The sequence below is a fragment of the Puma concolor genome, chromosome C1 (genome assembly GCF_028749965.1).
Source record: "Puma concolor isolate L17-30 chromosome C1, mPumCon1.1.hap2, whole genome shotgun sequence".
Taxonomy (NCBI): Eukaryota; Metazoa; Chordata; class Mammalia; order Carnivora; family Felidae; genus Puma; species Puma concolor.
Genome location: NC_141674.1, coordinates 70731609 through 70803697, shown reverse-complemented (window position 1 = coordinate 70803697; position 72089 = coordinate 70731609). Strand labels below are relative to the sequence as shown.

Here is a 72089-nt window from a genome sequence, read left to right as displayed (position 1 = left end):
TGTGGCATTTTTCCAGTAGTGCCTTCTAAATAGTAGGTTTGTTAATATATGCTTGCTGATTTGGAATTTAAAATTAAAAAAAAATTTTTTAATGTTTATTTATTTTTGAGACAGAGAGAGACAGAGCATGAACGGGGGAGGGTTAGAGAGAGAGGGAGACACAGAATCCGAAGCAGGCTCCAGGCTCTGAGCTATCAGCACAGAGCCTGACACGGGGCTTGAACCCACAGACCGTGAGATCATGACTTGAGCCGAAGTCGGACGCTTAAGCGACTGAGCCACCCAGGCGCCCTGGAATTTAAAATTTTTAATTGGCATATAATTAACATACAATGAAATGCACACATCTCAGTTGTTCATTTGATGAGCTCTGACAATTCTTTCCAACCCTGGAAGCACTGCTCCCACCAAACACAGAACATTTTCACCACCCTCAAAGTTTGCTCACGTCTCCTCATCAGGTCCCACCCTATGCTTGAATTCAACCACTTCCTACTTCCATCTCCATAGATTGGTTTTGCCCATTATTAGAATTCAGACAAATGAAAACAGGCAGGATATTTTTGCATCAGGATTCTTTTTCTCATCTTAATGTTTTTGAAATTCATTTGTGTTGTCACTTGAATTGGTACTTCACTGTTTTATTACTGAGTAGCATTCTGTTTTATGAATATAATACAATTTGTTTATCCATTGTTTTGGGTTGTTTTTAAAGTTTATTTGTTTATTTGGAGAGAGAGAGCCAGAGAACGCAAGTGGGGTAGGGCAGAGAGAGAGAGAGAGAGAGAGAAAGAGAATCTCAAGCAGGCTCCTCACTGTCAGTGCAGAGCCTGATGCAGGGTCCGAACTCATGAACTGAGAGATCATTACCTGAGCTGAAGCTGGATATCCAGTTCAAGCCACCCAGGTGCTCCCATTGTTTTGTTGATAGCCACTTCAGTTGTTTCCAAGTTTTGGCCTATTGACAGTCTGGTGTGGTTGTTTTTGTGGATAATTTTCTCTTGGTAAGTCTCTAGGATGGATTTCCAGGTTTATAGGATGGATGTGTATTTGACTTTACAGGAAACTGCCATGCAGTTCTCTAAAGGGGTCGCCCCATTGTACACGTCCACCACTATGAGAGTTCTAGCTGCTCCACATCCTTACTGATATTTGGTGAGGATATTTCAATATTTAAAAATGTCTTCACTATAATGGGTGTGAAGTGGTATCATATTGTGGATTTAATTTGCATTTTCCTGATATTGAGCACTGATGGGCGCTTATTGACCATTTGTTTGTATTCTTTTGTAAAGTGTCCCAGTCTTTTGCTCTTTTAAAGTTAGCTGTCCTTTTATTCTTGATTTGTAGGAGTTGTTTATGTATTCTTTATGTGTTTATATATTTACATGCCCTTTCAAATAGACATACAATATACATAGGTGTTTTAAATAGTTTTTCCCAATTTGTGGGAATTCATTTCCTCAATGGTGTCTTTTGATAAGCAGAAAAAAATCATTTTGATCAAGTCTAATCTATCAAATATTTCTTTGATGGGAATTGCTTTTCATGTCCTGTCCAAGATATCTTTGCTTAGCTCGGGTTTATAAAAACATTCTCTTGTGTCTGTGTTTTCTTTTAGAAGCTTTATGGTTCTGGGTTTGGTTTTTGTTTGTTTGTTTATGTCTGTGATCCATTTAGAATTAACTTTTGTGCATGGAGTGAAATAGGGACTCAGATTTGTTATAAGTTTTTCATATAGCTATCTGGTTGTTCCCAAACCATTTGTTAAAAAGATGTTCTTTCCCCATTAAATTGGTACTGTGGTCTAAAATCAATTAGCCTTATATATGAGGGTCTATTTCTTTCCTTTTCTTTTTTTCATATTTTACTTATTTATTTTTTAACTTATATCCAAGTTAGTTAGCATATAGTACGATAATGATTTCAGGAATAGATTCCAGTGATTCATCCCCTATGTACAACACACAGTGCTCATCCCAAGTGTCTTCCTCAATGCCCCTTACCCATTTAGCCCATCCCCCTACCCACTACCCCTCCAGCAACCCTCAGTTTATTCTCTGTATTTAAGAGTCTTTTATGTTTGGTCCCTCTGAGGGTCTATTTCTTGACTGACTTTTCCATTGATTTGATAGTCTGTATTAGTATCATGGTATCTTGATTTTTGTGGTTTATAGTAGTAAGTCTTAGAATCAGGTAATATAAGTCCTCTGGCTTATTCCTTTTTTAAAGATGTATTATACTATTCTGTATCTGTCATATTCCATTTGATGTTTAGAATTAACTTGTCAATTGCTTCAAAAAAGCCTGCTGGAATTTTGATAGAGATTGCACTGGGTAAAAGATATATATAAGTGTGGGAAGAATGGGCATAGAAACACTATAGTCTTCCAAACCATGGGTATGATATATCTCTCCACCTATTTATGTCTTTATTAACTTTACTGAGCTGTGTTTTATAGCATTCGGTATGGTGCTTTTGCATATTTTTATTAAATTTTTTCCTAGGTATTTGATTTTTTTGGTACTATTGTATATTGCGTTTTTTTTTAATTTCATGCTCCAATTGTTCATTGCTAATATATAGAAATGAAATTGATTTTTAATATTGACCTTGTGTTCTGTAACCTTACTTACTCAATTCACTTATCAGTTGTCATTTTTGTGGATTCGTGGGGCTTATATTGTCTATGTCTAATGCCAGTTTTATTATTTTTTCAATGGTTCTGTCTTTTGTGTATTTGTCTTCCTTTATTGCACTAGTTAGAGCTTCTCATACAATGGTAAAATGAAGTAATAAGAAGAGTCATATTTACCTTGTCTCCAATCTTAACCTTTGACAATTAAATATGACGTTAGCTATAGGTTTTTCTTAGATATCTTCATCAGAGTGAGGAAATTCCCTTTTATTCTTAGTTGGCTGAGAGTTTTTAATCATAGATTGGTGTTGCCAATTTTTTTTCCTGCTTCTTTTTTTTTTTTTTTTAATGTTTATTTACTTTGAGAGAGAGAGTGAGAGAGAGAATGAGCAGGGGAGGGGCAGAGAGAGAAGGGGACAGAGGATCTGAAGCAGCCACAATACTGGGCTTGAACTCACTGAGCTGAAGTTGGGCACTTAACTGATTGAGCCATCCAGGCACCCCTTTTCCGGCTTCTATTTAAATGATCCTCCCTGTCCCCCCCCCCCCCCCCCATCTTCTGCTAATGTGAATTACATTGATTGATTTTCAAATGCTGACCTGACCTTCCATTCCTGGAGCAAATCCATTTATTTGTTCATGGTATGTTTTGTCTTTTATATATTTCTGGATTTAATTTGCTAATATTTTGTGAAGGATTTTTATATCCATCTTCAGGAAACATATTCATCTGTAATTTTCTTCTCTTGTAAAAACCTTGTCAGATCTTGATTTCAAGGTTATGCTGGCCTCATAAAATCTGTTGGAAAGTATTTCTTCTTCTTCTGTATGCTTAAATAAGTTTTTGTGGGATTAGTATTATTTCTTCCTTAGTTGTTTGATAGTATTCACCATTGAAGTCTTCTGGCCCTGAAGTTTTGAAGTGAGAACATTATTGCACATTCAATAAAAAATGAGTTTTATTTATTTTTGCTGGGATGGCCTTCTGAGGGAGGGAACAGAACATCTTGGGTGTGCCTCTGCTTCCTCGGTCTTCTGCTGCCTCCAGAGAGAGCTTTAACACCCTTCACCACCACCCCCCCCCCCCAGGTATCCTGCCTCCAACTGACCCTCTGTCCCCCTCATGAATTGTGTTCATCGCCCTCCATATTGGAGAAGTCACCCTGTGGCCTGAGGAAGAAGACTGATCAGACTGAGAAAGGACAGTTTTCACTCTTAGAAGAAGGAAAGGTGGGAAAATGTGGCAGGTGTGAGGAAGCCTGGGGACAATGTCTCCTGTTCTGACCCAGGCCTGTCCTCCAGGTGTAAGTAATTACCACACACTTAGTAGCTTAAAACATCAGGTATTTATTACCTCACACTTTCTGTGAATGAGGAAGATAGGCATGGTTTAGTTGAGTTCTCTCCTTCAGCCTTTCTCACAAGGGTGCAGTTGAGGTGCTGGACAGGACTGAAGTCTCCATGGCTCAACTGAAGAAAGATCTGCTTCCAAGCTTATGCGGGTATTGGTGGGATTTAGTTCTTTCAGAAAATATGCGTCTCAATTCCTTGCTAGCTGTTGGTTGGAGGCTCCCTCAATTTCTTGTCATGTGAACCTCTGTACCTGGCAGTTTCACTAAGCTGACAAATGAGAGCATCTGTAGAGAGTCTGTTAGCATGACAGGAGTCACAATCTTATATAACACAATCAAAGAAGTGACATTCCCTCTGTTTTGCTGTATATATGATTAGAAGCAAGTCATAGAGGTCCCAGCCACTCTAAAGGGAAAGGAATTACATAAGGGCATGAATACTAGGAAGTATTGTTGGGTAATTATTAGATTCTGTCCACTACATATGGGGCTACTTCAGATTTTCCATTTATTCCTATGTCAGTTTTGTTAAGGTGTGTTTTTCAAGGAATTTTTCATTTCATCTAAGTTGTCAAATTTATTGGCATTTGGTTGTCCGTAGTATCCTCTTATCTTTTTAAATATTCATCAAGTCATATCCCAGTTTCCATTCTTGATATTAGTGATTTGCATCTTCTCTCCTTTCTTTGCTTTATCAGTCTTGCTAGGGGTTCATCAATTTTACAAGTATTTTCAAGGAACCAACTTTTGACTTTGTTGATTTTTCTGTTTTCTCTGTTTTCTAGTTTACTGATTTCCTAATTATTGTATTATTTTCTCTATTTACTTTCGGTTTAATATGCTCTTCTTTTTCTAGCTTCTTTAAGTCAAAGTTTAGATCGTTGATTTTTAATTATTTTTATTTTTTAAAATATAAGCAAAATTTTCAAAACACTGTGACTGTGTGAATAACATTCTTTGGGTTCTAGGCAGGACTTTGGGAAGCGCCTATGCAATTGAGAGGCTGAAGCTTCATTAGGCTCATAATAATCCACCTCTTCTATTACCGCCTTTCAGTTATTTTAAGGTGGACATTTCTGCCCCCTGACCCCACATTTTAACGTCTCTGAAAATGGAACATGGCTTAGAAGCTGTGGCATCTTGTAATTGCTGTCGGCCAGGCAGAAGTCACGGCACAGTCGTTGTTGCCTATCTGCACGACCTTCGTCATGGCTGGCTATCCACACTGTCACCACATCTGCTGAGTCAGACACAGTTTTGGTACCTATGTTGAGTTTCAGTGTGAAATATCGCAAAAATGATTACATTATGATTCAGCACAGAAATCAAAAGGTAGAGTCTGTCCAGAAAAGTTAAGAAAAGTCAGTAAAATGTAATGTTCGTGAAGCAAATGGTATAGGAGGACCGCTCATAATAAAGCAACAACCAATTTATTTCACTGTGTTTTCCTTTTTATGTATGTATAATAGTAATATTGGAGAGAAGCTATGTCTAAATCATAACGAAAATGAAAATTTTTAGTGATAAGAAGGCGGTGAGCCATAGTTTAATCGGTTGTATTTTCTTTTTTCTGATGTGACTTATACGTTGACTATGCCTTCGATGGATGAAATATTAGGTAGCTCATTTAATTCCCACATAAATGCCCATGAACTGACTTACTAGTATTATCCATTTTTAGAGATGAATAAATTGAAGTATTGGGGGTTGACTTGTCCAAGGTCACAGCTAGTCGGTGACAGATCTGGGATTAGAACATAGGAGTCTAAGGCTTAGGTCTGCACTCTTCAGAGCACACTATGTTGTCTTGGTACATAAGGGGAAGGGAGGAGCAGTTTCTCTTTTGAGATTCTCATCAATTAAACATATTAGATTTTCCATGGGGAGCCCGGATGACTCAGTCAGTTAAGCGTCCGACTTCGGCTCAGGTCATGATCTCATGGTTCATGGGTTCAAGCCCTGCATTGGGTTCTGTGCTGACAGCTCAGAGCCTGAAGCCTGCTTGGGATTCTGTGTCTCCCCCTCTCTCTGCTCCTCCCCCCTTCATGCTCTCTCTTGCTCTCAAAAATAAATAAACATAAAAAAATTTTTAAATATTAGATTTTCCAACTATTGGCTTTGTCCCTCTCCTACTGAGAATTCTTCATTAGCTCTGTTTTATTTTTAAGTTTATTTATTTATTTTGAGAGAGAGAGAGAGAGAGAGAGAGAGAGAGAGAGAGAATGTGGGCACACGAGTGGGGGAGGGGCAGAGAGAGACGGAGAGAGAGAGAATCCCAAGCAGGCTCCAAGCTGTGAGTATGGAGCCAGAAATCATGACCCATGAGATCAAGACATGAGCCAAAATCAAGAGTTGTACACTTAACTGAGTTACCTAGGCGCCCCTAATTGATCTTCCTTTCACTCTTAAAAACCTCTAGCTATTTTTTGCTTATCTGAAGTTGTTCATGTTAACCCCTTGTGCAAAAAAGAGTTGATATAGCAGTCCTAACAGCTATCATTTGTAAGGCCTAGTTACAAGGTTGTCCCTGGCTGGCATCTGGAAATGTGGATTTCAGGAGGGTTCCAACCATTCCTAGAGCTGATAATTATGCAAATAATATGGTTCATGCTGAACACTAATTTTCCTTCTGAGAGTCTGGAATGTTGGTGTGTTCTAGATAGAGGATGCCTGTGTGGCTATCCTCCAGTAAAACTCCTGGGCTCTGTGTCTCTAACAAGCTTCCCTGGTTGACAACATTTCACACATGTTGTCACAACTCTGCTGGGTGAATTAAGCAGACCCTGGGTGACCCAGTTGGGAGAAGACTCTTGGAAGCTTATTTGTGGTTTCTCCTGGAACCCCGCCCAGGGGGTTCTCTTTGTATCCTTTCACTGTAATACTTCACAGCTGTGAGTATATGCTGAGTCCATATGTCCTTCTAGAGAACCATAAAACCCGAGGAGGGTCTCGGGGACCCCAGTGCAACCCCTCCACTCGAAATCCCTATTTACCTGCATAACCTTTCCCGAGGAGCTGCCTCTAAATCTCTGCCACAGCATCCTGCTGTATTTGGTGTTTTTCCTTGGAACTATTGTAATATACTGTCGCTGTCTCTATTATTGTACTTACCACATCATTTTATAATTGTAGGGGCATCGTCTTTTAGTCCCTTGAGTTTCTTGAGAGCACAAACTGTGTTGTTCATCTTCGTATCCACACACCTGTCATGTGGTGGTGGTGGATTAATATTTGTTGAATAAATGAACACTGGACAATCTGGGATGCCTTCTGATTGTTAGTAGCATCCATAATAAAAATAATTGAGATAGAAGTTAGGAATGTGCTTTGAGAACACTTATTTTTCTTTTTGCATATCCTTGCCTACATAGTTAGTTATTAAATTGTTTCTTCATTCAGTAGATGCTTACAAAACACTTATGTGTCTTTTATGTTAGACGGGGGCTTGGGGTATTTAAAAAGAAAGGAAACCGATAAGAGGTCTGAGTTGATGTTAAGAAAATTAGGAGAATTAAATGTAGGCCTCAGCTTTGTGATTCTGCAAAATGGTGCTAAGGATACCTGCTTTGATTTAAACCCACAGTCACGACGAGAAATAAAGTAGCCTAGGGTGATGCTTTGAGAGGAGGTACAAGGCAATTCCAAGTATTTATTAGTAACTCGTGCTTCATTAGTTCCAAAGAAAATACATCTATCTTCTTTCATAGACTGCTCATTGGCTGGAAACGTATACTCTTACTCTGGGGCACTTCATTTCTTGATACCTTCATAAAGATGGTATTTAGATTTATTTTTTTCCTTCCTTCATTGTTTGCTAATGCCTTACTTTTCCCTCCCACGGTTATATAATCAGCTTGCTATTTTTAATACTGCTTTTCTGACAAAACCAAGTCTAAGCTTTAAGAGATACATTTTCATATCTTGGAAGTTGCCTCAATGATTCACTCTGCTATGAACTGAATACATTATACATTTTTTGATTGTTCTTACTCTTAAAAGGGATGTTGGGTTTCCTGAGATGTGATTTTTCAAGTTAAAATTAGAACTAGGAACAGATACCCTCCTTTTGGGGGCTGGGGGGCTTGGATAGCAAGGAGTGGAAGTGGTTGGTAACTCAGGATAGACGTAGTGTCAGTTAAGCTCAGCCAACATTGTAATTACATCTTGTATTTTCCATTCACAATATGGATGAATATGTGGAAATGCCTGGTGTGGAATTCATCAGTTTCTGCACCATTCATTTTGTTAGGACTTAAACTGATCGCAGTCTGTTCAAAACACCCTTTTTATGTACTCTCCCCGGACATTAATGACCGTTACCGCGTCAAGGAGAAAATAGTGCTTGAGACCCTGCTTTTGGCCATGTGAGGCTCATGAACTTAAAGCCATCTAGAGAATTGCTTACTTCTTCTCTTCCTTTTGGCTTCTATACCAAATCATCTACAATTAAAAAAAAAATTATTACACATGGGGCATGGGAATATTTTGGATTATTGTTTTATACTAGCGAAAGGAGATATTTCATAATAGAAAATCCAAATTGAGGCTGAATAATTCAGATATAAACTTACAGAAACTCCTGAGAAAATCTTTTAAAAACCTTTATTTGAATTTTTGTATTGCTCAAGCATTACTTAATTTTTACCAAGAAAAAAAAATTATGTCTAAGTCAAGTCTATCATCTATATGACACAGGAAAAAATCCACAGAGGCTAAATAATAAAATTGCATTGGGCAAAGAATGGGCAGCCTCACTCCCAAATGTTCTTGCACTGGCTCTCTTTCCTTCTTTCTCTCTCGCTGAATTATACCATGGAGTCTTTAAATTCTCTGTTTTCTAATCAGAGGCTTTTTAACCTCTTTAAAAACACAAAGTCGGCAGACTTTTGGTGACGCTTTGATTTTAAATTTTGACATAGTTTGGGGTTTTCGTTTTTTTGCTGGATCCATGCACTGGCCCACATTTTCGTTTTGTGCTTCTATTTACAGCTATTGAACGATGCCTAAGTGGTATAGCTTAGTATAATCCTTTGCAGATTTTTCAGATTTTTTAAATTCTGATACAGTCTTCACTGCTGACTGTGGTACTCTTTCAGAAATCCTATCTTCAAGATGTTTCCTTTATGAAAGGAACAACTTCCTCAAATTCTGATATTGCAACATAAAATTACAGTTTTGCATCAGAACGGGAACTGAACCAGTCTCACAAATTGTATGGTGAAGCGAACACAGCATAATAGCTGAGTGATGCCATCAGTCTGCTTGCTTACTTCTGTTTCTTTTCACAATGTTATTGCTCAACTCGGTAAAGAAGCAGGAACAAAGACCTATTGTATTAGCGTAGTTTCTCTTCTACAGGAAAACAGCTAAATGTTCAACATCTCAGTGTGAAAATAACTATTGGAAGAACAAAAGAATCAAAATGAGAATCTCTAACTCCTACTCGAAGAAATATTTTGGCAATGAAGTTTATGCTGCGTTATTCATAGGAAGCTGACTTCTTTCTGGTCCTAAACACTGATCTGTGAACCAATAAAGACTATTCTAATTATTATTGCCTCCTGCCCCAAGATTTCTCATCCTTGCCTTTACATTTCTGATTTCTTATCAGAATCCCAGCCCTCTGAGGCAGACAGACTCTGGGCACTAACAGCTCCGGGAAACTGAGCGGCGTCTGAATCCAATGATGGATTCTTGCTCTAATTGAGATGGCTTTGAACGAAAAGTTACCGTAGGAGAAAGATTACTTCTTCTAAAACAACAACCCAAATAGTCATATTTTCAAGAACACTGTGGCTTGATAATCATCATTTTTCTACATTTGCAATATATTTGTAAGCCTGAAGAAAAAAACACAGCATTGGCAAAAGACTAATTGAAATGTAAAGATATGCGTCTATTATTAGGGTAGTCAAGGTATTATTTTTCACTGCCTGTTTTATGAACATACATCTCATGTTACACGTTGCTTTAATCTTCTTTATTAAGACTAGCTGAAAGGTCCTGTCATTATTTGTCGTTTCAATGCCTCAGGTTCCATGTTTTGTTCTGAATTTTCTATGCCAACTTCTTTTGACATGAAAGTGAAATATTGTTGTTTGGGTAGATGTGCGAATGGGTCTAGGGTGGGTGTTTTATATAAAAACAATCACAGAAAATCAGTTGTGTGAGCAAATTCTATCTTCAGGCAAAATAACACTTTTGCTGCAAATGCTATCCTACTGCAAATGTTCTCTGATCATAGCTTTCTCTGGGCTAATGTGATCCTTTCTCATCGCTTCCCCTCCCTGCCATGCCCCCCAACTCCAATAAAACTGGAAATAGTATGGTGCAAATGGAGAAATGCACAGACTTATCCTTTCCAGAGGCGCTTTTCTCGAAAAGGGAATACACCACAAACTGTTTTACCACTTTGACGCGGCTTCTGTAAGGAAGAAAGAGTAACTTCTCGGTCTGCAGCTGATCCGTGCTTAAGCAGTTCACTGGGGCATCATGGTTATAAATGTGATAGAGTATCCCAGGAGCCTTGCATGAGTTTATACTATTTTTCATAAATAAGTAAAAATGCATCAGAAGGCCTTCCCACTTCTCAAGGAATGCACAATTAAAGAAAGTGGGGGCGGGGGGCGGGGGCAGACCCGGGATATGGACTCCGGTTTCAGTCCTGTGGAGGAAAATGCATTCACTTTTTGTTGCTGTTGTTGTTGTTGTTGTTGTTTGCTTTTGCTTGCCTCAGTCCTCTGATTGAGTAATGCCAGTAGTTCAGTAGGAAAGCACACAGAAAGAAAATAATGCCCCAGAGCACATCAGTAGTAAAAGTAATTAGTTCATTGTTAACATCAGGGTGCTGTTAACAAGCACACGGGCCTTGCTCTCTGGCTAAGCTGCCACATACTATGAGAGTCAACTCCAAAATAAAAATGATTTTGTGCAGACGGAAGGAGAGCAGGGATTATAAGCTTGGAAAAGACTAAGTTTGGGGATCGGAGATATTTTTCAAAAGCATAATCAGAATCCACAAATGCAGTCTCGCCTCCCAGATCTGGTCATTATGCACCACATGTGTATTCAAAGCATGCATGCTTATGCGGAACACAGAGACACCGAGAGAAAGAGAGGGAGCCAGAGCAAGCCAGCGAGCGCGGGAGACAGAGCAAAAACCATTATTATACACAGCACCTAGGGAACACAAGATCTAATTGGAGAATCAATAACTGAAACCCCATTTTAAATATTCTGCTCTATTAATTCTTTAGGTTAATAAAAACTGCCCGCATGATGATATTTTGGGATATAGATATTCAGAGTTGGATTACTTTTGACAAGAGCGTAAGGAATCTATTCAAAGCTGATTTTTCCCCCTTTTGTTCACCGAGGACCTGCAGAATCTAAGATAAAAATGGCAGTTGTCCTGAGGGCACCCTGAGGCATGTCATTAAAATCGGAATTTGATCCTCTTTTCATGGTTACTTGGGACAATCAAGCACAGGAAACCTGAAAACTCATCAGTTTTCCAAAATATGACATGCCCTTGACTTTGTCAGTATTGCTGCCATGTAGCAGCCCTGGCTATTTCAAAATCCCTTTAGATGTCACTCTGTCTTCAAGAATGCACGCTGCACATCTTGTGTGAGAGATGAGACTTAGTGCTGCCTCTTGGCGCCTTTGCCCCGTTGAAACTCTCGCTTCTCTTCTTCCCGTCAAAGACAAACTCCATCTCAGTCTTCCAGGAAAAGGCTTGTGTTTAAAAAAGAAGAAGATGAAGAAGAAGAAGAAGAAGAAGAAGAAGAAGAAGAAGAAGAAGAAGCAATTTACTAATTGTAATTAATGTCAGTCTGAGAAGTGTTTTCAATGCACTTGTTCAAGCATCCCAGGTAACGGGTTACTCTGGTTTTTAAAGCTGCAGATTATGTAGATTAGGTGGATTATGGGACCACAGAGAATCTTGGAGATACTTCGTTGCCATATAAAATTATAGGGCTTACTATTGTCCATTTGTTTTTGTTTCTCTGCTCTGCTTTTTAATTTTAATTCCCACTGATAAAGGCTTTTTTTTTTCCATTTTCTTGTTTGAATTATGCAAAGTTGGTGACTCCATAAAACTAGAAATGTAGCCAACTTGAAGCGTTAGGAAAATGAAATGTGCCGCAAGGCACTCTCCAGGCACCAAAGTTTTCTTTTAACTAAAAAATTCTTTTTTTTTTTTAACTAAAAAATTCTTAAATCTTTGAACCAAGGCCTCTTCCCTCCTTCTACCCTAACACTTGTTTTTCCAGGATGAATGGTGAAGAGAGTCCACACCTCTGAGCCTCCTGTATTACCTTGCCCTGAGAGATATTTGAATATTCCCAGCCTTGAAAACAGCTTTTCATGAGGAAAGGCAAAACTCTAACCCCAGGGCAAGCAGAAGGCCTCCCTGGGAGGGAGCATATAGGTTACCTATTTTGCCCCTTGGCTTAAAAACGAATTTTGCTATCTATAGAAGTGAAAATAAGAAAAGAGGTTTGGCTACAGAAGTTTATCTGCCCATGAAAGCCACCTGCATTTTGGTAGATGCTGCCTATAGCCGTCGTTCAAGACTGTACAAGGGGCAGCCATGTGACGAACCTGTGTGGACTATAGAATGAAGGTAATTCAGCATTGCTGGCGAGGACATTCTTGTTGTGCTTGGGCCTTATACTTGGGATACTCCTCTGCTTACGTAGAATTTTATGTGGTGGAATTAAAAAAATTTTTTTTAATGTTTATTCATTTCTGAGAGAGAGAGAAAGAGAGAGCATGAGCAGGGGATGCACAAAGAGAGAGGGAGACACAGAATCCAAAGCAGGCTCCAGTCTCCGAGGTGTCAGCACAGAGCCCGACATGGGGTCGAACTCACCAGCCATGAGATCGTGACCTGAGCGGTAGTCAGATGCTTAACCAACTGAGCCACTCAGGCAGCCCTTGTTAAATGGAATTTGATTGGCTAAAGCTAGTGTAGCAACGGGAAATTTCTTTGTGAATTTAGCTTCTTTGTTGCCATGAATCTACTATCCATCATATAATAAAATTCACCTTTGGCAAACATGGTTAGGAAGAACCATTTCCACAAATCATCTCATTCCACAGGGCTAGCTTCTCGGAACTTTTTGTTAGACCATGGTTCTAGTTCTTAAGCTAAATAATGTGTACAAAAAAGAGTAACTTTGAGCGAACAAGGTCTTGTGCAAATCTTTGATATTGTGCCTTGTTATTTACCAACCGTTTCATGTAAGCTAATCTACTTGTCTTTTGCTTTGCTTTGTTCTATGGCTTTGCATGTTTTCCCTCCCACCTGGGATGCCTTTTCTTTTCTCTTCCCCTCTACATACTCCGCTCTAAAAAACCAGCTCTAAAATCAGCTCCTACTAAAAGCTTTTCCTGATACATTCGACTTGACAAGGATCACTCACCTGTGCTTCTCATTTTATCATTGGGGTGATGTTAAATCTCATAGTTTATTACTGCAGAAACTTGAATATATTGTAGGTTAACACATGTGCCCCTGAACCTAAAAGGAACATTCTATTATAACATTTTCTGCTGCCTGGTGTTAACATTATCAAGGGACTGCTGTGGACCAATTAGCCCTCTGGGTTTGTTTCTTGAAAAACTCTTTTCTCAGGTGTGCTGTTGAGCATAAGCAATCAAGGCCACCGTCTTCTTTTCCTTTATGTTCTGTAGGGTGCATAATATAGTGCCTAGCACAACTTATAACTCCTCAAAGTAGTACTGAGCACTAACTACGTACAAAGCCCCCAAGATAACATGATAATGATGACATATCGCTCTCTGGTGGTCACTTAGATATTAGGTCAGGGATTGACAAACTGTACAGCCCCAAATCTGACTTGCCATCTATTTTCTAAAATAAATTTTTATTTTTTATTAGGGTGCCTGGGTGACTCAGTCAATTAAAGCATCCGACTCTTGATTTCGGCTCAGGTCATGATCTCATGGGTGACGAAGCCCCACATTGGGCTCTGCACTAACAGCACGGAGCCTGCTTGAGATTTTCTCACGTGCGCCCTCTCTGTCCCTTTCCCACTTGTGCTCTCCCTCTCTCACAAAATAAATAAATAAACTTAAAATGAAATAAAATAAAATAAATTTTTATTGACACCCAGCTCAGCCCATTCATTTGTCTACATATTGTCTTGCTGATTTTGTACTCCAGTGGCTCAGTTGAGTAGTTTTAACAAGGACCATATGGCCCACAAGGCTAACTTATTTATTATCTGGCCATTTACAGAAAAAGTTTGTTGACCCCTGACCTACATCTTTGCATTGACTATAGTAAGAAGACAATTACTGGCTTCAAGTACAATAAAGACTAGTGTAAAAATCAACCCGAGTGAACCATTAAAAGATAAATTATACAAATGTACAGTCTTGGACAACTTTAAAAGGCAGCTGCTTTCTATAAATAAATATTTTGGAACTTGTATTTTCAATGGGAAAAAAAAACCCAAAACAAAAACCCAAGGCCTTGAGAGTTGGGGTTATCATTCCTCAGATCTACTTAGAACAAGTGCTGTTCATATAACTGCCTATGAAGTAGTCATTCCATGTATGTATTCAGTAAGAATTTCTTGAGGACTTGTTTTGTTCCAGGTACTGATGCCTGGAATTCATGGTAAGCCAAAGTGGGAATCAATACTCTATTCCGCATTTCTGTATGAGAAAACTGAGTATCTGCAATGAATGGCATAGCCAGGACCAGATCCAAGAATCATTCAAGTCAGTAATCATTGCTATGAGATATGAAGGTTGGGAAAAATATTGTACAGATTCATTACAAACATCATTTGTTCATTACAACAAATTCAATGGTAAATTTATTGGTTGGTGGTACCATGTGTATTTTTTTTCACATGGTTTTGACACTAACTAGCTGTATGACTATAGTTTTTCCGAACCTCAATTTCCTCACCTGTATGATGGGGGTAAACAATCTCTAACTTTTAGTTTTTGGAATGTAATATGGAAGGGCACTGTCCACAATAACTGAAAAGCATAGTCTTGAGCCGTTTAGTGTTAAAAATCAGGACTTTTAACCCTAAACTTAGAGAATCTGCCACCAAGTAGAACATATATAGATACAGATTTATGCCGATCCTCACAAATATTCATGGAGAGCCTACTGTATGTAATCCAGCCTGGCACTCTCATTTGCCAGCTTGTGACCTGCTTGCTTAACTCCTAATTTGCTTAATACTTTTTCTTCATTGTAAACAATGGGGAGAAACAATACTGGCCTGACAGAGTTGTGAGTATTGTCATGAGATACATCCATCAGGACGTCAACTCTGTACTAGGGACTCAACATATGTTAGTTCCCTCTTCTGCCTGTACCCTCTTGACTATTAAGGTGTTATTCCCACAATATTAGAAAGCAAATCAAGTTGCAAAAATATGAAAGGGAAGAGAATGACTACATTTCTTACTCTGCCCAGGTACATGGTAAAAGTGGTCATATTTTCCAAGGTGATGGTGTTGATGAAAAAGGCAGGAAATTCCATCTGATGAACATCCCTTCAAAAAATCGTGTTTCTCTGCCTTGGCTTGAAATTTGAAGACAGAAGAAAATCCCTTTTATCACATGAGTCGCCAGGAGTGATTAGACAAATCACACATAAAAATAATATTTAAGGGTCAGGCGATGATTCTAGTAACTTGGGGGAACTATCTTCGTATTAGAAGGAGCACTCCCTCACCTCTTCTCAGTCCCGAAGCCTAAACTTCTTTAGTGCCAGCGTGCTTTAAAATCAGATGCCACCGCTGCTGGCTGTCGTTCCATGATGTTAGAGAAAGTGTTGAACGCTTAACGAATTCAGGGGTGTGTTTCTAGTGATGAGAAGTGCTGTCTTGTGTTAACAGTGTCAGTACGAGAGACTTGAAGGCACAAAAGACTATGTTTATGTAGGTGCTCTTTCATGTCGGGTGTTATACTTATTGCTTTTGATTAAGATGTATGATTGAGTTACTGGATATGACATTTGTTGAGAGAAGGAAGATTACCATGGGTGAAGTGCGAGAGAGTAAAGAATGAGGTGGTGGATGAAGTGTGAATGAAAAGTTACATGCACTGATGTCTTGTTTATTTGATTTAGGAGTTTGAGATAGAATTAATCTATTTCATTTTTTTAGCATGTTAGGAGAGCTATCTTAAAAATATGCTTTCCAATACATAACTGAAATCTATCAAAACAGAATTCGTAAAGTAGCTTTAACTCGGTTTTCGTTGTACAAAAGTGTGTGTTGGGGAGTGGGGATAAGAGCCGGGACTCTGTTCTTAGGAAAGCCTAAACTGCTTTCATGTGTATTATTCTACTTCTATTCACAGTACTCCAGCGCAGTAGGGAAAGCCAGATTTTTTTTTTCATGAAGTTTAAATATTCTCAATGAAAACCCATCTTATCTGTGATTTTTCTGGAACACTGTGAACGCAAACCCAAACTCATCATCCCTGAACACAGAAATTAAAGAATGAAATGGGCTATAAACTGAAGCCGAACAATCTAATTTCACTGTTGCAGTTAATATGGTGAGAAAACCCTCAAAACCATGGACATTTAACGGACAGAAAATAAATGCAGTGTTTGAGGTTGAATTCTCTAAATAGCACCTGGATTTTGGCAGCTGAAAACGATGCTAGAATTCACAATGAAGAACTTGAAATTCTCTCAGAACGAATCATGCCCTGAATGTTGATGCGCTCTTTCTCAGACCGTTTGCTAATTCTGCTTTGCTAAGGGGTAAGCTGGGCATATTACTGCCCCCATTTTGCAGATGGGGAAAAAGAAGAGTGGAGTTCTAAACTGTCCCAATTTACGAAATGATTCCATGGCAGGGTCAGAATAGACCTCTCGGTCTTCTCACTCGCAGGCCCTCCCTCTGACCATTCTAAAAACGTTGGTTTATTTGCATCTACAAAATGGAGCACAAGTGGCCGGATAAACCTGCAGTGCCCTTCCACTGTCCTGGGCTGGCTTCCCACTCCCAGATGGCTGACATCCTCAGAGGAGACCTCGTGCCCCTGTTCTGGTTTCTAGCAGTACTGTCGGCTTCAAAGCGGTCTCCCCCACCCTGAAGCCTATATGCTTCATTCTGTTTTGGACGGTATTACAAAATGACTAAATAGTTCTTGCTAAATTAAAAAAAAAAAAGAACGTGGAAAAGTGGAATATAGTTTTTCAACTGTGTATGTCTTCATTTTAGAAAATTTTGAAAGTAGAAACAAAATAAAATTTCATAGTTCACTAGGAAGTAAGTCCTATTACAAACAAAAGAAAACATCTTAATTTTCATTTTTCACTAATTCAGATGGTTTTCCTTTTTGGTTTAAAATTGGTTTAAAATGGGAAGTGTTTATTGCATAGATACATGTGTATATATGAATGCATATGCCTTTATAAATACTTATACACATACACAGAATCAAAGGAAATATTTATCCTTTCCTACTCTCCATTACTATTATTTTTTCTCGATTTTTCCATCCATTTAAAGAGAATGGTGTTGCTAGAAATGTGAGGAGGAGGTCAGTAAGTCGGGTGGTGAACTTCCTTTGAATCCCAGGGCACAGAAACCAGCCCTAATAAACACTCCATTTTTCCTTCTCCCCCATACAAGGTAATTTAAAATTGCATTCATTTTAGGATTTCTGTTGAAACACACAGAACCAAAGGCCTGAAACTGTCTATCAGAACAGCCTGGAATTTAGAGATGCCAGCCTTGCTCAAATGACTGCCTGACTCACTGGGACCCCTGATCAAGTGATGTGCCAGAGGGCATGGACAGAATCTGATATTAAGGCAGCCTATTGATTCTTTAGATTACCTCCTTGGGAAAATAATTATCATTTAATCTTTATATGGGTGAATTTTTATATTTTAAAGTCTACTTTTTTTTTGTCAACAAGAGAAATATTAGTTTTGATCCTCAAAGTTCTTGTCTCTGATTTTAAAGGGATATTGCTTTAGTTCTCCATCCTTTATGGTATCAATAAGCTAGTGGAAATGGTGGCGAATAAATCCCATAGAAAGTAGTTAGAGAAGATCAAACATAACCTTCACTGCAGCATAGAGGTGCCTATTCTTTTTTACTCAAAAAAAAAAAAGATCCTGACTTGGAGATGCCCTCTTCTTTCAGAGAGCCAACGTATTCTCTTCTTCTTTCACTAATATTTACACGAAAATAAACTGTTTTATTGTCTGATGTAATGGAATGAAAACTGATAAATAGGGGCAGATTTAAATCACAGACCCAAAAGCTCTATTAAGTGTATTCTTAACCAAGTATCATTATAAAAGCATAAATAATACCATATGTTTGGCCACTGGAGAAAGAATATTAATAAATTATTAACTTTTAATAAATGAGAGTGCTAAGGATTTTAACACAATTTAATCTTGCTGCGGTGCATTCAGCCGTGTTGTGTTAATAAATTACTCTCCCACTTGAATGTTGGGGGGGTCATTTCATTTTTCAATGCCATGAGCAGAGATTTAAAGATATTTCAGAAAGATTACTCTTTGAAGTGTATTTCATTTACCTTCCTTTAAACACATAAAACATGAGTTTTTCACTTAAAGTTGTTTGTGCCTTTGGAATTTCCGAATGCATACATTTTATCTGCAATATCCTATTATTATTATTCCGGTTCGAGTTTTCATGACAGAAATAACTTAGTGCCTTGGCCAGAAACGTTATCGCAAAGAACTTTATGCTAACGTGGCAATTGGGTAATGAGGGGTTTGTAAACCGAGTCAGAGCATGTAATTCTCGTCATAGGTTGCTCTCTATCTAGATTTTATGACTTTAAGTACTTCATGATCAGTAAATAATAAATTCAATTTACCGGATAGAAGTTTTGTCACTTAGAAATACTCACTTGGAATATATATTTCTTAATTGGCATCAATGGCACATTTCCCAGGAAGCATAACAAAATGGATCATTTAATAGATGCCCAATCTCTCCATCCATCTATCTATCAGTGCGGCACATGATGTTTTGACTTTAATATGGTAATTATCTCAGGCTGACTTCAGAGCAGGAAGCTGCCTCCCACACAGCAGTGCTTAATTACTTTAGACTTCAGCTTGCCAAGTGAAAAATTGACTGTTTTTTTGCACATTGCATGGAATTGAAATGATTTCATTGTCATTTCAGTTGAAATACAGCCTGACATCAGCATAGAATCATGGGAAAGATAATGCAAAATTTCTCTGAAATTCTAAAATGGTCTGAAAGCTGCCTTATTTTTTTATGAAGCTGCATTTCATTTTCCGAATGTTAATGAAGATCCACTTCATCTTGAGAGAAGCAAACTTTTAGGAATTCACTTCTGTGAATAATTCCAACGGCAATTCAATAAAGGGCCTACGTTCCTAAGTAGCTACAACTGAATGTGCACTTTGACAATTAGGGGGCAGGAGGACAATTGGAATTGGTATTGACATAATCAGTAGGAAAAATTGTTAGCTTGGGCATGCAACTAAGAAAATAAAAGCAGTAATAACTGCCTTACTCAGAAAATTTAGGAAAATGCACCTTTATGCGGATGCTGCCTACTTCTAACATGCTGTTGTGTGACAAAAACTAAACATTTGTTTAATAAAGTGGGAAAGTAAATCCAGGCTATATTCGGTTTGAAATTTCTTAAAACTTTTTTTTTTCTTCAGATTTCAGCTGTCAATCACGTGCTACTAATTGAATAATTTTCATGATACCAAAGGCAGATTTCATGAATAACATGTCCACAAAAATGTTGGAGAGAGGGAGAAAGTAAGATTATGAGGGAAGGCATTGGTGTAATGGAGCAAATCATACCCAAGCTTTTCCTTTGGCCAGAAGCACTCGGCAAGCAGCAATGACACCTTTGCCATGTAAACCGCAGGGGAAAGTAATTAAATTTAACAGAAGCTGCCCTTGATTTAAAGCCACAGGGGAAGTAATTAAATTTAATAGAAGCCACTACTTCTAAACAAAGATATATGGTATTTCTATCACCAAATGTTACCTGATTTTTTTTCAAATGTGCCTACAGCTTCTGGTAGCCTGCTTGTAGAAACAGTTCCAGTTCCAGAACACTTAATGGGCAGTATATGATGGACTATTATTAGGAACCATACTGGTCAATAATCTGATGTGAGCACCTTTGAGTTGCAATTCCAGAAATGGCATGGTGCTGATCTCTGTGCAGCCTGCTCAAAACCAACACATGGCCTTATGATGGAAACAAGACAGTTTGGGGGAAAAGTAGACCTGCAATTTTGGGGGTCCACTCGGATGCATTTTGTGTATCTGCTTAAACCGTCCCCCAACCTCAGCCGCTGGGGCTGCCATTATCTTGTTAAGCCAATTCGGTGTCCTGGCTTGGGAAGAAACAAAGTTCTCCTTTCTTGAAATGTGTGCTTTTATCATCAGGCTTCTCCAAGCTGGGCCACGGGGACCCATATGTTTTCTTCCACGTTGGACCAGCGCAGCCCTGTATAGGACGCTCACTGAGAATGGTGATCTTTTCACCAACCCTTCTCCCTGGGCTCTGACAGCCTGAATGAAGGAAAGGGTACCTTCTAAATTTTGTGTAAGGAGGGAGTGTCTGGGTGGCTCAGTCGGTTAAGTGTCCTTGTCTTGATTTTGGCTCGGGTTATGGTCTCAGGGTTTGTGAGTTCAAGCCCCTGCATCGGGTTTGGCACTGACAGTGCAGACAGAGCCTGCTTGGGATTCTCTCTCTCCCTCTCTCTCTCTGCCTCTACCCTGCTCGCGTGCTCTCTCTCCCTCAAAATAAATAAACTTAAAAAAAGTAAAAAAAAAATAATAAAACACAAAATGTTTTGTAAGGATCCCCTGCTCATCAAGCCATGCATCTTCTGGACTTTAACTCACAAAGGCCCATGAGGGCCAGCACAGCGGGGCTGCTCCTGTCTTCCTTTCCACGTTGTGTTAAAGGCACCAACAATAATGGTTTTTCTGCTGTTTTTACCTAATCATATTGGGAGGTGTAGCATTGATATAGGGTGAGAGGATTCATTTCTCTCCCTAAATTTAAGACTAAGAAGACCAGAGATACCCTGCTTCCTTAGAGTCTATGGGAGAAGCAGCAGTGGAACAGGTGTAATCCATAGGAGCGGCCCCGGCGACACTCAGTTGTTAAGACAGTTTCAATTTTAATTCAAGGTAGTTTACAGAGGCAGAGTGAAGAATAGCTGGACTCCGTGCCTCCACTCATTTTATTGTCTATAAGGTGGAAACAATAACAGTATCTACCCTACAGACTGTGGAAAGGATCAAATAGGCTCATATATGTAAAGCGCCCAGAACAGCTCCTGACACACAATAAACACTGTCTAAATGCCGACTCTTATTCCATACAATATATGCTGAAGTTCATTGCCTATTGATGGTAACAGTTCCACATCATACCCAGCACCATAAAAGAATATCCCCCATGGTTTTATTTGAGTTCCACACTCCAAACTACATTGTAAACATGGATCCTTGTATATTATGTTTTAAGTGGACTCTTTATGCAGCCACAGTTCCTTTTGCTCAGATAGAAGAGTGATGGTGGTCTCCCTGGGAAGTTGGGTGGGGGGCCGGGGAAGGAGGGCGGGTGGAGGTATTGAGGGGGTACGATGGAAGATAAGGTTATCTAGGAGGTATAGTGTGAAAGATGGAGGTCAGTATATCTTGGTAAAGCAAAAGCCCAACACTGCTTCCCTTTCAGTTGTGGATTATGCCAGTTTTCCTGGTTAGTCCAGAACCGGCACCACATAAGTGAAATCAGTCACTCTTCCCTCCAGGGCCGAGCGCATAGTCACAACACATTTGTCAGCCATATATTTTCCTGTCAAGTAGTTGTTGGATGGAAAACCACTGAAAAAGAATTTTTCTTTGTCAGATAAACTTTTCACCATAGAAGAATGGAGTGAAGGCTTCTGAAATAAATCTAGTGGCCCTGGGGAGTTTACAAATACTAGCATATTAATATACAGCTAAAATAATAATAAAAAACACCATGCTGCTAAAGATGTTTAGTATTATCAGCTCACTGCAGGAGTTTATTAGAAACTCCTGCTTTCTTTTATTAAAATTTCAATTGGCTTGGTGAATGAGATCCTATGTTAGTGTCATAAAGTGAGAAGCCAGAAGGAGAGGATATTGGCATTTAAGTGCAGATTTCATTTTAAAAACACTTTACATTATAAAAGAAGATTGCATATTGTAAATATTACATATAATGGTAGTGGTGTTAAAAGAAGTGTTAGTAATTTTTAAAAATTCATCAAATTGTCTTTGTTTATGATGATATCTGGCAGATTTTGCATTTCTGTAGTAAAGCGAAGTTTTAAATTTATCCCAAGGTGTTTTTAGTTATAGGCACCAAACATGGTTTTAGAAAAGTTTTCGTGGAATGATGCATGAGTGTGACTTAATGGGAATCCTCTTTGCCAGGAGCACATGACAAGTGCTCAATTTTGTAATTAGCTGATGATTTTCCCTCTGCATTTTGGAAGCTTTGTTAAACTAACTTATTTTATCCGGGCAGCTGGGTGGATCACAAACCTTAATCTATGGTGGAATGTTGGGCTGGCAGTGTCGGAGTAAATGATATGGAGCAGTTGCTGAAGGAAGCCCATGATTTTCTTTGCCGGCATTAAATGGTCACTGTCCCTTCACCTGGTGAAAAGCTGACTGTGACGATAGCAGCAGGCAAAGTCCGAGTTGCAACAGCTGGGAAGCCAACGTGAAAACCTCGCTTCCTCGTCTCAACATCTGGAGTCTTCATGGAAGTAGGAAGTTTGCAGGTTTGCAGCTGCAGCCCTTTCATGACAAGTTCGGTAAATTTTACACATGGTTGCTTGCTTCGAAAATATTTTCCAGATTTAACATGTTTACGGCATTGACATTTGAAGCTGAAGCCCCTTCCTTCTTGATTAGAGCGCAGAGTACTCAGGCTGCGTTCTAACTTTATGGGGCTGGAAATCTGGGAATGGGTCATTTACAATTTTCAAACAAATCAAACTGCACTTTGATCTCTAGTCCAAGTTTCTTTAAATGCAACGAGTAATAATAATAGATTAGCCCAACGTAGCTATTTTCCCCTTAAATACAGTCATTTTTAATGTAATTATTTTATTGCATTCTAAAATCAACCAACATATTTAATCCATCTTATTCAAAGTATGTATTTTCTGAGAAGGAACATTAACTCAGCAAATTAGGTAGAGGAGAGGCTGTGAGTGTGTGTGCTTGTGTATGTGTATTTTTACATTTTAAGCTACATGCTCTGTGAGAATATGTATTAATAATAAAAGCAACATTTACTTTTGCATATATTTTCTCATTGGAATCTCTTGCTTTATGTACAATCCTTTAGGTGCCCTGAATGTTGTCAAAGCAATACATGGAACGTTCAGCAATAAGATACATTCAGAACAAAGACAATGTGCTCTTTAACTAAGTTCCCTAGTTTCAAAAAAATTTTTAGGTTTTACATTAATAACACCAGTTGTGGTTAACGTTGATTTTGGTCTTGCATTTGAAATAACATGAGAAATAATTTATATTGATACAATAGAAATTTTTTCTAGAACCATAAATATTCAGTCGACTCTCACAATGCTCCTAAATTGTTAACGGCATGAAAACAGCGTTCATATGATGTGATACATTTTATCATCCTCATCTCCACAAGTGTAAACTCTGTTGCTTTAAAGTGGATTTACTGGAGTCTAGATATTTAATCCTAAGAATTTTCCTTAACATTAGTTACATTGTTGAATACAATGTATCTCCCTCATGATTGAAGATAAAGGCTGACACATACCACATGAAAAAGGCTTTCACAGAATAAACTTTAGGTTATGTTGTATCAAATACAAAACAAAAGCCACCTCTATCCCTCCAACAGAGCAAATAAAAGCAAAACGCCTTGCCACTGTGAAAAAGTGCATTAGGTAGGTATCAATATTGCTCCTATAATTTGGAAGGGCCAAGGACAGTTTGTTCTTTTCTGTGTACTGTTTTCTTCACCTTCCCTCACTCCCAATAAATAGATATTTGCTTTGAGTAACGTTTAACACAGTCCAGCGATGCCTTATATGAGCAAATGGCTTGTATTGATTTTGAAACTCATACTTGTAGGAGGATATTTTAACAGGTTTTTTTGAAAGAACACAGCACTTCAAAAATTAAACGCATTTGGGACTAATTGCAGAGTCAAACATCTTAATTTGAACTAGGAGAAAGACAAGAACAAATGAAAAAATATGAAGATCCATAATGAAAAGCAGTAAAATAATCTAAGTGAATCATTTTATTAAAACGGCTGTTTCACTATAAATAAGGAACCATAAAAAATACAATTTGTATATTCTGTTACAAAAAGCCTCACTCTAGGCAGCCAACTACTAAAATTTTATATGAAAAAAAAGATGCTCCCCTAAGGAAAATGTGCATATCTGCTGTTTCTTTTTAACAAAGATTGAGATGCTTATAAAGAACTTAGCAAAGTCTTCTAAAAATAAAACCTATTTCACCGTCCCTCACCCCCTCCACTGCACACACTGTGTATGTGAGGGTTTTCTTTTTTTCCTATTCACGCGGAATTGTCTGACTCCAATTTAAATTGCCAGTCAGTGTTTCACCGCTTTGCACAGCACTTTCTAATCTTTTCCTCTTGGGCATCTCTATTTGAAATGAAGCTTTACTGTCTCTCGTATATCCGAAACAAACCAGTGTACCTACTTGATGGTTTAATCGTAACTGGCTAAGCTCAAAAACTGAGCAGTGAGTTCAGGAAAAATGCCTGGGACACAACCAGCCGATGAAATCAAAACCCTCAGCAGAGATGCAAATGATATTTTATTATTTGAAACAGCTGCTGTATAGCCTCAGACACTAATGTTTTTTTTCTTTACGGATTTTTCCTGAATAACTTTATGAAGGTGTGGTATATCCTTTCATGATTTCCCTGGTGACCAAAGCTTTCGTGCCATTTTTACCTTGCTCCAGGTAATTTGGGGAAATACCACAGACATGTATCATTACAGAGTCTGTATTGTTGTTTAGTTGCTAATTGATTCTCAAAGGAAGCAGAATGATGCTGTCACTATAGTACATTAAAAATCCTTCAATTTAAGCATGGGTATTTTCGTGAAATTAAAACTGCTAGCTATTCTGTATATTTGACTGCAGAAAGCTTTTACGGAGGAGGTTATAATAAATTTTGCCTTTTATTAGCCGAAAAAAGGAAATCTGTGCAAGTTTTCACGACTGAGATGCTTTTCCACTTAAAAAAAAATTATACTCTGCTTTTAACTGTTGAAGAACTTGATGTATGTCACGATAAAAGCTTAATCTGGATGCTTTTAACCCGTGGTCCAAGAGGACTCATGCCCTGTAATGAGAATCTCACAGGGCTGTGCAATAAATACTTGTTTTAAAAATGGTTTCATCTGTCTTGAGTCTTTACCAGGTAATCCTGTTGTTAGTGTCTGTGTGGTAATGAATGCTGTGATATAATGGAAACTTTCACAAATAAAGCGTCCTTACTTTAAAAACTGAGCCTGGTGTCGATTTTTTTACAGGTACATTATTTCTGCGAATGGGTTTATCAGCAGTACAACAACATTACAAGACAAGCTAAGCCATAAAAAGGATTAAGTGGCGCTGTGTAATACTGATTAAGTAACAGAGCGATACAGGCGAGCTGTGAGTAACTAGTTCTGCCAAGTCTTCTGAAACAACACAGTCATAAAAGTTTACTTTCCTTGCAGACCCGACTCTTTCCTCTGGGACCTTCTCTAACTGTTCAAACGTGAGCTATTCTACGGTCGCTAAATTCTGCCTCCGTTAAAAACAGTCATCAACAACAAAAATCCTTTTTGGGTCTTTCTGTTTTAATAATGCTTCTGTGATATGCAGTTCAATTCGCGGCTGCCACTTCCCCTCGGGTGTGATTCTTAACCTCTTCGGTTTCCTTACCTGTAAAATGAGGGTAACAAGGCTACCTGAAAAGGCCAATGTGAGGATCAAAGAGATAATGCCTAAAATTCCTTAATACAGTACCAAGCCCATTTTAAGCACAGAAAATCTTAACTGTTATTAAGGGAGATAATGGACAAATCATTTTCCCCAATAATAAATATGTTATGAGCAAGAGACCTGCATTTGTCTTTTAAATCTACAGAGATACTTCAAGTTTTATTTTTATTACAACACTGAAGAGTGGCAGATACCCCCAGGAATATCGTATAATGCCGTGCCCTGAAATTTAAGATTGGTGCAAAAGGAGATTTCAGATACACATACATTTAAAATGCTTTTTATCAATGACTTGGGTTATTTGCCCAAATAATATACTTAATGTCACGAATATTCCCAAACTGGAGTTGACTCGCTGACGATCCTTTACCTGTCAGCTGCTTACAAGAATGGTCAGCCAGTTCAATTTTTATGTGAGAAATTAGTTTCAGAAGATAATTTCATCCATATTACTTGAAATGCTTTTCATATGGGCTATGGAGTGTTATAAATTCTAATTTAATATAAGGCAAAGGAAAAAGGGGGGGGGAGAAGTCTGTGGATTTCACACAAGGAATCCATTCCACATTGTTTTCACTAGTTTTTCCAAGACCCTGAGGGAATCCAACAATAGGTTATATCAAGTGCAATTAGAATCATAATGCAGAAGCCAGTAAATTAAGACAGATGTTGATATTTCAAAAACTAGTCTGTTGTCCTTATATTTGGACACAATTCATGAGATGCGTTAGGAAGAAACAGCGTCTCCTCTTCAATGCATCACAATTATTTTCAGAAAACAGGAAGAATCACCCACCTATCAGTGCAACTCCAAAATCTCACCCCGAACCCTGATTCTACAATAGGATGACCGTAGATTACGTAACTGTACCCAAACCTGGAACCCTAGATTTTAAGTGTTTAAACTTCACTTTGCCTGTCACCTTTCCGGGCTGTGCTGCAAACAGGTGTGGGCTGGAGTGGGGTGCCTTGGGGAGGAGGCCGGGGACAACATGGGTAATAGGCTGAGAAGCACCGAGCAACGCTTTGTTATTAGACATCAGTGTGCTGTTACCGACAGAGCGAAACTGCCTTTGCTTCGGGAGGGCCTCTCTGCTCCGGCTGGAGAAAACTGGAGAAGGAGGAACCACCGTGGACGTGGGCTGGGGAGGGGGCAGGGTGTCAGCGATGGAAACGGCTCCTGCGGAGGAAGCAAGCTGATGGCAGGCAAGCGGCCCAGGGAGGCAAGCCGAGGGAGAGCGGAGGCACCAGTTCCTGAGCATTTCCTAGAAAACTACTCTTCGGTTTTCTGTCAAAACAGAGAGTAGCAGTGGAGGGACCAGCCCCAGAGGACCTCTTCGGCGAAAGAAACTCTGACTTTGGGAGGTATCTTTTTATTTATTATCACAACACAGACTATACATTTAAAAGCCGATTTGAGTAATTTCCCCGAGGAAGAAAGCTGACCCCGTTCCCACGGCTGCCCTGCCCTCCCAGTGCTAAGTGTGCCACAACGCGTTTGGAATGCTTTCTTAAAAGTTCCAGATCATTCGACGACTCCCACTGCAGCAAGTCTCTCAGTGCTGGAACTCAGGCTTATGTCGGAGGGCGGGCGGGCAGTGGGCAGGCCTGGCAGCAGCTGTGAGGCTGGCCCCCACCCCAGGAGGCTTGGGGCAGGTGGAGGTGGAGCGGGAGGTAATGACCGTTCGGAGACAACCTATTTAAGCCACTGTTTGTTCTATAATAAAAATGACTCGGTGGCTCTGAGCATGAACTCTCAAAGGGAGGGTGCTGCAGGAGGCAGGTGGAGACTTTGTTTTAACCAAATGAACCAACAGGAGCTTGGGGCTTTGTTGTGAGGAGGGCGGGCTTTGCAGTGGGCCTTCCTCCCTTCCTCAGGCTTGTTTGCTCATAAGGCAACTGCTGCCCCTGAGGGACTCTGTGGATGAGGCAGCTGCAACAGAGGACACAGGGTCAAGGATTGGGAAGGGCTAAGCATAACTCAGACACTTCAGGAAGGGGCTGAACGGAACACAGTTATGTGAGCCACCTTCCAAAACACACAGGTACATAGCACGTTGTCTCCCTTCTGTTATGCACATGTTTTCACAACAGCAGGAGCAAAATAACACCCACACCATATCCTAAAGGGCCCAGAGTCTGAGCTGTGGCAACTGTCAGAAGCAATGATTTCCCGAACCCAGGGCCCCGGGGAGAGGAATCTCATAGGCCTCTGGAGAGGAGAAGCCCAGCTGAACCCAGTCCCCAGGGAGCCTCTCGTTGCTGCCCCGGAGACACCAACCTTCTCCGAGATTGCACGGGCATCAGGATGTGTGTGGATGCTGCAGGGGAATGTTAGCGTCACAAACCCTGAGCCTCGCCCCATAACCTTCCCCCCAACCCCAATCTGGAATGATTTTTAATATGTGCTATTTGCTTATTTCAGGGAAAAGAGTCAATCTAGGTGCAAGAGGAGGGCAAAGAGAGTCCAGAACATTGGAGCAATAAAAGTGAGGTCAGACAAAACCGTGGAGTCTCAAAGCTTTCCTACAGGCAGGGTTTCCGTATGGATTTTTACACCAAACAAAAGACAAACGACCCATTTGGTCCCGGGAATCACAGGGAGGGCAGCTCTGGTGGCGGAGCTGGGCTGTGGAGGGGTGTTCTCATAGTGTCTGCGGCTGTGGGTTGGAGCTGCCCCCCAGCCCCCCAGTCTCCGGGCGTGCAAGGCTAGTGATTGGAGGACTCAGTCTCTGTCGGCCATCCCTCTGAAGCCGATTCCTGGCTCAGAGAATCTCCCTGCTGGAGAGATAGGGAGTCTTCTGCAGGTCTCTCCTGCAAGCTGCCTCACCCGCTTTGTATTGTCTCCTGGCGTTTGCGTGCGCCCTGCTTGCATCTAATGTATATTTATTCTCAAGGACTGGGAGCCTCAGCGGGCAACTGAAATTTAAGTGAGTGAATGGCACAGCGGTACTGGGGAAGATTCATTATCTGTACATTTCTAGGTTATTTGACGTGGGAGATTTTAAGCAGTTTATGTGGCGAGGAGAAGGCAAAATGACAATGCGCAAACCTCCTATGATATGCAAAAAACATGCAGCCGACACAGAATTGCCGTTTATTAGATAATAAATGTGATGCCAGATTTTTCTAAAGAGCACCAGGGAAAATAAATACTCAAGGTATGGGCCAAAGTCCAAGGGCCAGCGCTGAGTCCTGCCCGTGGCTCTGGCCACCTCCTAGGGGCTCCACTCCTCTAGATGAGATTTGGTTCTCTTCACTGCAGCATTATGAAGCAGGGACACTAAGACGACTCCTTTGAACATGAAAAATAGAAAGAAACCCCTTTTTAATCTTTGTTTTTATGGCTGCAAACATGATTACATAGAGGAAAATCAATCCCTATGGAACACGATAGATAATACAAAGTAATTGATTGGCCTTTATCATTTTCCGTTACGATATTAAAATAACACCATAATATCAAGCGGCAGCCACTGATACATAAAGGAAAACAGGAGCTGATTATGTCTAAGGGTAATCAGGTCAGGGAAGTGTGAAGGTAAGATAAATAAGGTAAATACAAAAATGGAAAAAGGCTTAAAAAAAGCAAAAGGGAGTTGGTGGCAAAGAGTCTACATAATACAAGGGAGATCTGATGTTGGGAATATCATTAAGCAATAAGCCACGAGAGACAGTCTATTGCAGCTGTGTGATTGCAGCAGGTCTCGGTTGGTGTCCCAAGCCATAGGGGCCAAAGCTGAGTGACTTTAACTTCTCAGGAAGTGCAGTAATCCTTTCAGAATACAATGCCTGCAGCCTGACTGCTATCAGGCTATGAAATTTAGAAAATAAAATAGGGGGAGCATTCAGCAATTGGTATTTCCCAGGCACTGATGCCACCAGCATGGCATCACAAGCAGCCACTTAGAAAACCTGCATTTGCAGCCAACTTTCCAAACCGCCAGAGACCAGAGCAGCTTTGTCAAAACCCCAAATGCCATGGTTTGTGTCCTAATGGCAAGTAACTGAGGCAGAGCCATTGAGAAAAATTGCATCAGAAGAAGGCCTAGGTACATTATTCTGTGTTTTCGCCTATTTCCTCTTTCCATGTACATTTATTCTCTCAACATGTATTCATATTGACAAATACATGCATAGAAGTTATTAATTGTACCATTTTACACACCTATACATATATATATACACACATATATATTTTACATATGTATGTGTGTGTTAAATAACACAAACACATACATGCTTCGTGTCTGATCAATAAATAAATACATTAGGAGCTAGTTCATTAAAAATATACCAGATATTTGTTTTGGTCCCTGTGTCACTACCTAAAATGCTTCTAATTTAGATTTCTTAGCACAATGTCATACATGTGTTAAGCAACCATCACAAATAACCCTGTTGTGGCTGGAAGTCAGTTTTTATATTCACATTTAAAACACAGTATAAAAATGTCATGCCCACCAGAGTGATCCAGCCTTTTGGCTAAGCAGCAATCAGGAATATAGCTTAAGGTGGTGAAATAAATCACCGTATGGGCTGTGAGTATTAGAGCACTGGTTAGCTGTGATACCCTCAAGAGATGTGGGAAGTGGTTGTTTACTCAGCAGAAGGACTCCAGATAGTATAGAATTTGTTCTTAACCTTTCTAAATCCTGGGGAGTTGAACTTACTTGTTCATTCATTCACTTATTCATCCCACTAATTGAAGGCCTGTTACAGGTCTAGAACTGAACTTGGTGCTGAGGTGGCAGAGATGATCTCAAGGGGCATACAGGCAATTAGGGAACATTGCTATATTTGAACAAATATATGAAACGGTCCTAGTAGATAAGACACAGTTGCTATGAAACACAGGGCAAACAGAAGTCAGGGAAAGGATTCACAGAGGTAGGTATGGATGGAAAGATCATTTATAGACAGAAAAGATGAGGAAGGGCATTTTAGGCAGCATGACATTCATATAAATGGTCCAAAGACATAAAGAGGGGCAATGTGTTGGGGAAAATAGGAATGGCTGGAATGGTGTGCTGAGTGCATGGGATGGAGTGAGGGGAGACTGACAGTTTTCCCTCTACAAAATGAAAAAGCTGTAGATGTGGTTAAGCAGAGATAGAGTCTGATTGGATTCTTTTAGAGTGATGGCACTTTGCTATAGGGTAGAGAACAGTTGGAGTGGGGAAAAGAGGGACTATCACACCATGCAGTAAGACACCGACCTGGGTGAAGCCTAATGAACTAGCTGTGCTAAGTGCAAAACGATCCCATCAAAACAGTCATACCATGTACATCAAATGTTCTCGGCAGCAAATGACTGAAAGCTGAAGCAGCATCTCATCTATGAGAGGTTCTGTATGTGGCCTGTATGTGGCCCTGTATGTGGCCTGTCAGGGTTCCAGCTCCATTTCTCAGCCATTCTCTTAGCCATGCCTCTTCCATGTGCTGACTGTCCTTGGACTGGTGACAATATGGATGCAGAAGTTCTAGCAGACTTATCTGAATATACAATGTCCAGAGGACATTTTTTAGTGTCTCTTTATTAGGAATGAGGAGTCCTTTCCGCAGAATTTTCATCAGGCCTCCCCTCATTTTCATTGGCCATATGAAGTCAAATGCCTATTCCTAATCCAATTACTGATAGATAAGGTTTTATAACAGACATCAGAGAGTCAACCACTATTCATGTCGTGCTTTCCTTTAAACATCTTTCCTTTTAATCTTGTATCTCTCCTACTGAAATAACTTCTAGGTGGTTCTGTAATTAGAATTGCATTATTCCATGCCATCCTGTGTACAAATACTGCTTCATTTCTTTATCAAAATCAGATTACATCTGGTTAATCACCATCCATGAGGATTGATGAGATGTCTTCTATCAATTACTATGCATGGTTTTCCTTCCTTCCTTCCTTCCTTCTTCTTCCTTCTGATGCATTGGAATCCTACTGTTTACGCAGATCTGGAAGATGGAAGAAGGTCCTGGCTCTCAATCCAGGGTGCCTCCCTGTGGTGTGCCTAACTCAACCTGTGAAGTCTACTCAGATGTGGTTTAAGGTCCCCACATTCTCTTAAAACCTGTAAATCCCATCTTATTTTCAGGGCCTGGAGAACCAAGCCCTATCTGGTATGGAGGGTTAAGTTCTTCAGACAAATTCAGTGTAATGGTCTCAGTTGGTATGCATAGGTCTGTTAGTGATTGTCTGCTGAGATCCATCTCTACCTGACAAATTCCCCCCAAACCTTGAGGACCCAAAAACCTGGCACCCTAGCAGGGGAGACAGGAGTGTGCTGGGGGAAATTAATTTCATTTCTTCCTGATGAACCTAGAGCCAGCCAAATAAGACATAATTATTCAATTGTGCAATGTACAGCAGTAAGAATTCCTAAATGCCCTGATATAGTGCATCAGTGTATTGAAGGAGTAAACACAGCCATCTTGGGCCAGCTTGAGTCTAAATTGGTCTTTTAGAGGAAGTCAGATTTTGAGGGTTTTCTAATCCTGCATGTCCAGTATTTCCTTCTTCCATTACCTTTGCTCTTCAAGACCCACCCCCCCCCAACACACAAAACCCCAAAATCAATTTCCTGAGTTTACCGATTTGAGGTGCTTATTAGCAGGGAATGATTTGATTGATTAAATCACATGAAATATGAACAACTGACAACCCTGATTAAAGTGATATTCTTACCAGGGATATTTAAAATGTAAATCTCTCTGGGGCACCTAGGTGGTTCAATCGGTTAAGCAGCCGACTTCGGCTCAGGTCATGATCTCGAAGTCCGTGAGTTCGAGCCCCACGTCGGGCTCTGTGCTGACAGCTCAGAGCCTGCAGCCTGTTTCAGTTTCTGTCTCCCTCTTTCTGACCCTCCCCTGTTCATGCTCTGTCTCTCTCTGCCTCAAAACATAAATAAACGTTAAAAAAAATTAAAAAAAAAAATAAAATGTAAATCTCTAACCCAGATGAATTGACCTGTAATGGTGGTTTTCAGGCATTAGGGAGGAACCTAATTACTAGGAGAGTTGCAGGTGCGACCTCTTAAATTCACACTATGTGGTTGAGCAGCACCTTTTAAAAAACCTCTATTTAAAATATCGGCTGAAGGGGCTTTCTTCCCCACAAAACAAACAGTCACAAAACAGTGACTCCCTTGAGGGGAGGACAATGCCTCAGCCCCTAGCACAATTCCTGTCACACAGCAGCTTCATGTTGTTTGATGGTTGCTTAAAGCATCTTTTTACAATTAATCTGTTACATGGGCTCTGGGGGAATCAAAAGGAAAATGAAGAGATCACTTTTTTTTCTTTTTCATTCATTAAATGATCCATATTTTCTGAATCTCTCACTGCATTTATATTCTGTAAATCTCTATGTTCCAGTTTGAACTGTCTTAACTTCCTCACAATTCCCTTAAAATGCAGAGTTCCCATCAAGGCTTAGTATTTTCTATCTGGATCTTTAAGTGACCAGTGAAGAAATTCCCATGGTTGAAGTATTCATGCATTGGGTTTGTGTACCAGAGGACTTAACTTGCCTCTTAGCTCCTTTAGATGCCCATATGTGTTTCATAAAGATTTCTTCCAGGTAAGATTTCTCTGGATTTTTTATGTCATTTTTCTAAAGAGTTAAAAATCTATTTCGGCATGAACTTGTGGTTTGGGTTTAAATTTTGAGGGGTTCGTTTCCTTTGAGCTGGAATAAGATTGTAAGTATATGTAGGTTCTAGGGATAATTCTCACTCGTTCTTTAGCAGAGGTGACACTCTTGCAAGGTGAACCAGCATTAAGGCCTCATACACTCCCCTGGCCTACCTCCAAAATGCTTCATGCTTGTTATTTCATGTTATAATAGATCATTGTGTTGTCTGTTCACCATCTTTTTCTCTCACCAATTGTCCCTTCCAACCTGGTAAAGGTGTTGGTCACAAGCTATTACCTCCTCTGCCATGGTGGCAGGCATGTGACTCAACCTGGGCCAATCAGGTTACTCTCCTCTGCTCTTGTGATTGTTCCATAAGTGGGCACATGACCCAGACATAGCCAATCAGAGTCATCCTCAGGAATTTTGCTGAATTTGTTAGGGAAGAAGCCCTTCTCTTTGCAATAAACTGTAAAGATGACAGAAGCTTTGAGTTAATTTACTGGGGACTATTTTTGCCACCAGGTGCAAAGAACTTACCATGTACAAAGAGAAATTAGAACCAAGAGATGGATGGATGGATGAAGGGAGGGAGATAAAGAGAAGGATCACTGATGACAATGTTCGGGGGCCTGACTCCAGCCATATCTAAAAATTTGAACAATTATCTTTTTTTTTCTGTTTAAGCTAATTTGAACTAGGTTTCTATAAATTATGTCAAGATGACCCCAAATAAGCAAACAAATATGTTTCCTTTTTATCTATATAAGTACAAATGATATATCTTTACAAGATAAAGGTGGATATATACATTTTTAAATTTTTTTTTAAGAGAGCACACAAGCAGGGGAGGGGCAGGAAGAGAGGGAGAGACAGAAAGAGCATTCTAAATGTGACAAGAATGGCCTGTTAGTTACTAGAGCTTAATTTCACTTAGCCCACCTAATTTCTCTGTATTATTATTTCCATTATATAGATGATCACATATAGAAAGCTCACAGTGAGCCAGGCTTTAAAACTAGTTCTAACTTCCCAACTCACAGCTCTTTGTACAACACTACTTAGAAGAGTAACTTCAATCTGAAGATTTTTCAAGCAAAGAATAAATTAATTTATAGAATAAATTATATATATCCTTGACAAAAAAAAAAAAAGATCAATGCATGAATCAATAAAGTTTAATTCAATTACACTCATCTCTCAATTATCAGCAATAGAGAGGTTATGAGGAAAGCAGATTACTTGCAAATTTTATGTGGCTAAAACTCATAAATAATATGTGCATAACTGAAAGCTGCCAACACATGGCACTCTCAGCTGTAAAAAGAGATTGGTTATAAGTGAGGTGTGATGATTGCCATGTTAGGTCAACTTACTCCTCCAGAGTTTATGGCAAATAATTATTTACCAGATGGAATTTTCCCTAAAAGATTTCATTTACTTGACTTCCTCTTTACTTACCTTATTTCATCATAAGGTTGAGTCTATTTAAAAATAACTTCTGGGATATTATTTGGGAGAGAAACATACACTTACTTTATTCCAGAGGGAAAACAAAAGATTGTCTAAACATCAGCCTAATCCGTAGAATGGAGTAGAGGCACTATGTCTATTCTCCGTGAGGAAGTCTGAGAGAGCAGAATAAATATTGTGTGGAAAATCCAGAAGGGACCTCTGTCATAGAGTCTAAATTATGAGGTGTTTTCAGGAAACATGCATTTTATCCCAGGTCAAGGCCAGCTGGGGTTGGAAAGGCAGTCTCCAATGATTTGACATTTTCCTGATACCTCCTGGAGGAAATATTCAGGTTCCTAGAGGGGAGTGTGTTTTGGGCTGACAGCTCATGTCTATTTTCAAAGCACCATTACCTATGGCAGGTGATGAAATACTCTGTAAGTTCTGACATGGTGAAGGTTGGAATAATTCAACAGGGTCTTGCCCTCATAGGTTGTGATTACTGCATTCCCTATGAGTCTTTACAGACCTCTACATCATGTGTCTACATACACACACAGACACAGAGAACCATTCACATGCACACACATGTGCATGCACACACAGACACATGCGTGCCTTTTCACACATGCAGACACTGCTAATTTCTTAACTTTGCACCGTTAAAAAAAAGTCTTTTGATTTTGGTGCTCTGTAGTAGGGATAATACTGTAAAAATATTAAGCTACATATTTTATTGCCCTTTAAATCTTCTTCCCTTGAAGTCTTCTACCTCCAAGGCTGAGCACGAATGGTATGATCCCTGGGAAAGTATCAGTTAGGGAATGTACCACCCAGAATAAAGAAATCAAAACTGTGATTGCTAAGAATGGAATGTGTACACCCCACCCCCACCCCATTCCTATATTGAAACCCAAATCTCCAATGTGCTGGTATTTGGAGAAGGGGCCTTTGAGAGGTAGTTAGGTCATAAGGGTGGAGCCTTAATGATGGAATTAGTGCCCTTTTAAGAAGAAACATGAGAGAGCTTGCTTCCATTCTCTCTCTCTCTCTCCGTCTGCCACATGAAGACACCATGAGAAGATGGCTATCTGCAAACCAAGGAAATGGCTCTCACCAGGGACCAGATCAACCACCACCTTGATCTTGGGCTTCCCAGACTTCCGAACTATGTAAAATAAATATTTGTTATCTTAGCCACCCAGGCTATGGTAATTTGTTACATCTGCCTGAGCTAAGTCAATGATGAAAGAGATATTCTGGTTACGGAGGAAGGGATTGTGCTTTCTGTCCTATGGGATGTAGAAGGAGGAAAGGTGGGGCTAAGGAAACAAATTTAAAACCTGTTCTGAGTGACTGATCTGGATCTGGGTGGTTACCACAGGTAGGTCACAGACCTCCAGTTGGGCTAGTGAGATCCAATTTTGGAAACAGTCATCAAGGGAGATGGCCTAGTTGTCCAAGAGTTTTGCTGATTTACAGCTGTTCATTTCAAAGGTGAGCACAATCGGATGTCCAGCCAGGGCACACTCAAAGGCTAAGTCTGTCAGCCTATCATGGACATCTGCCATGAAACCGAGAACTCTGCATCCCCCGATCATGATGGCTGCAACTCATCCTCTATATCCAAGCACCCTTTGATGAAAGAGGGGAAAGGAAGAAGCAGTTTCATTAGGGATCGAGCTTTGAATCTACTGAAAAATTATCCCCAAAAAACTATGTAACCAGGAGGAGCTGAAATGTCATTAATAGGCAGATTTAAAGTCAAAGCCTATTTCTACCCACCCTTCACCCCCATCAGCAGCTACCCAGCAGGGGGAGAGCTTATAAGAAAGATTCTATCACTTGTAGAAAATAACGAAGTTCCTTTTTCTTTGCACATCTGGTATGTTAATTGTGACCCTACCAACATAAGTAATACCTGCAGCATAGTTTTCGAATCCCTGCTAGGACAAATGGCATTTTCTGAGTCTGTCATTCTCTGGGACCAGGAATAGCATCACTAAGTAAAACTTACCAAAGCACCCCATGTCTTTCCCATTTAGCTTCAACAGCCTTCCAAGTTTGGTTGGTACTTGTTCAGAAAATGAAAAATGCCTTTTGGCCTACGTTTCCCAGCACAGATAAAGATCCTAATTGTGCCATTACAAGCTGGTACATAAATCTGTGTCAAGTTTCTCATAATATTATATCTGCAAGTGAGATCTTGAAGGTATTGTTCTTCCTTTCACCTAATGACAGAACAGAATGCTTCATTGAAAGATGGTAAAGAAGGATGATTGAGTTCAACTCGGCCTGAGCATTTGAGTTTGTGTATTTTAGGGGAAATGGACTCAGAAAACAGATCAGAGTTTTCAAACATACCAACAAGACTGGCTGAAACATCTGGAAAAATCCCTTTGAGATTGAAAGCATGTGATGCACAACAAAGGCAACAAATCTATGTTTTTATGGTTTTTTGATTGCAGTGGAGAAGCTGAATTGCCAGCCATCCAAGATCCTAAATTGGTCCTTGTTAATACCTGGGATTATTTGCCAAGATATCAGGGTGGGGGGGGACCAAAAACCTCTGAACAAGGAGAAAATAAGGTGTTAAATATTTAATATACACTCCTTACAAATTTAAGGGAGTCAGAAAAAAAAATAACCAAAACATCTAAAATAATTGGATTAGGAGTTAGTAGATTTCGCCCAAATCTCACTTTTATTGTGGCTTTTCTTTTCCCTTGCAAGGATATTTACTATAATTAATAAGAAGCCTTTGTATTTATTAGCATCTTTATTCCAAGTAGCTCAGAGGCTCCACAGACATTCTTTTATTATTTCTCACAACATCTCTGTGAGATTTTGGCAAGAGGATGGGTATTATCCTTGTTAAATCTGGTGCAGGAAAAGCAACTGTTTTCAAATGAAATTTACAAAAAGCACCTCTTAGGCTGAAATCTAAATTGCTGTTAAGGAATTCTCCCTCGGGAATGTTTTTCTCCCCTTTCCTCTTTAATTTAAAGTGTGAGACTGTCATTTCTGTCATTAGTTATTGCAGTAACTTTTCCCTCTTCAGACCAAGGTCAAAAGTCCCCCGCTGTTAGTCTATCCATGAAAGTGCTTGAACATACACAGCCTCATATCATGCATATTTATGCTGCAGAAGTATTAGAGTAAACATAAGAGGGATGAATTATTAAGGGCAAAGTAAGACTGATGAAATGCTGTTAGTTTAGATATTTGACTGATTTGTACATTTATGAGCTGACATGAAGTATTTGAAGGCAAAGGAAACAAACTTGGTCTTGCTGCTAAGCCAGCTTCTTAAGAATAATAAATCTTAGGGATTGAGAACAGAACAAAATCTATCTATTTATCTATCTATCACCTATCTATCCATCTATCTATTTGCACATATATGTGTTTACATAATTACATATTAATGGCTTATTTCAAGAAATGCACAAAAGCTTCCACTCCATATTTATCAGGATGCCTAGGCCCTGAGTATTCTGCTGAACTGAGGCTTCCTTTGGCCCTTTGTTCTCCTGTAGATCTTTAGTTGCTTTGGACTTTTAAAAATAAAATTGAAGAGTTAGTATTTACTTCCAAGGCCACACATACTTAATCATCAACCCCCTTGTTTGGAACTAAGGTTCATTTCCAGAACCTTGGCTCTGATGTGAATGGGCAAACCTCACACAATTTCCAGGTGTCTCTTTGGTGACAATTCTTCTTCCATGTTAAACAGCTCCAATTGTTTGGTGCTTAAGGGCCATCATGCATTACAAAGCCTAACGTCAACTCTATTGAAGACTAAGAGTCTGGTAAACAAGGGTCAGTAGATTTCAAGAGAAAATAGGTCAGTCCTTTTATCTGCTATACTGTTCTGCCTTTTTTTTATGGGGACTCCTCTCAGATTGCTTCGGATCGGCTAGACAGGGACTGCTGATAGCTCCTGTCTGCTGCTGCAGTTTGTTAGAATTGGTGTAAAGGGGTGGCAAAGCTGAAAAGACACATTGGGCAAGAGACGATTTTTCCTGGTCCCCTTTGTAGGTGTTCTGTGAACTGGGTGCTGAAATGACCCTGTGGGCTGGGGAGATGTGGGGCTGAGGATAGGTGGATGAAAGGAGCCAGTTAAAAGGCAGGGGCCGAATTTTATGCTCAGGAAGAGAAGGACAGATTCTAATTCCCAAAGCTGAGTCCCATTTGATGCAATCTCTCGGTTATTTTTCTTTCTGTAATTGAAGAGGTGGTAAGTTACCAGAAAGAAAAAAAAAAAAATCACAAAATAAAACACGCCACCGAAGTCATGACCTGGAAAAGGCTTTACTCTTTAGTTTTGCATAAAGGGAATCAGAATCATTTTCTCCAAATCATGGATGTTATTGTCATCTGATGGGAGCGAAGAGGTCTTTCTACCATGCTCTTTAGGAAAATGGCGACAGTGACCAACAACTTATTGCTTGATGTGTTTTGACTCTTAAAATTATTTTTCACACTGACAGACTCCTTAAGGCACTCAGGGCAGGAGAACCATGTCCCCACCAAATAGACACATTTCACAAAGTTCCATTTAAATAGAAGAGTGTCACATTGTCCAGGTAGTGCTTATCATTTAAAAAATAATTATTTCTTCCCTATTGCTTATAATGACTACTTTAAAGCTCAAAAGTGACATCTATTTCCTCACCTCAATTTTCTCTCCTCCATCAGGTTTGCATACTCTGTGGGGCTTCTGGCCACTGCTGGGCTGCTGGCATTGATCTTTTCTTTCCCTGGGGGGGGGAAAAAGTGGCCTTGAAATTTTTCCTTTGGGGAAAAATATCACACCTTTTACCAGACAACCAGGTTTTCTCTCCTTTCTTCTGATTTGGGTTATTTTGTGTTATTCAACAGTCTTGTGCTGGCTTGGCAGTCATTTACATATTCCTTCATGTATGTATACACTTAAATATTGATCTATTCATTCATGGAATATTTTGATGCCTCTCACGCACCAGGCATTGTGCAAAGTGCCGAAGATGATGCAGTGACTATAGCAGACGCCGCACTTACCTTCATGGAGCTGTAGGCCCATTAGGTTCCATTAAATTGGGGAGAAAATTATACCCACTATTTATTGTGTAGTTGGTTGTTCTCATTTCCATATAAAATGATAAGAATATTTTTGCCAAAGAAGATAGCTGTGATAAGGAGCTTACCTTTGGATTCACTAATCTTGACAATAATCTACTAATTACTCTGTTCAGTTCTCCCACGGTGTAATGGGCTTTTAGAGATATTAGAGCAATTCTGAAGGGTGGGGGAAAAAAAAGAAGTCATGGTATATTTAGACTTTCAGAAGTTATGTGGAAGACTAGGAATTAATATAGTATATTAATTTCTCAGTCAGTTCACCTGATTAGTGAAGAGAATTTCAATCGCTTTATTATGCATCTTAAACCTGGATCGGACCTTGGTGCTTTTTCAAGCACTGGAGAAAAGTTAAGTTTTTGTTAACTAAAATGCACAGCTCTGGATCCCAGTGTTTGACCTCCACAAACGCTTTTGAATTGTGTGCCTCAAGTCAAGGCCACGCAGGGTGGCAGCAGCCTTCGCTTCCCATGTGTGAGATTTGGTGAGCAGGATTTGACTTTGGTCTGTGGTTTTACTGAATGCAGATTTTCCTCCTGGACTCTGAACTGTGGACCAGAGGAAGGTTCTACTGCCAAGAGAGTGAAGGGCAAAAGGAGACAAATACTTTTCTGACCTCTCACTTTAAAGCCGCTCACCCCTGTTTTATTGCTCTTTCAACACTGCATCAAAGCAGGAAACTTTAAAGTCTCAGTGAAGCAGGAGGATACAGCTTTTCCAGGGACCAGGGTAGCTTTAATTAAAATTGGGTTGTATTTGGGAATGTTTTGCTTTGTGTTTGAACCAAAAAAAAGAAGTGAAGGAGACAGAGAGAAAAGTACAGCAGTGGATTATCTCCCTAATGGCAAAAAAGATCAATTAATTTACAATGGGGGGGGGGGGGAGAAAGAACTGCACTACAGATTTACAAAGTGTTCATTATCTATGGACTTTGGATATGAACCATCATCAGCCTAATATCCAAGGCAGAGATCTGACAGTGCCCACCCTGAATTCAGGGGCCAGTTGATAAATTAAAAATCATTTTAAAATTTAATATTAAAATTGATAATTGCTCTGTGGGAAATAGATTTTTCTGAACTTCTACCCTTTTCCTGCAGTGCTGAGCAAATGCAAGGCGATAAACTGTCCATTTGTCACAATGATAGATAGACAAATCCTACTTTTGCCCTTGTTCCACAGTACTCCTACATTTCAATTAAGGAGAATAAGTGCTACCATTTGTAACATGTAGTCATATTGTCCTCTATAGCCTTTTAAGGCTCACAGAATTCTCTTTAGGAATGGGAAAAAGTCCCTCGACATACCGTTACAACCATTGGGATGCACTGCCCATGTCTTCAAGGGACATGGTAGGGGGGCTAGAGAAGAAGGCTGGTGATCAAACATCACCTGGGATGGAAGAGATTGAGAACCTGATAGATACTGAGGGTCAACAGTGGAGGATGGGAGATTCTGATTAAACTGATTTAGGATTCTTGCAAAATTGGACAATGCAGGAATGAACACAGCAACCCAAAAGTTAGGTGCTAGTTGTCAAAAGAGTCCAGGGGAACCTGACTAAAATTTGCTCAAGGAGAGATTGTTTCTCAAGGGAGCTAGAGTAGGTGGCATATATTTCCCGTTCCATCGATGTTAGGCTTGGCCACCTGCCTTGCTTTAGGCCATTGGACCATTAGAGGATATGACACTAGCAAAGGCCTTAAGTATGCTCATGAGGTTGGGCCTGCCCACTTGGGTTCCTCTGCTCATCATGAGGAGAGCAAGTCCTATGCTGTTATTGCTTCTTCACCTGGGGCCCCAGAATGAAACACACAGAGCAGACATGCATCTGACCCAAGACTCGTAGCCAATCCCAGGCACCCGAATCTGAAGCAGAGGTGCCCCAGACAACCTGCCGACCTGTCAGCATAAGAAGTGCTTGCTGTTGAAAGCCACCAAGTTTGGAAGGTGGTTTATTATGCAGCATTAATTGCAGCCATAGTTGCCTAATATATCATTCCTCAAGGAGAACCTCCAATGGCCTCAACACTATGACGCATTGCAAACATTTATCACGACTGTAATGAATCTGTATCTTGTTTACCACTCTATCTTAGCACGTGGCATACAGGAAGTTCTTCATAAGTGTGTGTTGAAGAATAAATGAAGGCTTTTCCAGGTCAAGTTTCTCTCTATTTCATAACATACCCAATTGCCTTGCCTCCTAGATAATGTTCTTAGTAAGCTGTCTTGAAAGATGTGACTTTGTTTTCAGCTGTGTCTGTCCTCAAGTATTTATGATTTTGAACAGGAGATAATATGGATTAGTAAGTACTGTGAGAAAGAAGTGTTTGGAGAGCACAAAGTTTGGGGACTGGATTCAGACTGACAACAAGGTCGTTAGGGCATGGGGAATGTAAGATGTCCCTGGGGAGGAAATGTTTGAGTCATTTTAGAGATGTCAGTGCCAAATATTGAAGCTAATAGTAGTAGTTAGGCATTTGCATTAAGTGCTTTACATTAAGTGTCTCATTGGAGACAGATATTCTGATTATTCTTATTTTATAAATGTGGGAAGTAAGGTTTAGAAACCTCAGGTAACTTGCCTGAGGTCACAGAGCCAGTAAGTGGTGGAGATGGGCTTATATCCAGGGCTGATTGACCCCAACATCAACTTATAAGATCAAGCAGTAACTATACTATCATCAGTATAGTTATTGATCCTGGGCCGCTGGACCCAAGCTGCTGTTGTCCTTGATCCTTGATTTTATTTCTCTTATTTGGTTCATTATCTCCTGTCCTCCTCCCTCTTTTCTTCAAACAAATCCATTCATAACTATAGTTGTGGGTGGGGAGAGAAGTGCTCTTGCTCTGTGCCCGGAGAGAGAAGAGAATATGCAGGAAGGGGGCCACTAATTAGCTGGTCCCAGCCCTTCACTAGGCTAGCATGGTTTCTTTATTTTTAAGGCTTCAAGGCAGGGACCAGGCTGGGCAAAGAACAATGAGTAAGTCATGGAGGTGATGCTTTTAATGATACATTCGCTAATGAAATGGCACTCCATGGGTTCACTTATTAGTAACTTAGCTCAAACAGCCATGTCCTACTGTCAGCTTGCCATTGACGACTCAGTGTGACCTCAGAATTGTCAACTCCACCTGAAAAAGAGCAAATGTTGCAGAAAATACAGGAGCAGCAGCATAATTTGGAGTGGAAAGATTAGCAACAACAGAGAACCTCTTGAATCTCTGTATTTCTAGTTTGCTGTGGAATTGTGCCAGAAGTGTAGTTATTTGAAGAACAGGCTAACCTTGCAGTATTTGGGTTTGCATCTGATTTGTAAACAACTGGATGACTTGATTGAATGTTTTCGAGGCTGTATGACAGTGTTGGCACTGGAGGAGTGGCTAGCAGAACTCCATTCTCAACTAATTATATAGGGTGGCTCTTCTTTATGTTTTCCAGGGCATTGGGGTTTTTAACTTGATGTTCAGAAAATGATTTATGGGGAAAATACTTCCGTACAGACCTTGCTTAATGACCAGAGGATCAGGAATGACACATGGATGTGAAAGTTTATGATTCTTCCCATTTATGTAACCTCATTTATTTGAATAACTCAATGCCCCTCAATAATTCAATTATTGAATTAAACCTTTTAATATCCCTCTGTCAAATGGGAAGTATGTATTTATTTACTCTTCATTTTACAGTTGGCCATAATGATTTGAACTTTCTTTCTTGGGGGACGAACCAGATCTTACATTCATGTTTTGCATCCCTCATTAAAGGCTGCTCCCTAAATCGGACACTCATACACGAGACGTCCATTTTTAGGCCTCTATACATTCTCATTAACCATTCACGATTCCTGTGCATTTGGTGCTTTCTTGGTGCAAAGCTAAATGAGCATAGTTTTATTTTGTTTGCTTCTGAGCTTTGATGGTAAGACTAGCGATGTTCCAGGGTGAAATGAATTCCTGGGAATAGTATCGCATGAAACCTGACGGTTTTCATTCTCACTGGTGATTACGTCGTGTTTGCTAGTGAGGAAATCACGGAACGGGCAACGTACCTGAAGCTTCCTCAGCAGCGTGAGTCGGAGAAGCTTTCCCGGTATCGTGCACATGGTGGACACACGTTGGAGCCAGTCCCTTTCTCGTGCCATCCTCTCAGAGTTTCTCTTCAAGGCTTTGCAGGTCCTGTGTCCTCTCACTTTGTCTCCTGTAACTTCAGGGTGATCAGCTCATTTCTCTGAGCCTCTAAAGCAGCTTCATTCACCACCAGTTTCCACACCCTCCCTGCCTTTGGCTATCTAGTCACGAAGCCAAGCAGTAATGAAAATGGGTTTCATTAAACAGGAATCCTACTTATTTTCTCAAACCACTATGCTAATAATCTCCCTTCTCAATATAAAGGCTTAAACACATACCAATATAACTAGTTTTTTTTTTTTCCAGCTATTTTTTTTTTTTTTCTAAAGAAGATTATTTCCTGGGGATAAAAATATCTCTATTCAAAATCCAGGACTTTGTTGTTAAAAATGAAGATCTAAAGTATATAGAACTCTTTTTTTTTTTTTCTCTAGAAGCGAATGGAGCTTGAAACTCCCACCTTTCAGTCATTCGGTTTTGAAAATGACCACAAAAGAGATCTGAAGAGCTAAAACATTTCCTCACTAAAGCATGAATTTTGCAGGCCCTTATAAATAAATCAGGATGAATATTAGAATACAGAGACAGTTTGTAGGCATATGAATGTGGGTGATAGAAATATAATTTTGTTCCCACAACAACTCAAACACGTACGAGGACACACACTGTATAATACTGAAGGAATAACAAGTTCACGTAAACTCGGATGGGCATTGTGTCTTTTTTAAAGAAAGCCACCCACACAGTTCAGGGTCATCCTTCTCTCTTGACAGGCTGCTCGTGCAGATGCCATCTTGATTGGGGTGGAAGTTCTTCAGCCTCTGCACCCTCTATCTAATGCCTGTGGTTTCTAGTTGAGTATATAACTTCCTATTTATCTGGAAGCCTGTTTCAAAATCGGCCTCCTCGGTAGTTATCCTGACATTCGGAACTGCGGCCTCAATCTCCCTTTTTTTTTTTTCCCCCTTGTCATGAAGTTTGTGATCATCAGCAAGAAGTCAATTTTGACTCTTTCGCTCTCTGGAGCTTTTAGAGCTCTTTGCAAATACCAGGAGCATGACCCTGGAAATTTCTTTTCCCCCAGAAAAGGAAAAAGCTCCACTTGTCAATCAGTCATCCTGAGCATAAATTCTTACAAAGGAACTCAGAGCAGCCCCTGTCTAAATCCATCAGGATGGAGGGGAGATGGGGGAGAGGGGGTCAAGTTACTAAATAACTGTGATCAGCTTTAAAGTCTAGCTTCAGGGTTATTACTTACATTGCCTTTCGAAAGTAGCATAGATGCACAAAAGAATGAAAGAACACCAGCTCCTTTGTTACTGGACAAGTTGGAGGAGCAAGGCATTCTGATTAATGGAACTTCTGGTTTGTTGACTGTTAACCTATTTATGGACAGAGCTTACCGAGGGCAGGGGTTTGGCTGAAGATCACAGAAAGATGAATGTCTCTTTTCAGATGAGCATAATTTAACAAGTTACCCCACACTACTTTGTATTTTTCTTCATATTGGTTTTGTTTTATAGTGAGTTGTCCATATATTTCTCTCACCCAGGAGGTTACAAGCAATTTTGGAGTAGAAGTGTTTCTTGCCCTCTTTGTAAAACCTGTAAAATATTTCACATTGTAGATATTCATTAAATATTTGCTGAGTTATATTGATTTTTCCCCCTCTAATATGTGTTTAGATATATTGCTCTACCAATGACAAATGCCCACGATGTACATCAATGCCTTGAGTATGAAAAAAAAAAAAAGGCCTGAAAAACATGTAGTGTGTACTTTGATGACTTCTATAAAACTTAAAAGCAAAACTTTTCCTTAAAACCTCACATGTTCATAAAATAATACCTGAAATCCTGATATATACGCATACTGACACACACACGCACGCACACAATCTGTTTGAAATATATTCTACCAGAGATGTAGAAAGATAAAAGTGGATCATAGAACAATGAAGGCCCTAGGAAATACCGGACGTATGATTTAAAGAGAATAAAGGTGAGCCAATAACAAATACTCATTCAAGGCGTCCTAGCTGTACTGTGCCATACTAGGTACTCTGAGGGTACAAAAATAAGGAAACTGAACATAGGGCTCCTACTTTGTTTTACACACTGTTCTAGGTCCATAAGTACATCGAGGATAAAAAAAGAGATTCCTGCTCCTTGCCGCAGAGCTAAAGAGGAGAGCCCAACAGTTAGCAATGAACATAGTAATTTAGCTAGGTATGCAGTGGCCAGAAGGGGGTACATACAACAGACAAAGGAAAAACAGATCAGGGTAAATGAGAGGGCTGCGTAGCCAGGTAAACAGCGTGATCAAAGTTGGCTTTTTTCAGAAGGTGGTATTTGAGCAAAGACTTAAAAGAGAAGCTAGCCAAGCAGATACCTGGGGAAAAGGATTCCAGGCTAAGGGAATGGTCAGTACCAACGGTGAGAGCAAGCTTGGCAGGTTGAGGGACAAGCAGTAGGCCCGGGTGGCTAGACAATAGCAGGGCATGAAAGCAGGAGAGTTTCACAAGGTCAGGTGGCAACGGGGTCCCCCAGGACCCTGCAAATGAAAATGAGTAAAATAGAGATCCGTGGCAGGGTTGTTAGCAGAGAAGCAATGCCATCTGATGTATACTAGCTGCTGTGCTGAAGACGGGCTATAAAGGTGCTGGAAGCAGGGAGACAAGTGCAGATACCGCTGCTGGCTGTATGATCCAGGTGCAATATGAGTATGTCCGATTCGTCGTCTTCTTTCCCCATTAGATTTCAAGCTCTCTTAGCAAAGGCGCATCTTGTCCAAGTATCCTTTCTAACATAGGTTTTCTCACAAAGTAGGTTCTTAACACGTATATTTTGAATGGATGGATATGTAACTTAAGTATATTCTAGAAAATGACTAAAATCCCCCAAAAGTTTAAGATATAGTGCTCCAGACATGCAGAGGAGAGCAAAATCATCTGTAACTTGCAAGGTTTGTAGTGGAGGAAGTATTTCACTGATTTGCGTGATGGTAGCAGCAGTAGGGAAATTAGCAGCAGGTACCATTTATTGAGAACACGCTACATCCCAGGCTGTGTGCTAATGTTTCGCATGTATCAGCAATAGCAAACCAGAGAAGGGAATCTCCTTCTCTGGGGAAGGACATAAGGCTGCAAAGTTCGGGGTTTGAATAGGTGGCTGGCTAATCATTTTGCTTTGTTGGAAACCTGATGCAGAATACATGATGGGAGGTAAAGCTGGAGAGGTAGCTTGCGGCTAGATCACGGAAGACCTAAAATTCACACATTATGCAGGTATTTTGGATATGATTCAGGGTTTTGAAGTTTATTTGTTTATTCAGCAGGGGAGTGATAGGTTTAAAGCTGAGCTTGGGAATGATTAATATAACTCCTAGATTACCTTTGGATCATTTAGCTAGAGAATAAAACTAGATGAGCAGTTGTTGCTAAGGTCAAAATTACAGCTTTATCATTTGGAAGCACTGATGTAGAAAACAGAAAAATGACACACCCTGATATCTGCACGAGCCTTCGCAGTTTGCAAAGCTCTCGCATTCGCATTATCCCACTTGATCATCACAGCAGCTCTGCTAGGTGGCATTGTTATCACATTTTACAAATTGAGATGATTTATGCAAAAGCGATCGGTGCACAGTCTGGCCTGTAGTAGATACTCAAGAAATGTTAGCTGAAGTGGAAAAATAAGAAGTACAGGCTTAGAAAGCCTAAGCATATTGCCCAAGGTCATAGAGCTGAAAATAAATGACAGAGCCAAAACTTAAAGCCAGTTTGTCTGAGTCCAATTCTCTTTCCTCATGCCCTAACTGCTTCTCTGCCACCCACCAGAGCGCCTCAGAAGTTCTTGGAAAATGACAGGTAAAGGAATCTAGCGTAATACCTAGTTAACTAACCTAACACAAATCCCAATATGGAAAATGTTACTTAGTATCTTGTATAAAATTTCATTTTAAGGATTTCGAACATATACATAATATGTTTATATTACATGTCTCTGCTTTGATATGTTCTATTTTTATATGTTAGTGTATTTGCATGTACATATGAATGCGTGAGCAAAGGTGTATAGGTATATATAGATGTGAAGCATTAGTTTGCTAGGATTGCCATAACCAAATACCACAGACTGGGTAGCTTAGACCACAGACATTTATTTTTTCATAGCTCTGGAGGCCAGAGGTCCAAGACTATGGCGTGGGCAGATTTAATGTCTACCGAGGCCTCTCTTCTTGGTTTGTAGGCAGCCCTGTTCTCTCTGGGCCCTCTCATGGGCTTTTCTCTGTGTGCCCGCATTCCTAGCATCTCTTTGCACGTCCAAGTTTTCTCTTCTTCCAGGGAAACCAGTTAGATTAGGGCCAACCAGTTAGATTAGGGAAACCGGTTGGATTGGGGCCAACCCTAATGATCTCACTCTAATTTAATTACTTCTTTGAAGGCCCTATCTCCAAATACAGTCACATTCTGAGGTACTGAGGGTTAGAACTCCAACACATGAATTATGAGGGGGATATATGTCAGGCTACAACATATTTATTACCACTGATTTGTTATTTTTTAAATTTTTTGCTCATAAGCCTTTTAGAAGTATTTGTTCATTAAATATTTCCTGGGGACAATTAAGGCCTTGGCACAATGACATGGGCACAGTGTGGTTTATCAGTGGACATAGTATGAGCTTTGGACACCTGTAACCTTGGTTTTAATTCCAGCTCCATTGCCATTTTTTACCTGTGTGGCCTTGGGCTAGTGACTTAACCTTAGTTTCTTCACTCATAAATTGTGGATAAGAGGGCCTTCTTAGCAGGTTTGGGTGAAGATTAAAAATAATGTATGTAAACACATCTAGCACAGGGCCTGCCCCTTCAAAGGGGCTCAGTGAACGTTAGCTCCCTTTTCCATCACGGCCCTGAGCTCACAGGGCCCTGCTCCCTCGGACAGAGGGAGACATGCACACAAATAATTTTACTGGAAATTGATATATGCCACGAGGGCTGTATATAACAAAAGACTGTGTTTGCTGGGATGTTTTTTGGTATTAGCTTAACCAGGATGTTTCTGTAGTAAATACAACAGGAACCCAGTTCACCATTCTGTTGAAAGATCATTAGCTAAGCTAAAAAAAAAAAAAAAAAAAAAAAAAAAAAAAAAAAAAAAAAAGAAAGCTATGTGCTATCCAAACCTTCAAGGTAAATAAAAATTGAGTAATTATAAACCCCAGATGGTTTATCCCACCGCAGTAGGGCAGCCTCTAAAATTTCCCTCAGTGACCGCCCCCCCTTCCCCGCCCTGTCCCATCTCCTGGTATTCTCACCCTTGTGTAATTCCTGCCTCCTCCGAATGTGGGCAGGATGCAGTGATTCTAACCCCCCACCCCTTTTTTTAATGTTTACTTATTTTTGAAGGAGAGAGAGACAGCATGAATGGGGAAGGGGCAGAGGGAGGGGGAAACACAGAATCCGAAGCAGGCTCCAGGCACTGAGCTGTCAGCACAGAGCCTGACGCTGGGCTTGAACTCCTGGACCACAAGATCATGACCTGTGTGGAAGTCAGACGCTCTGGCGCGCCCAGGTGATTCCCTTCTAATGCACATAACTCGGCAGAAGTGGGAAGGCACTTCTGAGGCTGAGTTACAAAAAGACTGTGACTTGCTTCCTGACTACTCTCCGGGGCGTCTCTCCTGCTCACTCTCATCTCCCTCTCTCCCCCTGTTCTCTGTCTCTTTCTCTAATGGCCAGTTGCCCCATTGGGAGGACGGCGCGCAACCCGTGGAGAGGCCCACACGGGTGGATAGGAAGTGCTTCTGCCTCCTGCCAACAGCCTCTCGAGCAGGACTGGGAGCAGGTCCTCCACTGCCAGCTGAATCTTGACGTGACTGCAGCAGCCAACAGCTTGACCCGCCTTGAGCCCCAGGCACTCAGGTCAGCCACGCCTAGATTCCCAGCCCACAAGAGCTCTGAAGTAATGAACCCTGGTTGTTTAAGCTGCTAAATTTGGGGGTAAATTGTCACACAGCAATAGGTTAAGTACTTCCCACAGGGATATTTACACTTCGTTCAGCTTGAATCTTTTCACATGATAGTGGAAATCTACATTTTATTCCTTCACGAGGATCTTTGCACTCAGGTATCGCCTACACCATTAAAAAAAGAAGAGGAGGTCTAATCAAAGGATGATTTTATATGAATTTTTCCTTTTACTTAGTAGAATCATTGGATGGAATATTATTAGACTTCACAGAAGAAAAAAATAAGCAAAGATATTTTATTTTTACTCACTAGTAAACAAGTCAGGCATGACATGGCATTGCTAAAAAACACTTTGCATATCACAGTACGAAATCACGACACAGTTTAGGGGCAGGGCTCACAAACGGGATCTGTGCGTGGAACTCTGCTTAGAAAGGTGTTGGAAGTGGGTATTTGGGTGGCTCAGTCGGTTAAGCCTCTGACTCTTCCTCTCGGCTCAGGTCGTGTGATCCTGCAGTCATGGGATGGAGCCCTGCATGGGGCTCCATGTTGAACATGGAGCCTGCTTGGGATTCTCTCTTTCCCTCTCTCCCTGTCCCTCCCCCACTTGCTCTCTCTGTCTTTCTTTCTTTCAAAATAAATAAAATATTAAAAAAAAAAAAAAGAAAGGTGTTGGAAAGAAACCGTAACAGTGGGATCTCAAGAAAAGAAGGAGCCATATAACTGAAAGCCAACATATTTACTTTTTACTCTACTAGATAAAAATGCAAATAGATTCCTCATCCACCTTTTAAGGGATAGGTGCAAAATACATGATAGCATTGACAAGTTGTATTTATAAGGCACCTTCATGTCTGTTCTTTATATCTTTCCTATATGACCTATGCTGTTTCATAGTTCAGTTTGAAATAGGTCAGATTCAATGTTTTTTGCTCCATTTTACAGATGAAAAATAGAGATGTGATTCCAGTACCTTGGGAATACAGATTGACTAAACCATCTTTCATTGCAACAATTTGAAAATTTTAGTTCGTACCTCATAAGACAAGTATCTCTCTGTCTCTCTATCTATCATCTATCTATCATCTATTTATTCATCCATCTATTCACTCACCCACCATCTTTCTATCCTCAGTACTTATCTACAGGTCAGTTATCTGACAGTTGCAACCTTCTGAAAGACAGTCATGAGCCTGGAGGTAGGAAAATGTTCTGGCATTGGCTAAAATATGAGCCAAAGACACTTGAGCTAAAACGTAGGCTCTGAAATGGTAATACTAAACTCTTTAAGAGTTTCTTAGACTTTCTATGCAGAACCCGGAGGCACTTTTAAAAAACACAATTCTAACAAATTTGGGTTTGTTAATATGTTTGTTTCCAAGACTGGAAAAAACTAAGTGAGGAGACACAGAAATGGTAGTGAGAAAGGCTGACACAGGGACAGAATTATCTGATAGCCAGGAGGGCTAGAGAAGTATTTTTAAAAGCAACCATAAAGCCAGAGAAAGCAGTTTAGGATACTTTTATAGCAATAATAAACATTGTGACTCATTTTAAAATACTCTATAATAATAAATGCTCATAATTTATTAAAATCATTAAAATGTCAAATGTTTAAGGAGACAAACAAATTGTAGCTGGCATATTTGGAGTATTTACTTTGTAGCAAAAACCATGCTAGGTGCTTTACATCCATTATCTCTAATCCTCTCAATGCTCAAGGTTTTGGAGATAGGAAATGAAACTTCCAGAGTTTAAGCCATTTCCTTAAGGTCATACAAGTGCTAATAAGTGAGCCAGGATTCAAACTTAGATTTCTCTGATTAAAAAATCTCCACTCTGTCCACTATTCTACACAACCTGAAATATGCCAATCAAAAACTGTTTGAGATTAAAAAAAAAAAAAAAAAAGTATTTTAGTGCCTAAGGGTATAGTTTGCTAATCTGGAAACTGAATCAATCCTGTTCTATCCATAATTCCCCCAAAATAACACATAAGTGAAATGTTAATTTTTGTGTACTTTTTGGTGCGGAGAGGAGTATATTTTTCTGCTTGACATGAACAGGGTATTTTTTAAAAAGTTAGACTTAGAGCAGCAAACAGGCTGCTTTGTGAGGCAGTGGGTTTCCCATCTCTCAGAATATCGTAGCCATCACTAACATCTTCCAGGAATGCTGAAGATGTTATTTCTATACAGAGTAGGAAGTAGGTTGCTAAAGACCTGCCTCATTTCTAAGAATCTGTGTCTCAAAAATCCTATTTCATCCTGATATGCAGTATTTCTAACTTGTAAGGGGGAAGAAAGATTTGCTACTAGATGAATTATTATTCTTCAGAGCACAAAAATAGTGAGTTCAACCCCCTTGGCAGTTGCATTTAGCTAACCAATTTTTTGTGTCTTTAATTCTTTCGTGTCAAATGGATCACTGAATGCTCAATGCTTAATTACCGAATCTTCATCATCCCCAAATACTTCTGTGCTTAATATTTATTAAAACCCTTTTTTCAGTGAGACAAACCTCATCTACCATCTGAAATCTAATTTTCTTGACATTTTGTAGCTAGTCGTTATGAACTAATAATATACAGTGCTGTTTGAAATCATCATTCCTTATGTTATACTATGAAATTAATTTTTCCCTTTTGATTTTTAATACATTTCTCTTGTTCTATTCAAAGAATGGTAGGGTGCCCTCCTAGTGATAATTTTGACCATTCATTTTAAATTGCTATCCAAAACAGACTGAGTAGTGTTTCACACGAACATTTTTATTAAATTTCCCATGATGTTACATATGATTAAAAAAATAACTACTGTGGCAAAAAAAAAAAAAAAAAAAAAAAAAGGAAAAGAAAATAAAGCCAAAGGAATATATAATCAAACATTTAATATCTTAGAACAGATGAAATAAACCTAAATCAGCATATGTAAGTAAAGATAAATATTTGTAAGATGACTTTCATTGATTAAAAAATTTGGCCATTTATTTCAGGAGTGGCTTATCTGTTAGGCTCAGTATGCATAGTATGTGGTATCCACAGTATTTTCAGGAGCACACAAAAATGTTTTAGTTTAAAATCAGAGGTAAAAAATTAACTTAGGTAAAAGAAAAAAAATTTTAATGAATTTTTAAAAAATATTTATTTTTGAGAGAGAGAAACAGTGTGAGCAGGGGAGGACAGAGAGAGAGGGAGACACAGAATCCAAAACAGGCTCCGCCCTGAGCTGTCAGCACAGAGCCCGACACGGGGCTCAAACCCACAACCTGTGAGATCATGACCTGAGCCCAAGTCAGACGCTTAACCAACTGAGCCACCCAGGCGCCACAAAAGAAAATGTTTTAATAGATGATATTAATATATTCATCTTTATACCAATATGATTATAAGATAGAATTTTAAAAAATGGAAAAAAGTGACCCAAGAAGGCAGAAGTGCCCAGGGCCCATGCAAGATATTATGTGGTCCAGATTCACTCATTCTAACAGGATTTCTGAGCTCCCTGCTGTTTGTCAGGGACTGCACTAGAGCCGACGTACGTGGGGGGCAGAAGAAAGTGGGGTGAAATGGTACAGGAAGAGGACCCAGCTTTTAACCTCAAAGAAGGTGTGAATTGCTAATGAGTAAAGAAAGTATGAGAATGGATCATTACAATACAATGTGGCAAGTGGTATTATAGATAAAGACAAAGTGCCAGGGGGCTACTGAGAAGGCAGTAACAAGTTGTGCCTGGTGGCCGTGGGGGAGGCGGGGTTCATATAGCACATGGTAGTTACACTGAGTTTTAAGAAAGGAGATTTCTCTTTTCTTTCCTTCTTTCTTTCTTTCTTTCTTTCTTTCTTTCTTTCTTTCTTTCTTTCTGAAATAGGTTAATAAGGAGGTAACGAGGGGGCTGTGTTCTTGGCTAATGGATGGCATGTGCAAAGGCCTTGGAGCATGATAGGCCTTGGTATTTTCCAGAAACTGCAGATGGTACATTATGCCTGCATAGAGTATATGCAGGTAGCCTTAAGGGTGTAGAAAAGGTCGGCAGGGTGCCATCCTTGCCCTGCTAATGAGATGATGTTATATTTTATAGCACAGGATCTATGTTTCTTAACCTTGGCATTAAATACTTTTCCCATTTGGCTCCCATTGGTGGTACCACCCCCCGAAGACGCTCTACCAAAATGCTCTAATGCCAGTCGCCCGAATGGACTTGCTTTCCTACTTCTGCTCTTTTGTACATGTTCTCACTTTATCTGTAATGCACTCTGTCCTTCTCTGACATCACAGACTTCGTCCCTGAAGCCACCTTAGCCCCAGGCAGCACATTTACCAGGTCACACAGTACAGAGCTGAGAAGGGCCTGTGGGGTTATCCAGTCATTAACCTTCATTTTGCTAATAAAACTGAGGCCCAGAGAAAGCAAGCAACTCGTGCCAGTTCCCACAGGAAGCAAAACAGAACCAAATTCACCTGACTTTTGGTGGTACCGAATTCTGTAGCAACTGTCTCCACATTTGGTGATTAATCATGTGCTGTCTTGACATAGCTGGTGTCATCTTCAAAGATTTACTTTTACCATTTGATTTGTTTATACATTGTTATGGTTTTCCATCCAAATGTCATTCCCCTGTGGGCTGGAACTGCCTCTCATAGTGATTTCCCACAGGACCTAAAGCAGTAAGCCCTTAAGTAGTTAATAATCTGGTTTAGGTTTCTCATCGTCATGAAATGATTTGCCTATATTATAGAGAGTATTAAATCTATGGCAAGAAAGGAAAAGCAAAAACAAAAACAACCCAGCACCTGTCTTAATTTGGGTTTTCAAGGATCAGAGCCTGTGACATTCCTGTGCCCTTGATTTATTGAGTGTGTTCTTCAAGAAACAAAACAAAACAAAACAACCTGTGAAAGGGTGAGGCTAGAGATGGGGAAAGGGCAAGTCTGGCCTTGGCAGCCTGACCTGTTTGAAAGAGGGAGTTCTGGAGCATTATTAATAACTGTGCAGAGTTGTCCAGAAGGGGCAGCACAAACCTCTCCCACCTCCTTGCTCTAAGAAAGACACTGTGGGCTGCCTCCTGGGGGCTGGGGCCAAGAGGGGTGTGTGAGTGTAATTTCCTCGGTGAGAAGGGGTTCTTGTCTGCTAAGGACAAGTCTTGAAGTTAGGGCCTGGGCTGCTGTGAATCACCGTACACCATAATCACAGACGCCCAGGACCGGTGGACCTATTCGGTAGAGGGAATCTGAGCAGGGAACCAATTGCATCTTTCATCACCTTCACCCGCGGGACAAAAACCCCCAACAAACAAAACAGCAGAAGAAAACAAAACGAAAACAAACATGATAGAACCCAAGAACCCATCTTCTCCATCTGCAGTCTGACCTCTTCTGGGTCGCTCATAAATTTTCTCAAGTTATTCCCAAGCAGCTTCACCTAACCTAATGCCCAGAGTGACCCCTTTTCTCAGAAGAACAGATTTAATGTACAAACAAATGATTCAGTTCTTCTAATGGTGTGGCTTACGATGTCAGGAATGCGATCACTGCTGGGGGTAGGAAAAAAAGCCGTAGATCATCAGAAATGCGATCATTTCCAAGGTTTTGAAGAACAGATACTGCATTTTTTTATTCTGCCTCCAAATAGCCACAGTGACTGAGGAAAACACCAAACCCCCAAATTAATCCTCTCTGCACATCGCAGGAAAAAAAACACCAAATAATTTGCCCCACAGCTAACAACAGCAACAAGAAAAAAAAAAAAACAACCCCACAAAAACAAACAAACCAAAAAGCAAACAAGAACAATTAAAAACAAACAGGAAAACAACTAAGGCCCATATAAATGGAGAGTTTTCTTTAAGATCTCATCAGGCATAAAAAAATGTGCAGAGGCACAGCTCTGAAATTAAAACACAATCTGCCCAGCAGTGTGGGGTCTGGCCGTGTGTTACAATTCCTGAAGACACCCTCCCTTTGAACCTGGAAAGTAATTTTGCTAGTTCTAATCTTAGGTTGAGCCCGGCAATTAGGATTCTTTCAGGTCTCTGCTACTTCAAATGGCTCCTGTTCGCATTCCCATTACTCTCAAAAACGAAGTCCACATTTTCCTCAAGCCCTGGGCACCTCCGTTTACTCCTCTAAATCTGCATTGCCTCCAATGGAGTGCATGGTTCTGCATCTGAATGTGGGATGTTAGCAACCAAAGCAGGCTTTGTGCTTCCAAAAGCTTCGCCCAGCGCCCAGCGACACCAGGAAGCAAGGAAACCACTTGGGCCCATTATGTGGTTTCTTTCTCTGCAGTAATCTTTGCCTGTTGCTCCTGGGTTGATTTTTAAAATCTTCATTATTTTGTATCCTTCTCACAGTGTGAGATTTAGAATAATTCAGCTTTCTGTTGGAAAGATATAGGGAGAGGTTCTCACAGATTTCCTTGAGCACCCTGAAGCTTAGCGGGGATCCCGGCCTCCATGCTATTTCCTTTCTTAGCCCCCAGTCAGACTAGATGCCAGGCCATCCCTGTGGCTTTGCACACGAGGTTGTGGATATCGATTTGGAGAAAATAATAACTGCTAATAATTTCTAAGAAAACTAGGGTCAAAACTTCTCTAATGTCTACTTTTCTGTGGAATTTGTACCTGTTACATTATGTTTAAAATATGACAAACTCTTGATGCATTTGGCATAGAAAGAAAAACCAGTTAGCAAATGGACATTCAAAAATGTTTCTCTGAAAAACCACTTATCAGGCAACCTCCCTAATTGCAGTTCTTTAACCCTCAGATTGGGTTGGAACTCATGAGAAGCTAAATAAACCGTCAAAATGCATGAATCCTTCAAAATTCCCTGGCTTGTACTCTGCTTTGCACAATTTTTTTTAATTAAAAGAAAAAAAACCACATTGAAAGTGGGTACATTTTCCCATGACCTATTGTCAATAATAAATTATTGCCGATAACAAATTTATGTTTGCCAATAATAAATATTACCAATAATATTAGCAGCATGAGTTTTAAGTAAAAGGTCGTGGAGGAGAGAACGGTCTTACGTAACCCCAGCCACAGAGGCTGGAGAACAGGAGCAATAATGAATGGGAGTTTGGGAAAGCGAACTATTTTGGTACCAAGATGATGTTGATTTTGTATGTGGCGTATTTGAAGTGGCTGGGGACATCCAAGTGGAGACTCCATTAGGAACTGTGAAGGGAAATAAAGACGTGATGAAAAATCAGGGAGGCATGGCCATCTTTTGTACCTGTGGACCTCTCATAAACGTCACAGATTTGCTTGTCCCCATTCATTCACCTGTATTTAAGAGAAAGAATGTGCCAGGCACCCAGGGGTTGCACAAGAAGTTCCAAGTGAAGCAACAGGCCCGTCCGGACCATTGAATGACAGCCGAATCAGTACATCCTTGAGGGCCAGGGGAAGGCTGCTGAGTGACTCCTGCAAGCCCCACTCTATATGCTAATGCTATTAATGGGTTTGTCCTGATGAGAATTCAGAAGTTAGAAATTGGCCAATTTTCATTCCCATTCAACTGATAAGGGGTGGTCAGTGAGCTACTTTAAGCCCCAGGAAGATTATGGGTTTTGGCTTCGCTGCCCACATGTCTAAAGGAGGCGACAATTTCCGATAATTCCTACTCCTGGAGGGGAGAGAAAGGGAATGGAGAAACTGTTAGTCTGGACCTAATTCTGAACCACAAGGGGGAATTGGTTGATGAAGTGGAAGTGATTGAAACTGAGGGGGAAAAGTGTCCATGGTGCGTCAGCCTAAAGTGATAACCACGAGTGAGGAGGTTGGGCCTGGCGGATGTGTTCCCTGGATCTCAGAAGGACTGGCATCTTAACAGGAGAGGAGAGCAGACAGATGTAATTCCACAGCAAAACTGTGCAAGGGAAGGAATTTTAAGAGAACTGGAAAACATTCAGGCATAGGATTCTAACTATGCAGCTTCAACTTTATGGAGCGATAATTGACAAATACAATTGTAAGCCATTTAAGGTAGACAATTTGATGATTTGATACATGTATGCAGTGTGAAAGGATTTCCCCCGTGAGGCTAATTAACATATCCATCACCTCACATATTTTCCTCTTTTTCCCTCTTTTTTTGACATTTAAGCTCTAATCTCATAGCAAACTTTAATTACACAGCACGATATTATCAACTTTAGTCACCCCGTTAGATACTCAGACCTTATTCACGTTACCAAAAGTTTACCCCTCTTTACCAGCCTCTCCCTATTTCACCCACCTTCCAGACCTTCGCAACTTCTTTTCTACTCTGTTTCTAGGAGTTCAACTTTTGTTGTTTTAGAGTCCACGTATAAGTGATATACAGTATTTGTCTTTGACTGGCTTATTTCACTTAGCAACATGCCCTCCAGATTCATCCATGTTGTCATAAATGATAGGTAATAAAAGAAGAAGAAATGACAGGCAATATTTCATCACACACACACACACACACACACACACACACACACACACCTCACACTCTTTATCCATTCATCTGTCGATGAAAGACCATTGTGGATAAAAACTGTGCCATTTCAAATGATCTTAGAGTATAAAAAAGGGAGACTTTTATTAATCAGAGAACAGAAAGTTTCTGACAAGCCCAAATTTTCATTTGGGCTTTTAATAAAAGAGGCATAATTCATCCAAATGAATGAAACTTCGGTTCTCAGGATACTAAGATTTGTTTACTTAGACTGAGCTTTCTGATTTATTTTTTCTACTCTTGTTATTTTAGGTGAGGAAGACTGAGCCCAGAGTCTCTACAAAAGTGGTTAAGGTCCGTTTCTTATTAGTGACACACCATGACTGCAGCCCAGTGTTTCTGATTCTTAGTCCAGGCCTCTGTCTGCCACATGACTGGTTTCTCAACAAAACCAGTCTGAGAATTCGAAGAGATCTGAAAGCTTTTCTGGAGTGAAAGGGACGCCGAGTGAGCAGTGCTCCTGTTGGCTCTCACCCCTCACCTCCCCATCCTGCTTTCAACAAGAGTTTGCTTTTCTTTTCTTTTCTTTTTTTTAAAGTTTATTTATTTATTTTGAGAGAGAGAGAGAGAGAGAGAGAGAGAGAGACAGACTGAGAGAGAGAGCACGTATGAGCAGGGGAGGGGCAGAGAGAGAGGGAGAGAGAGAATCCTAAGCAGGCTCCAAACCATCAGTGCAGAGCTGGACGCAGGGCTGGAACTCACAAACTGCGAGATCATGACCTGAGCTGAAATCAAGAGTTAGATGCTTTACCGACTGAGCCACCCAGGTGACCCAACTCTCCTCTGTTTTATAAATACGGTGAGAAGGTATGATTTTATTTTGAAAGGCAGTTGTAAAGTCTTTGAAAACCTGTACCTCCCCAGGTCATTTCATTGGTTAGAATTCCAAAAATAAGAGTATTGAACCAGATTCTGTGTGTGTGAACAATGATTAGGATGGAGACTCAAATAAATATATGTTAAAAAAATTAAGTACAAATTTTATTCTAATAAAACCTAGGGCATATAAGCAAAGAGGAGAGAAGGAGCCAGATCTATAAGAACCTCCAGAAGCCTAGAGCTAGGAATTGATTGGAGTTTCTAAAAATGGCAGTGAAAATGCTCTTCTTAAAATTATATTTGGAAGATGATGATCAAGGACCACGACTTTGCTAAATTTTGTTTTGTTTTGTTTTGACTCGATTCTGATAACTGGAGTTAATCTCTCTGGATCTCTACCACATATGTAGGCATCTAATTATAATCATAAATTAAAAATATTTTTTAAATATTTAACCACAATTTATCCTAAATGTAATGGCTTTTAATCTGGCAGTCTTAGACAAACACTTTTGAAAAATCAGATTCAGTTCAATCTCCATGGTCAAAGGTTTGGCCAGAAAGTGTGTGAAACTTGGCACATTCCCTCAGGTGTTCCAGTTTCTTTTCTTCGCCTGCCTCTACCTCCCCGGGTTTATTTTGTGTGCATGGCTAATGGAGTTAATGATGGCCCTTCAGCTTTGGGGCTGCTGCACCTAGTTAACGGTGAACCCAAGCCTGATTGATTTATTTATTTATTTATTTATTTATTCATTCATTCATTCATTTATCTAGCTATCTATCTATCTACTTATTTATTTTGATTCCTCCTCCAGAGAACTCTTCCAGGGTGCTTCGTGACCTGCCAGCTTCTTGCTTTCTGCTGAATCTGCTTGTGCAGAGGTTGGATCATGTCAAGTCCTTGTCTCACCTGGCTGCCAACACACTTCTTGCTCAGCACCTCTTGAACCTGCTCATGTTTATTTAGAAAATAACTTTGGTCCAACCAAAGAAAAAAAGATGGTTTTCTGTGACATTGGCAAGAGGAATCTTCATGGGGATGATGGCTGGATTCCCGCCTCAGAAAGAAAAGGTGCATGGGAGCTGTAGGCCATCTGCTGCTGGGCATCAGAACCAGGGTGTTCTATTTCATTTTTTCCAAGATTGCTATTCTACCCTCTGCTCTGAACTAGTGCCAAATGTCCTGAGGGGCTTGCCTTATGTGAAATGAGGGCTGCAGCATCAGCCGATGGACATTGTGCTTTTCGTGCCTTTGTGTATTTCGCTCCCCTGGCTCTGACTCTGCCCGTGATCTCATTCATTTGACTCCCAGTTTTCTCTTCTGAAATGTTTAATTCATGCAGCTCGTGACCCTAACCTGATCTAATATCTGCAGCCTCATCACCCTGTGCTCTGGCCACACTGAATTAACAACTGATCACTAAACCTACTAGACCTTGATGTGATTGTGCATCCTTGAGAGCTTTTTTCTTCCCTCAAATGCCCTGCACCTTACTCACCAGGCAGACTCTTACGCTGCTGCCGAGAGCCTGTTCGATTGTCTTTCCCTTTGTGAAGATTTTCTGAGCCCCTCAGGCAGCTTGCTTTTCTGTTTTGATCTGTCACAGTATTGGACACATTTCTTCAGTTTGTTTATTCATTCATTGATTCAACAGGTTTCATTAATTCGTTACTGTGTGCCAACCACTCTAGGGCACTGTGAACAGAGTGGTGAATAAGGCAGATATAGTTTCCGATAGCAATGATGATCAAAGGCATAGATGATTTTAAAAGTATCAATGATTAAATTAGCGTGAAGAAGTATATCACATATGGGAACATAGATTGGCGGAGGGGCAATGTAATTCAGGGCTTTGAGAGGGCCTCAGGTAGGAACAAATGTTCGAGCTGAGAGTTGAACCCTCGGTGTAGGCAGAATGGTTTATGCACCGTGTGTCTTCATACATGGAACCTGACAGTCACTCAGTAAAAGCTTGTGGAACCAATGAACGACTGAATGTACTATACAACCACAGTGGCAGTTTGAGGACTTGCTTAGAGTTTAATTTCTGCCAACTCATTTTTTTTTTAATTTTTTTTTTTTAACGTTTATTTATTTTTGAGACAGAGAGAGACAGAGCATGAACGGGGGAGGGTCAGAGAGAGAGGGAGACACAGAATCTGAAACAGGCTCCAGGCTCTGAGCGGTCAGCACAGAGCCCGACGCGGGGCTCGAACTCATGGGCCGTGAGATCATGACCTGAGCCGAAGTCGGCCGCTCAACCGACTGAGCCACCCAGGCGCCCCCTGCCAACTCATTTTAACAGTGTAAGGGCTCTGTAATATCCAGATAAAATGTGCATATGTGTATATATGCATATTCAGAGAGAATTTAGTTAATACACATACATGTATGCCACATGACCTTGAAAACTGCCGAATATTAGGCTAGTTTGAGAGAACCTACAACTCAGGAAACTGGCTTTGTAGCAGGCACTGCTAAATCTGGAGCCTCATCTCCCGCAGAAGGAATGAGTCTCCCCCAGCTTCTGGGAAATCTGTTCCTTGAAGGCCTCAGGCCTCAGCCCTCTCAGTGCAGTGTCCTTGGCTGAAGAGAGCAGTCTCACTCAAGGTCACCCCCCTTCCTTAGCATCCAATAATTGGTCTGTGGTGAAAAGCAGAGGCATAAAGGCCCAGCCCCTTCATCCCAACTAAGTAGAACTCTGAAGGGACCATCTGAGGGCCTGAGCTCCTCATATAGTTGGTTGACGGCCTTGTTTTCCCTCTGCCCAATCTGGCTTCCTTCTCTTCTGTCACAGGTGATATTCCAATAGCATTCCCTGATAAACTTCTTGTACACTAGTCTCTATCTCAAAGTCAGCTTCCCAAAGGAACTGGCTGCAGGCTCAAGGGGCCCAATAAATAGCATCTGTCTTACCTGCTTGAATTCTGAGCATACCCAAAATAAGACAAAAGAATAAAAGAGATTGGAAACCAAAATATCATTGTTACTACTGATAAAACTGGTATTGCAAAATGTGAAATACAACCGTGAACTGTGCTGCCTCATCCTGAATAATAGATTGAGACCCATGTATTCCCCAGTGGCACAAGGCTGGGCAAGACTGACCCCACAGAGACAAAGCCTCATCCTGTAAATTACAGCAAAGCGGGGGTTTGAGAGGGATCCTGCATGCTCAGATCCTACACCTGGCTTGCTCTTGGAGAGGAGTGAGGGGGTGTAGAAAGAGGCCGGATGGTTACCCTAGTGGCACTCCCTCCCTGTGAGAGGAACACCAGGAATGGGCAGAGGCTCCCAGCCCTCTCCTCCCTTAGCATGACCAGAGAGCCAAGCTCCTGGTTTCAGGAGCAAGAGAGGCCACAGTTCTTGCAGGGTACTACAGGGTAGTGGATGTGCTTTTGACATTTGTTTCTATTGTTCAAAAGAAACGGTGCAATTACCTACTGCTCTCTTAGGAATGGAAAGGACAGAGCCAAAGAGAATTTTCAATGCTTAAGTCCAAGACTCCAGGATGAATTCCTTTGCTGCTCGTCCTGAGTGGCACTGCTCCTGTGTCCATTTTGATAGGATCTATTTTCGATGGAGGAGAACTGATGTACATGTATACATATTCACACCAGTAAAAAAAAAAAATGCTTATTTTATGTCTATATCAATATACAGTGGAAATATATATGGGCAAAGAGAAGGAAATAAAGACTAGCTTGTTTTTCTCCTAGATTTAAATTTATTATAAAAATAATAGTATTAAAGGAAATTTTAGGAGAAAACAATTGTGTTTTGCTAAAATTTTATCACTGCAACATGTTTTGTATTTTCATCATGTTTTGTCCATAAATATTAGTATTTTTGCATACACACAATTTGGAGCACTTTCCGTTTTGTTACTTGGTCTTTTTAATGATCACTTTTAATGCTACATTAATATTCCATCTCGTTAATTTACCATAATTTATTTAACTATTCCCTTCCAACTGGATATTTAAAGTGTTTCTAAATTTTGCAGTGATAAATACATCTGCTTTTAAAGTTAGCAGACACAGGGGCGCCTGGGTGGCGCAGTCGGTTGAGCGTCCGACTTCAGCCAGGTCACGATCTCGCGGTCCGTGAGTTCGAGCCCCGCGTCGGGCTCTGGGCTGATGGCTCAGAGCCTGGAGCCTGTTTCCGATTCTGTGTCTCCCTCTCTCTCTGCCCCTCCCCCGTTCATGCTCTGTCTCTCTCTGTCCCAAAAATAAATAAATGTTGAAAAAAAAAAAAGTTAAAGTTAGCAGACACAAATATAATGCAACAAGTAATTTTAAAAACTACTCACTTCAATTATTTTACAAATGTACAAGCCATAAATACATTTGAAATCTTAGAATAATGAAAGTTTGAGCTTTACTTTAAAAGAGGGAGTGGGCCTAATGGCAACTGCTTATCCTCTCAGTTAGATCTCTATACCATGCTTGTTGATGAGAATGTGGATGCTTTCACAGCAGTGACCATATCGTGTAACCTTATATCTGGAAAGCTTGGTAGAATGTCAACTGCATAGTAGGCGTTCAAGGAATGTTGGTGCATAACATAATTTAATAATAATAATAATAACAATGAAAAAAAAACAGATGAACATATGGAAATCAGGGGGAAAGAGAAGAGAGGGAAACAAACCACAGGAGACTGTTAGTGATGGAGAACAACTGTGGGTCGACGGAGGGAAATGGGTGGGGGGATGGGCTAGATGGGTGATGGGTATTAAGGAGGGCACTTGTGATGAGCACTGGATGTTTTACGTAAGTGATGAATCAGCGAATTCTACTCTTGAAGTTGATATTGCACTGTATGTTAACTAACTAAAATTTAAATATAACAAACAGTAAAGAATGTAGGGAGTGGGGAGTGATGACAGATAAATCCAGATGGTCTGGAGGCAAATTTTCTTCCTCCTTTAGGTAGCTTAGCAGAGAGCTGCCTCAGCTTGATCAGAGAAAAGACATATGGTTGTTGGTGGTCCTGCCAGGCAAAACTGTTCCCAGGGACCTCAGAATAAAGACCTTGACCCTCGGTCCATACACTTCTTAGCAATGTTTCTGAGCCTGGAGATCCTTCCCTATCTTTGTTAGAGATCTCACTTAGAGAAGCTAGGTGTTCTTTAGCTCTTCCTAGGCTATCCTATAAACATGTATCACAGTGTGGAGCAGAGCTTGTTCTGTCTTGCTGTGCTCCTGGGAGCAAGTCCAGCCTGCTGGCTGAGGCAGGCCCTGCTTCACTGAAGCCTTGTTGTTTTCATGTAAACGTATTTATGGAACAGACATGGATTCAGGGGCAGTGTGCTTCTTTTCTGCTTCTAAGTGTTTTCCAAATGAGCCCCATATCATACATACACTGTGTAGCTTTGGGGACCCCCTTACATAACAGGGAGAAAGAAATAAAGTCATGGAAGAGAAATAGTTAGGCTCTAGAGATAGGTTCAGTCAAGAATCAGATCCAGAGACAAAAAAGAAAAACCAACAAAATCACAGAAAGGAGAAAGATAATCATATAAAGATATTAAAATTAGTGGAGTTAGGGGAGCCTGGGTGGCTCAGTCGGTCAAGTGTCCAACTTTGGCTCAGGTCAAGATCTCACGCCTCGTGAATTCAAGCCCTGTGTCGGGTTCTGTGCTGACAGCTCAGAGCCTGGAGTCTGCTTCGGCTTCTGTGTCGCCCTCTCTCTCTGCCCCTCTCTCGCTCATGTGCTGTGTCTACTTCAAAAATAAATAAATATTAAAAAATTTTAAAGATTAGTGGAGCTAAAATTGAAGTATCAAGACTTGGGGTGTGGTATTTGTGCAAAGGTGGATAAATAGACCAAAGAGACTGAATAAAGAATGCAGAAACATACCCACACATAGATGGCCACCTACTCTACAACCAAGACACCATTGCAGTTTGGTAGGGGAAGGATGGACCTCTCAGTGAAGGGTGCAATGGGATATCGATATGGAAAAATAATTTATTTGAGATGGATAGACCTGAATGTGAAAGGTAGAGCAATAAAGTTTCTAGAAGAAAACACAGAAGAATCTCACAACCTTGGAATAGGCTCTCATTTCTTAAAGAGGACACAAGATTCACTAACCATATAAATGAAAGATTGATACATTGAACTTCAATAAAATTTAAGACTCCTTTTAATCAAAAACACCATTAAGAGGGTGACAATGCAAGCCACAAAGGGAAGAAATTGACAATACATCCGCGCAGCTAGAACTTATATCCATGATGTATTATAAATTCCTAAAAAATTCAATTTAAAGACAGGGACGGACCACCCAATAAAGTGCTGGACAAAAAAATTAAGTAGGCCTTCACAGATGAGAATATCAAAAAGGTCAACAAGGCTATAAAAGATTGTGCAATAATCATCTGGAAAATGCGAATCAAAACTACAGTGAGATGTCACTATGTACCATGATGGGTACACTTAAATAGACAGATGATGCCAAGTGTTGACAAGGATGTGGTGCAACTTGAACATTTATATTTTTCATGAAAAGGTAAATTGGTACAGCCAGTTAGGAAAATTGTTTAGCAATACATATTGAGACTGAACATACATTTATCTCATGACCCAACAATGCCATTCCTAGATAAATGCCCAAAGACTATCCTGTGCTATATAGTCATGTACTATAATGCACTACTCTGTTCATAGCAGCTCTATCATCCTCCTTCCCACCCTCCTCCTCCTCATCATCATCAAAACACAAAACAATCCAAAAATCCATCAACAATTGAATGGATAAATTGCAGTGTATTCATACAACATAATATCCCATAGCAATAAAAATATGTACAATTGCTACCTGCAACAACATGAATAAGTAACACAGATACAATATTGAGTGAAAGAAGCCAGCTACAAAAGAATGCATACTGTATGTCATTTACATGAAGTTTGAGAACAGTCAAGACTAACTTATGGTGACAGAAATCAGAATAGTGATTATCTCTGGGGGTGGAATATTGACTGTGAAGGGGCCTGATGGAGACTTTGGTGATGCTGGAAATGTTCCATATTTTCATTTGTATATGTATATGTATGTATTTGTGTATGTTCCATATTTCCATAATGTATAAGTAAAGAATTTGTTGCCCTATTAAGATATTTGTATTTATTGTATATGTGTTATACCTCAAAATAATAACAATTGTAGGTTTTTCTTAATCTCATATTACCAATTTTCACTAAAGCGTAACACCAGAAACGAAAATTGCCTGCCTTATTCTCATCCCCATCCAAAGATATCACTGCGGTATATAGCAGCTACATGGGTGCTCAGGTGAAGTAGCACGTGATTAAGGAAAGTTAACTTGTGGCTTAGTCAAAAACTTGATCTAATCCCAACCAGATCACTCTCATTGGCTAGAGTCCCACTAAGTTCATTTTAGTTAATGTCTGACTCTTCCCTCTCCTCCTTCTATTGCTAGGACTGTGCTGTCTGCTCACTTTTGCCAGATTACTGCTACATCCAACTCCAGCTCTAAGTTCATGAATTCAAGCGATAGCTCTGCTGATAAATTCTTCAGTGGGTTTCACGTACCGTCTTTCTTCCAGCCTCCACATACGGTACTCGGTACTCGTGTTGGATTGTCTTCTCTTAACATTGTTTAACCATCTGTTAACCCAGCCTCCTGCCCAAGGGGCTTCGTGGGGAGGAATGATTTGAAGTTTCTGCCGAAGTGCTTTACAGTTGGGGATAGTCCATTAATTGTTGATTTTGTTTGTATTCAGCATTCTGCTTCTATCTGTGGTTTTAATTGATGTGAACGTGCCCAGGGGCTTGTGCTGGACCCAGCTGTATAAATCAAATAAATAAATAAAGAAATAAAGAAAGAAATAAAGAAATAAAGAAAAAAATGAAGTAAATCTCCCCTGGAATAAATAGATAACACAGCTTTCTCAATCTTTTTTTTTTTTTTTTTTTTTCTTTCAACAGTGCTTGTAAATGTGCCCTGGGGCTTATATGTGAGAAATGTATCCAAAGTTTAAAGACGTAAATAATAAGCATCCATAGCCAAAGATGCAATCACATAACAATCTACACTCATCGTAGCATGGACGCTATGGGGAGATTTGGAACATTTCCTTTCACCTCATTCCACTCACCCCTTTATTCTAGATTGTTCTGAGATTGCCATTTCCTCTGATAGTTTCTTTCGCAGGTAAAACAAAAGCAAAACAAAATGAACAAGCCAAAAGTAAAAGGAAACAAAGTCTCAGTGGAGTAGTACCATTCATGGGCAATGGAGAATTCATAAGAACTGATTTTTTTCGGGGCGCCTGGGTGGCGCAGTCGGTTAAGCGTCCGACTTCAGCCAGGTCACGATCTCGCGGTTCGTGAGTTCGAGCCCCGCGTCGGGCTCTGGGCTGATGGCTCGGAGCCTGGAGCCTGTTTCCGATTCTGTGTCTCCCTCTCTCTCTGCCCCTCCCCCGTTCATGCTCTGTCTCTCTCTGTCCCAAAAATAAAATAAAAAAAAAAAAAACGTTGAAAAAAAAAATTTAAAAAAAAAAAAAAAAGAACTGATTTTTTTCTCTACCAGGGGAATGGCTGAACTCTGCCGCGGTTCAAATGCAGGCTACTGAGCGGGCACAGAGCCTCCTCTGGCGGAGAACTGAGTGCAAGCAAATACGAAGATGCTCACATCTGAAACAGAGGCTTTACATGTGCTTTGGAGCTCCTGCCCACACATGAACAACATGCCCAGCTAGCGGTTGCTCCCTGAACTTGCAGCCCAGAATGAGAAGCGAGGTGAGGCCAACAGAACCCTACTGGCACCCAGATCCCTGGGTGAGATAAAGGTTTTTCTGTTGTGAGATGCAGATTTGGGGGGGGGGGGTGTTTGCAGCAAAAGCCACCTGATACAGAGACTATGGCTTCTGCAAATTTCCAGAGATGGGACTCATGAAGTCTCAGAATAAGTAGTCTTGCTTATGGCAAGTACCCACAGTACCCCTGGGGTTGGTCACACTTTGTTCCCAGAGCTTAGTTTCAGGGCAAAGTGCTGACTGTTAGAATCCTCCTTAAGTTCGATGGCCATATGTTGGGAGGCAGTTTTGTGTAAAGAACCTAGACTTTGAAGTCAAACTCGACCACAACTTCCTGATGCGGTAGAATAGAAATACTACTACGCACTTCATAGGATTAAGTGAGATGGTGTATATGTACACCTGGCACATAGTAAGGACTCAAGAAATGGCTCTTACTCGTCTTCCCTTGGACCTCATAATCTAATCCATCTTCTATAGGGCGAACTTTCAAAGAGTTGGACACTCTTTTTCAGCCACTGTTTTTGTACAATTCGTTCTTTGTACCTCGGTTTAACTCTATCCAGATAAAATCTGTTCTGGCTAGGCGTGGCTCACTGGTGGCTAGCTTTTGAGATCCGAATTCTGCCACCTAATGCATTCACTGTAACTCTTGGCTTCGCATCAACCACAAATTTGATCAGTATGTTGTCCATTTCCTCATCCTAATTGTTAATAAATATACTGCAGGTGTTTCATTAGACAGGCTCTTGGAGTCCTTTGGAGCTGTAAGCTCACACGCATTCACACGGCACTCAGATGTTCAAAGAAAATGTAGTTCCTTTATTTCCAATAACCGATCTAATCTTCCTTATGAGCTTCTCATCCCAGTGCCTTGCAGATGAAAATAGCTTTATTTTAAACTTTCCAGTCTGAAATATCTCATTTTTTTTTGTGGTTAAGTGGTCTTGTTTTGAACGCAGTCTGGAGGGAGTGAACGCTCAGCCTTCCGGATTTGCTTTCCTCCCGGCTCTTTTTTCAGATGTGACCTGGTAGAATCTTATGCGACCTGGTAGAATTGGGTTAAAGGGCTTGGACCCTCCTAACCTTGTGCAGGTCCTTGGGCTGGTCTCTCCTATGGTGGTAGTCGGAGGTGCTCAGTTTAGTAAGTGTGCCCTGGTGAGTGTGCCTGTTGAGGTGTGGTAGTTCTGCCTCTACCCTGTTGTCCACACTGAAGTTAATAGCCGACACAACTCAGTGTCTGCTGTCTTGCATAGATAAGACTCTCGGAGAGCTTGGTCCCCTTCCTTGTCAACTTGGACTCACTTTACTCCGCTCTGGCTCTGTGCACCCTCTAAGGTCTGGCTGTGACTCTCATCGGGTCTCAATTTCAGAGGCCCAGTCTGTATGCATTGGCCACAGGGTCACTCAAATGACACTCACTCAACAGGTTTCTGTTGCTCAAATCCACAGCCAGATTTTCAGCTAAGTTCTGTGTCCCTCATCAGAGTAATTAAAGAAACCTTCATTAACAGCACGGACTCTGGAGCCAACCTGGGTTTGATGGGTTTGATGTCCAACTCTGCCATTTACGAGCTTAGTAACCTAAGACAAGCTACTTAACATAACTGTGCCTCCATTTGCTCCTCTGTAAAATGGGGTTATTCATAATACCTACCTTCTGGGTAGAAGCCTTATGAGGGTTACAGGAGTGACTGCATGAAAAGTGTTTAGAATTGTGCTTGGAAAGCACAGGGTACGTGCTTAGTAAGTATTAGCTGGTAGAAAGCCAGAAAATAGGATGTGGCAAGTTATTTAACCTCTCTATGCCTAAGTGTTCCCATATGTAAAACAAAGATCATAATAACTCCCTCATAGCTTTCTTTGAAAATTAAATGACTTAATATGTAAAGAAATTAGAACACAGTTTGGCACAAAAGAAGCCTTCTCACTGTTATTTTGTTGTTGTTCCCAGGCCGCAGGAGAGCCTAGGGCAACGTGGCTCACTCTCCAACTCAGACTCCCTGTCTGTCTGCCCTTGCTGCAGGTGGCCAGTAGGACGGCTGGGACAGTCCTTGAGAATGGGATAAAAGCCCCTTCTCTGCCTGGATTCAGCTTTCCCCTCACTCTACTATCAGATGTGAGGCTGAAGCCATGCCTCTCCAAGGTCACTTTGACTCTGTGTCTCCCATTTCCCTTTTCCACCAACCAGATGGGACAAGCTCCCCTCTTCCTTCTCTTTCCAGAAGGCACCTCCCTTATGTAATACTCTGTTGTCAAGTTGCTCACGTCTGACTCTGTTTCTTGGTTAATTAAAACCTAATAAAATTAGGATTCCTTTTTCTGTCTCTATAAATTTGATTCTCAAGTCTCTTTCCAGTCTGCTGACTCAAAACAGGAATAAGCTTTGAAATGATGACCCTCAAGTGGATAAATACCAATTAATTCAATGAGGGGAATTCACAAGACAATGGGAGAAATGGAAGATGAAAGTATATGTGAGAGCGTTTAAAAAATATTCCGGTATGACTGACAATGATGTCATTTAAAGAACCCTCTGACACCTTCATTTTAACTGCTGCTGCTCAAATGTGCCCTAGAATGGCCAACCCAGGAGAGGGATGAGGTTTTCAGCCACAGAGCATCTGGGAATCAGCATTTATTTCCTGCTTCTGCATTGAAGACATGGAAAATAACATTGAGTACCTAGTTGGTGTCAGTCACTATACTTGGGGGTTTACACATGTTCAGTAATTCAAGATCATGCATTGAGCCTCTGATATGCCCCACGTGAGTCATAAAACAGTAGGGATGTGGTGGTGAAAAGGATATGTTCTATTAGAACTAACAATAACTCTATGTAGTGGTATTATTATTGTCTTTATGTACGGAATGCCGGGATGAACGTTAAGTGAAGTTAATGGACTTGGTTAATCTCGTGGAGCCGGTCTAGCTGCCAGGCCCATGCTCTTTCCACAAGGTGTAGCAGTAAGCTTGACTACTGGAGCAGGTTGACACAGACTCTAGGGACTTGAGTTCTGGAATCTATGGAAGGGTTGACTAAGAATAAAAAAAACATATGAGATTTAATGCAAAATTATGCTTGCGTGTTGATATATGCATTTCTTTTTCTGGAGAGAGGATCTATAGCTTTCATCAAATTCTCATGAAAGCTCTGTCAGTGCAGACCTGTTTTTTTTCCCTAGAGTGTTTGTGGATAACTTCCTCTTGGCATTACCACTGCTCTAAATATGTATTTTCTCAGGCCCACTGGGAAGCACAGTTCTAAGCAAATCTATTGCTAGATAGTAATGGAGAAACACAGAAGGTGGGGAGAAAGTGGCTTCAGAAACTGATATTCAGATAAAGCACCGAGTCTTTTATATAGTCAAACTCTAACCAGCAAAAGGGTGGGGCCACCACTTGTCTTTCACATGCCACCTGCTTGAATGCTGCCCTCGATGCTCATTGTCCCTGGTCTCCCTGCATAAAAAACTGGATGTGTGTGTTAATTTGCAGCAATGATGAAAAGAACAACAGTCTGATTCACTTTATGTCCTATTCAGGCTGGCTCTGGCCTACATCCTAGTAACTTTATGACATGCATGGATGAGA

The 72089-nt window shown here is 40.4% G+C and overlaps 2 long non-coding RNA genes across 2 annotated transcripts; one reads left to right on the top strand and one right to left on the bottom strand.

Moving 5' to 3' along the window:
- Positions 1–27210: 27210 nt before the first annotated feature.
- LOC147578126 (uncharacterized) lies at positions 27211–67989 on the top strand. Its single transcript, XR_015254824.1, has 3 exons — positions 27211–27433; positions 50161–50343; positions 67157–67989. It is a non-coding gene; the product is annotated as an uncharacterized LOC147578126 (long non-coding RNA).
- LOC147578127 (uncharacterized) lies at positions 29152–34044 on the bottom strand. The gene is made up of 2 exons (XR_015254207.1): positions 33879–34044; positions 29152–29363 (listed from the first exon to the last, which is right to left on the bottom strand). It is a non-coding gene; the product is annotated as an uncharacterized LOC147578127 (long non-coding RNA).
- Positions 67990–72089: the final 4100 nt, after the last annotated feature.